The 72,089-nt window shown below is 40.0% G+C and overlaps 1 protein-coding gene across 1 annotated transcript; it reads left to right on the top strand.

The window, feature by feature from the left end:
- Nucleotides 1-57,227: 57,227 nt before the first annotated feature.
- LOC135701162 (uncharacterized) lies at nt 57,228-62,267 on the top strand. The gene is made up of 3 exons (XM_065221880.1): nt 57,228-59,915; nt 60,443-60,854; nt 61,879-62,267. Exons 1-3 carry the CDS (start codon nt 57,228-57,230, stop codon nt 62,265-62,267), a joined length of 3,489 nt encoding a protein of 1,162 aa, XP_065077952.1.
- Nucleotides 62,268-72,089: the final 9,822 nt, after the last annotated feature.

The following is a 72,089-nucleotide window of genomic DNA, read 5'->3' as shown; positions in this document are numbered from 1 at the left end:
TACGCGAGCATTGTGTTCATTTTTAGTAAACAGGGCCTCGCTGTTGTGTCACTTTTTTTTTTTCAGTAGATGAACTAAAGTTCACCCGTGCACAGGTCTATGCTTGAATTTGTATATTGTGTGGCAAGTACAATGACGGTTTATGTCCAGGGAATTCGAGGAAATTTCCAACACGATTTTTTAGACGGGACCTGCCACCTTCGGCTTGGTAATACCGTGCCTTTACTGATTACACACTTCGGACAATTCCAGCTGAATATTGCATTAGGTACTAAGTAACAGTGACAGAATCTCTTCGCCGACTTTCACTTTACAGGGTGATTCGGAATAGCTGTCCCTTTTAGAAAAGGTCATAACGATTGAACGCTTGCATGAATTTTTGATATCATTATATTCCAGATATTCTACATATATAACCTTCAACTAAGCATAGTTTATTTCAGATCTCTCTCCCTTTACCTTAATTACCAGCCACATTTGTCATGAAAATTAACCACAGCTGGCACGCACGCTTTAGTTCCAGCACTTTTTGAGTCCTGGTGATGCGTTTAAGCTCTGACATTGAACGGATTTCCAAGCATGGTTTTTTCAAATTCCTTTGTACCTCTATAATGATGCAAAAATAAATGTTACATTCTTTCGAAGAGATTTCAGTTTCTAAAAGATAACACATGATTTTTTTTACAGATTTATGCCATGCTGCATTATGACGTCAATGGCTGCTTGAAATCACATACGAATGAAATTTCAAAGCCTACTATCAATACAAGCTGATATTTGTACACATTTAAAACAAAAATACTTGAACATATACCCATTTTACCCGTTAAGAATTGAATATTTGTAAAATCGGTGACAGTTATTCTGAATCACCCTGTACATCCTCACTCATCCCAGCTACTTTCAGCTCACACATCGATGAAAGAAGCTATTATCTTTCTTCTAATACGACAAACTTGACAAGAAACAGTTCTATGCCCAAGTTATTAACGAAAGAGAAAGTCGATGAAGAGAATCGATCAATATTACTTAGGGCCTAATGCAATGTTCAGCTTGAATTCATGTAAACGATATACATGCTATTTCTAAACAACCCAAATTTGAGTAGGATCTACTCAAATTCTTAAAAAGTAGGGCTACCCAAAATTGAGTAAACAAAGTTGGGACTGGCAAGATGACGAATAGACAATTGAAGAATCCAACTTAAACTAATGCGCACCTGGTGACAGGAATAAGCACTATCCGACGGTGATGAGCTAGTGACAGCCCTTGGAAATTTCATTATGTTTATGAACATTTGTTAAATTACAGTGCTAGTTTGTGTAAATATGCTATTAAAATGAATGAATCTTGTACAAAACCTAAGAAAAATCTATTCTGATATGTGTCGATCCTAAAATAAAAATTACTAGTTTTCAAATAAAATTGAAAAAAAAACATGATGAGGTTATGGACATGGTTCTGTTAACAGCCATACCACATCGATTAATGTTGATATGGAGACGTGACCAACCAAATCAAATAAAAATAAAAAAGAGCCCCTGGTAAAATGAATTCCAATACAGGCATCCTATGCTGGTTATTGGTTCAATACGGTAGGATTGTATTCGAATATGATTTGCAACCATCGATTGAAGCATGCAGGAATTTCGTTAGTTTTATCATGTTTGTTCTACAATTTTTATTTTATTTCAATGCTATTTCAATAATTTAGCACTTAAATATCTAATTCCACTTACCAGAGAGGTTCTTTTTTTTTTTTTTTTTTCTCCTTTGGTTTGTTTTTTTTTCCGTCGATCTTGTTTTCCGTGCTGAGCACCAATGCTACCGACGTGCCAGGAAGGCAGCTCCCACACCTGGACCCTACCTATCGACCCATCAACTCATGAACCGGGGACCAACGGTTTTACTTCCCTTTCGAAGGAAGGCGTGATCAGAGATGTTATGTCTCAGAACATCCCGGCGGCGCCGACTGGGATTGAACCCAGGCCTGCTGGGGTGAGAGGTAATCACGCTTACCACTACACCACCGGCGCCTTTAGGTTCTATTTTTTGCCAGAGATGAAAGTGTTTCCGCTCGGCTATATTCCTGGTGATCAGGCAAACTATCCAATGCCGTCTGCGACACAGGCACTTTTGGTACTGCCTTTGTTGTCCCGCTCGTCTGAATCTACCAAACCAGGCGTGATCACCTCCTAATGGTTTAGCAGCGGATTCAGCTATAAGAAAGATGATGTTCCTGCGGATGGAACAATATATTGTTTTGATTGCTTCAACATGTAAAATTGTTCTAACAACTCACCTCAAACAGCAAAATTAATTTATTTTATTCAATTTCCGACGGGATGATCCTTCAGTATTGTATTCTCAGTTTGAATACTGTAAGATCATTGTTAACATTATTGGTTGATGTTTTGCTGGGACCAACCTATTTTTCATTTTGAAGAAATCTAAACGATTTTGCATTTAAAAATTAGGATTTACTTACCATTCTTACCGGCGCTACGTTTCTGTTCATATTTGCTTTCTGATCTATCTATATATATAAAAATGAATTTCTGTCTGTCTGTCTGTCTGTCTGTCTGACCCTTATAGACTCGGAAACTACTGAACCGATTGGCGTGAAAATTTGTATACAGGGGTTTTTGGGGCCGTGGAAGGTTCTTATGATGGTTCGAGACCCCTCCCCCTTCTGTAAGGGGGGGGGGCTCCCATACAAATGAAACAGAAATTTCTGCATAACTTGAGAACTAATCAAGCAAATGGAACCAAATTAGGCATGTGGGGGCGAGTGTGGGGGTATAAGGAGATAATCATAGGGGGTAGCCCCTTAGATAATAGGAGGGGGGGGGCTACGTACAATATAGCATGCTTTTTTTTAAATCGGCGCATAAACTCAAGCTAATATTGAATCCCGAGCAAGACCGGGCACACTCAGCTAGTATTGAATAAAGCAATTACAATAACACGTAAAACATAGTTCTCTTATCACAAACTTGAAAATATATGCAGTTTGACAGATGATCTCAAGTTCATCGCCGTTACGATTACAGCGCCGCGGTGGCCGGCATAAACTTGGATTTTTCAATATCGAACTGAATCCGAACGATGTTGTTCATTTGTCATCTTGTCAGTTCGAACTTTGTTTACTCAATTTTGGGTAGCCCTACTTTTGACGAATATGAGAAAATCCTACTCAAATTTGGGTTGTTTAGAAATAGAGTGTATCTACCTGCGTTTGGATTTACCTCAGCATTGCCAGATTGTTTTAAAGGTATCAACTTTTGACAATAATGACAAACAATATTTTCCCTTGAAAAAGGCCACAACCGATGGCCGAAATTTCGGGCAGATTACATCGTAGACGTTCCAGTCTTTAAAGACTGAGAAAGCCGTTAATCAAAGCAAAATTTTAGTTTTTGAACTATAATCGGAAATTCCGGAAGAAAACTCCGGGGAATGTTTGAATTAGCTTCTGAACAAAGCTGAAAAAAACATTTAGAGAAAGATGAAAGAAGCTCTCCTGGATGACGTTCGAGAAAAGCTTGAATAACATCCGGGAAACTTCCAAGACACGAACTGGGAAACTTGTGGTGAAAATTCAAGTAAACTATCGAAAAAAATCGGATGTCACATCACATCGGAAATCGGAAGAAAATTTCGAGAAGTAGCCATTTCCAGGGAAAGCCAGAAGAAGCTCGGAAAAACCATCCAATAGAAGTCGAACAAAAAAATCTTTGGCTTATGGTCAAACTTCCAGAAGAAAGAAATTTCTGGGAGAATTAATTGGACTTCCTGGAGAAGATAAAAGAAACTTCCTGGAGACGCTGGAAGAAACTTCCTAAGGTAGATTGGAAGAAACATTTGACGGAAGTAGGAAGCCAAAACGCTTACGGAACAGTCGAAAAAAAAACAAATACACAATTCTTAAAACATCCCTGAAGACTCCGTAATTTCCCTGAAGTTTTCGGAACATTCCTTAAATGTAGTTAGGAATATTCCATAATACTTCTAAATTTCTGAAAAGTTCTTGTAATTTTCGTAAAATTGGGGGCTGTTTTGGTGTTCTTTGGTCATCCTAGAAGCGCTCGGAATTTCCCTGATTATAATGAGAATACCGGAATATCTATAATCATCTTTGAAAGTCTCTGGACTTTCTTGAAGAGTTTCTTCAATTTATTGTAATCTCAGCATTGAAGTTCTCTGATCTTCCAGATTTTTATTTTTATTTTTTAAAGTTATCGACACTGCCTTTATAAAGCATAGAACTTCCCATAAAATGTTCTCACAATGTTATAATGTTCATGTAACTTCCCTTAAGTTTCCTAAATTTGCATAAGCCCCTCAGGACATTGCTAAAGTTTTCGGAAATTGCCTCATTGAAATTAATTGATCTGCCCTGATGATCTCTAAGCTTCACGAAAGTTCCTGAAAACCATTAAATTTCCCTGAAGTTCTTTGAACTATGTGAAGTTTCCAAAATATTTATGATGTTTCCTTAAGTTCACTGGAGTTTACTGGACTTTTCTGAAATATCCGGGTTTTTGAATTTTAACAGAAGTTAATTAAACTGTCTTTGATTTATCGAAACTTACACAATATTCTTAACTTTTTTGAAGTTTCAGAACTTTTTTAATGTTCCTGCAGCTAGTGTGGATCCGCTATAAAAATCTGATAGCATCCTTGAATTTCCGGGAAAGTTGAACAAAATTGGCAGGAGATGATGAAAGAATCATCCGAGCGAAGGCTAAAGAAGCTTCCAAGGTAAGGTAGAAGAAAATTCCAAGGAAAGTTGAATGAAACTTCATGAAGTTTAAAAATGAACTTCCGGAAGTTAAATAATGGTTAAAAAATATTTCTCGATTCCCTAGGAATTACCGGAAAGAGCCATCGACTATTTCTCATTGATGGGTAGCCAAAAACGGTGAGGAAATGCAAACATTAGTCGAAAGAGTATCCAGTATAAGGCATCTTTAGAGATGATTGTTTAGAATTTTGAAGGCTATATGAGGTATTCAAAAAGATACAAGTCTCTCACAAAAATGTTCTCCAAAATTCGAGCGCGGGCAGGCAATAATAAGTTTGATTATTTAAAAAAAAAATCGGTAAAAATCGGTATAAAATCTCAAAAATCGGTATTCTGAGGAACCTTATCTGAATATCGGTATCTCGGTATCGGTATCGGTATCGGTTCAGAAATCGGTATATCTGGCAACGCTGATATACCTTGCGCGTTCGAGTAATGTCATTTAACATGCAATGTTTTTTTTTATGATTCCGGTCGAGCCAAAGAGCTAGAGTTTAAAGGAAATATACGAGACAAGCAGTCGATTCTAGATCATAAGGTGCCGCCACACGGAGGCTTTTTCTAGTATAAAGCGAGCTAAGTGAAAGAAAACTATATTATAGCCCATAGGAACACCTAAACTATGACATGATAGCTCATAGTTATGACTTGCAAGTTATAGTTTAGAGCTATGACATAGAGTCAAATTCATTGTCGCGTGTATACTCTAGCGATAGTTTCTGTATCATAGTTGCAATAAACTATTCCATCAAGCCGGAATAGTTCATAGTTTATTGGTCATAGTTTTTTAGAAACCACTCATAGCCATCTTATCAAAATGAATTTGGAGTTGTGTTCGGAATATGGACTCTGGAGACTATGGGATAGTCCACCGGAAGATCCGGAACATCCGTAAAAGAGCTCAATTCATGAAACGGATCCTAGAGCTACTCATAAATTAATATCAATAATAACTCAATAAGACGGTATTTATAAATGGCTTATTGATTCAATTTTGATGAGATGAATTAAAACTTCTTCTTTCTTCTTCTTCTTCGCATTTCAAGCTTATTGCATATCGCATATTAGCTTATTGCGTGCTCTCAACTTAGGGCACTTCCACAGTTATTAATTGAGAGCTTTCGATGCCTGTACCATTTTTTGCATTGGTATAATTGTGTCTAGACCGGACCGGGAATCGAACCCAGCCACCTCCAGCATGGTCTTGCTTTGTAGCTGCACCTTTACCGACTGAGCTAAGGGACGCCTCGAATTAAATTAAAACTATAAACATTAAATATAGTCCCAAACTCCAAAGAAAGATCTCTGGCTGTCAAGAGAAGAAAATCAAAGAGTTCCAAGGAATAATATTCAAAAATTCCGTTAAAAGCACCTATTATGTATGATGTATTAAACACTTAAATACCACCTAGAAATCACCCACGATGATAAATTAAAAAATTATGTCTATGAGCAGTTCTAAAAAACCGAAGAGTGCTGAAATCAGTTTTCTTGAACGATCTTTTATTTTTATCCGGATAATAATAATAATATCCGGACATTCCGGAGCACCATCCAATAGGGTCCATTTTCCAGTCACAACTCCGAGTTCATTTTGAAGAGACGTCTATTCCAGGGGAGCGTCTATGATGTTCCAGAAGAGCATTCATGGTCTCCAGGGTTTATCTATGACGTCTATGAGAGTTTTCGAATAATACGGAGTTGTTCGATCAGTTTCATGAATTGACCACTTTTACGGATGTTTCGGATCTTTCAGAAGACCATCCACTGCACAAGTCCCAAAGCCGTATTTAGGAAGACAAACATGTTTGCGCCCAAACCGTCAGTTTAAGGTATATAGAGTCTTGGGGAAAGTTGCTTCATATTTTTTGGCCGATCTTTTTATGTTAGTGAAATTAGGGTGGACGACAAAATTGGTGAATTGAATATACAAAAGTTTTTATTATTTGAGATAGACCAATGCAATGTTCTAAAAAGTAACAATCAATTCGAAGCATTTTTGTTTAAGACACCAAATTTATATCTCTTATGGTTCATGAGTTATGATTTTTTTTAAACAAGCAGGTTATGGGGGCCCCTAAAAAACAGATTTAGTTGAATAACTTTTCATACGTTCATTTCTCGTAAAAACGTTGTTTTGGACACATTTAGAACTTATGATGACGCATATTGATGACGCAATCATGTTGCTATCTTTTTTGATTAGAAAGTCAATGAATATATTCTTCGTTTTTTTTTTTAATTGTCAATATCTCTAACAGGAGCAAACAAGTTTCCAAACTTTGGATTTCATTTGAAAAATCGTGTTTTTCTTCATTTTTTGTGAAAAAAAAAGGTTAGAGCGTTTTTTGTTTAAAATATTTTATTTTATTTAAAAAAATGTCATATTTTTTACCAAAAGCTAGCCATAAATTTTCAAATAAAGGGGATATCAACTTAGTCGCTTCAGCAAAACTATGCGTAGTAAAAAGTTCTGAAAGTATTTAAAACAAAGTTTCTACGAGAAATGAACTTATAAAATGATATTTAAAGAAAGTCGAACGGTACACTACCCCGAACGCCGTTACCCCAAATAGTACACTATCCCGAATGACCATTACCCCAAATGACCACTACCCCGAATTCATTTCCAAAAGCTGTAAATAATAAATTCTTTTTATATACGATAGAGAAGGGAATATTCCCTTCTTTGAATATATAAAAGAGAACATCATTAATTCGTTAAATATATGATAAAGAAGGGAATATTCCCTTGTTTGAAAATATAACAAAAGGAAATAATTCATTTTTGGATGTACGAAAAAGAAGGGAATATTCCCTTCTTTTAATGTATAAGAAAAATATATAATCAATAGTTTTTTGCAAGGGATTCGGGGTAATGCCCATTTGAGATAATAACGTGTGGAATAATGTTATAAATTTGTAATCGGTAGTTCAACGTTCCATGCACCGATTTTTTAATCCATCACGAGAAATTATTCAAATCAGGTCGAACAATTCTTCGATAAGGTTTAACAGTTTCCGACTGGTTGAGTTGGATTGCATAATAGACCCTTTGACATTTTAAATGATGAACGAAGTGCTCGAAAACTTGAAGGTTGTCATTTTCTGAAGAGCTATAAAATGATTTGGAATTGATAAATACATAGTTCCATAAAAGTAAACGCAGTGTATCATCAATAGTAAAGTGAAACTAATCAGAAAGTTTTGTCATGAAAAATATATTGTTATATATATCATATGTGTAAAATTTATCGAGAAAATTGGTATTCAGAAGATGTATTATCCAGTGAGCAAGATACTTGCGAACCTGTTTATTTATCGACGCCTGTTCTGTAATATATAACTGAAATATCATATCAAATGACCAACAAAAAAAGTGAAAAATCTGAATCAACAATAGAAAAGGGCCCATCAGCATTTGTAAACAAACCATTCCAAAGCCCTTTACTCACAAAGCGAAGGCCACCTACGCAAACCAACACCATCATCGGATAGAAGAAACTTCTACCTGCACGATGATGGTGTTGGTTTGTGTAGGTGGCCTTCAATGAGTGAGGAATGGGCTTTGGAACGGTTTGTTTACAAATGCTGATGGGCCCTTTACTATTGTTGATCCAGAAATTACTAATTTTATCATCTTTTCTGGGGAATGGTACATTCTGAGGAATGCTTTTCTGTAGAATGGTGCATTCTGGGGAATGGAATTCTGGAGAATGTTCTAGAATCTAATAATTTATTATATAAGAATTTAGAGAGTGTCATTGTGAAAAATACAAAATACAGCATTGGAAGGGTTCGCGAATTTTCACGAAGTTCACCTAGGAAAAAGCTCACGAATCATAGTGAACTTTTGCATCACTGATTTACATAAATCAATTTTAAATTGTTATTTTTATATTTAAATTGTTTATTTATTTTTTTATTCGGGGTAGTTGGACATTCGGGGTAGTGGCATTCGGGGTAACGGCGTTCGGGGTAGTGACATTCGTGGTAGTGTCACATAATCATAAATTTGAGATCATAAGCAAAATTGATTAAAATTTATTACTATACAACTTTTTAGATCGCTGCATTGGTCTATCTCAAATATTGAAAAAGTTTGTATTGTCAATTCACCAATTATGGACGACCCTTATTTCACTAACATAAAAAGATTGGCCAAAAAATACGAAGAAACTTTCCACAATACCCCATATACCTAAAAGTGATGGTTTGGGCGCAAATATTTTTGTCTTCCTAAATACGGCTTGGGGATCTTTTTGCACTGGTTCCCAGGGCTAAATTTCTGGTCATAACTCCAAGTTGATTATGACATGATGCCCTTTTTATGCTGATGAATCATCTATGAGTGATTTCGAACGATCAGAAGAGCGCTAGGATTAGTTTCATGAGTTTACTTCTTTAAGGGATGATTTTGATCCTCTGGAAGGCCATTTCGTGGACCCAATCACAACTTCGAATTCATATTGATAAGATGTCAATGAATGGTTTTGAAAAAAAAAGTAGAGTTCTAGGATAAGTTTCATGAATTGACCACTTTAACGGATGTTTCAGATCTTGCGCATATTGGTATCCTGCTTGGTAATAACCGGTGAAACTTTCTCCAGGACATAATCAAAATCCTGCTTTGTCATTTTGTTAAAATTACGGTAGTATGCTGGATCTTCGTCGCCTAGCTCCTTCCGAAGATTAGTCTCGATTCCGAAGCATTCACACCGAGCAATCCATAATTTTGTCCAGATTGTATGACTTCTCCGCTTCGCCTCTTCAAGATGAGGTACGCTACAACTGCAGCAATTCTTTTCTTTTTTTGTCTAAAGCTATCGGAAGTACCCATTTTTGCTTATCTGCAATTATTTTTTATGATGTGCACAGATTCATTAAGCGAACAAAAATAAACAAAAACATTCCATCGTGTGTACTCTTGAAAATTATATTTCATAGAACTACGTCATAGTTTTCCATTACATAGCTACTATTAGGTCATAGATAATAGTTTTTGAAATTTGTTTCCCAAATCTCATAGAACTATGATGTAGAAATCTAAATCGGTTATGTTTATTAATTAATTTTATTAGGCTCAACCGAATTAACTTTTCAGAGCCGAGTATTATTGTTCACTATACAATACATCTTAAAACTATAGTCAAAAAGTACAACACAATAAACATTTTATCTTCCGCTATCCAATAAGCCTCCTCCACCAGAACGGGAGCCGCTTCCAGTGCTTTCATTGTATGGCAGATTCACCAACGAGGGTCAGAGTGCTTCCATTGCAGCAATGGACGCAAAACGTGGTCAGCACTCACACACTCATCACGAAACGTTTGCTTTCCAAAGTTGACGACGCATCGACTGAAAGAACTGCTGATGAAGAACAAGGAGGAGGACCAAACAATGGTTGCTGCCGAGTAAACAGACGATTGCGTGACACACATTGAAAGTGGTCTGCTTCTGTCGACAGCCGAGTGAACTCTGCAAATCGGTTATGTCATAGAGAACTATAATATAAATATCATGCGCCGTGTGGCAGCACCTTTACTTGTGAGCAGTCTAAATCAATATACCCTAAAGTAAACGCCTTAATATTCTTCTTCTTTTCCACTTTCACCATTTTGTTCGGTAGCGTGGGTTGAATTCTACTTCATTGTGGACAAAAGGCCTGTTCGCGTTTAGTGTAGGTAAAAAAGAGTGACCATACTTCGACAGAGAATTTTGTCAACAACACTTGTACCTCATATTTTGTTAAGAGTGCATTCCTATAATTTAATAATTAAAAGTAGAACAATTTTCAACGTGAAATACTGGAATTGGAAGCTTGGTTTGGATCCAGAATATTCAGCCCGACGAAGCGTTATCATTAGCTACAACATAGATCCTGTTAGAGCGCATTGTATGAATATTTACGCTCATTGTTCTTAAAACAAAAGAAGCGCTTCTAACGAATCCTCTTTTTCTACGTTTATCCGTAGGACGAAGAAAATCTAATGGCGTTTCAATGCGGTAGGACGAAATTGAAACTCGTAGCACTAATTTAGAATCAAGAAGCAGTATTAGATTTTAAACGATATCTCAACAATTTGTCACTCATTATCAAATCTAACGGTACGTATGGAAAGTTGAATAAATTTAAAAGTCAGACATATTCAATTTTTTGTTTAAATTTGTTCAGCAAAGAGAGGTAAAGCACGGGTTGTGCTTAGTTGGACGGAAATTAGATCAAAATCCTATAGTACAATGTTCTGGTACCGTAAAACGGGGTTACATTGATAGTTTTTAAAGTACATTCTAAATATTTTTTACCTCATTAATGTTTTTCAAATTTTATATTTTTGAAACAAGTACTGAGGATCCAAGAGTTAATTCGTTAGTAATATGTTGAACGAAAATTAAAGCATTTGTACTATTTTTTTAGTTTTGTGACCGAACTTCAATATTTTGATTTGGGGTTACTTTGATAATGCTCGATGAATGTAGAAAAAAAATTAGTGAAACTCAAACAATTTAGTTCATTAAATCTGAAACTTTAAATGAGTATATAATCAGAAAACTTCATAAGCAATAAGAATGCAACATTGAATTTGTGATGGCTGTATCGAAAATACATTTCATAAGTGATGGTTTGAGTGCTTTTTCAAAAAGGCGAAAAACACGAAAACAGTTTTTTTTAATATTTTTGTAAAACATGTAACACATACTACATAAAAACTATATACGATATCAACGGAAATACCCTAAGCTACAATATGGAACCAATGTTTCTTATTTGGAAAAAGCACAGCGAGTAAATTTATTCTTTATATTATACTGTCAAATTTACCCGCATTATCAAAGATACCCCGTTTTACGGTACCTAGTAAACGCCCAAATTTTGATATAGTTTAATTGCCAGCTGTTGCCCCAGACTGGTGAGATGCTGAGCATGCTGAGATGATGAACATGGCACATCAAGCAATGGACAGACTATATTAAACGCATACTTACCAGAGTTAGGAGTTTGGAAAATCCCATTGCCCTTCTCGACCACAGTTCAAAATAAAGCAACGGCTTCCAGAAACCTAATAGAGAAGAAAGGGGTTAATAGGGCAAAACGCATGCTTGATTCGCTTCTATCTATCAAACTTCATACTAATGACATCTACTTTGTTATTCAATGGATTAGGAACGGTTCTTGGAAATCCAGCTGTAAATTTTTCGAAATATCAGAAACGAGCTGTACGACTGTGTCCCTGGTAAAGTTCAACAGTTCTCAGCGATAAAAACACACACAAATGACACTTTAGTACCTACGGGTGCAACAAAATGCAAACCCGCAAAAAAATATCAACGAAGGTCATCGTATCAATCTTGCCCCGGCGATATTAAATTATTCAACGTTTTTATCGCCCGGGCATATTTCTTTTTTAGGACTTACCCGTCCACGGCGGATGATGATGCTGATGATGGCCGGTCGGTGGGTCGGTCAAGATCGTTGAGATTGCAGCGAAGGATAAATATCGCTTCGGTTGAGATTCCGGGACGTGCTGACGACGACGACGACGACGACGACGAAGACGGGGGCGGAGAAGTCGATATTGATTTCGTCCGATAAATGGCGAGTTGGTGAGGTATCGGTGCACCAGCAATCAGCATCCAGCGGTGAGAAATTGGCAGGGAAAATGTGAAAGTACACTACAAACACGTCATCAAGACGCACGGAAATCATCACCCCCCGGAGGGGCAGGAACGAGCGAGTGATGAAGGAAAATAAAACATCGGTATCGATCAACGCACGAAAACGACGATGATGGGCGCGTTGATAGTGATAGCGGTGTTATCGGGTGGGATGAATTTTATTAAGATTTTTGCGGTTTGGTTTATGACGGGGTGCCAAGCTGGGACGGCTTTCCTAAAATCATCCCAATCTATGGAAAGATTTTCTTTTTTGATTCGTGAAGATTTTCGGACGGAGAATTGGATCTCCGTTGCTTGAACTCCCCAGAATTAAGATGTTTACCGATCGAAACCACAGATCTGGGCTTCGTGCCAGTGGTTTCCATTCCGTTTACCCCCCTATCCACCACCTTTCTGTGTGCGTCGATCAAGTGAACCAAAAGTCTAAGTAAGTATGTAAAATAAAAAGCACCGAAGCCGTGCATGCAGCTATTTAGCATTGCGCCGGTCGAGCGGAGCGTAAACCACGAGCACGATTTCTTTTTTTTTTTTGGCACCAGCCCCAATTCAAGGGCAGCCAGGATCTCCACCTCCATTGTTGAAATTTTTCGGGGTAAACGTTTTAATTCTGAACTGACCTACATTGATCTGCTGATCAAACCAGATCTCCAAGCGCGTCCATGAGGCGGAGAGCAATCTTTTGGCATTTCCCTGTTTGGACATCCTATAATTAAGCATTGGTCACGATGTCCGCGGGGCCAGATTGGGTAAGTGTTTTGTTCTGTGCGATTTTTTCTTCTCGTCTTCTCTTTGGCTGCGCTGCGATTTTGGAGGATAGTAATCACACTCGCAAAAGCACCAGATAGCAAACGATGTGTAGCCTCCAGAACCGGGGCCAGATTGATTTTTCGTTATCGAGTCATATCGGGTGTTTCTTTTTTTTTCGGGGAGAGCATTTCCATAGGAGTGCGAGGAGCTTTCGGGAGAAAAGGGGTGGATCTATTGTGCAAGAAACTTTGAAATATTTGAAAATACGAATGAAATGGATCATTGAAATTTGAATAAAATAAGCATGATTATTGATGAGCACACAATTTGTAGTTGCTACTTCGCTTACTTATCTTACCTTACCAATCAGGCTAAGGCCTTGTTGTCCTCTGCTGTTCGAAGAAGTCGTCTCTACTCTACTCGATCCATGGCCACACTTCGCCAGCCTCGTAGTCTGCGAAGAGTCCGCAGGTCGCCTTCCACTTGCTCAATCCACCTTGCCCGCTGCATGCCTCTTCTTCTTGTTCCTGTTGGGTCGCTTTCTAGAACAATTTTCACTGGGTCGTCGTGCGGCATTCTTACGACGTGCCCAGTCCACCATAGGCGCCCAATTTTTGCAATGTGGACGATGGATGGTTCTCTCAGCAGCTGGTGCAATTCGTGGTTCATTTGCCTCCTCCACGTTCCGTCATCCATCTGCACTCCACCGTAGATGGTACGCAACACCTCCGGTTCGAAAACACCAAGGTTGGTCCTCCACGAGCATAGTCCAGGTCTTGTGGCCGTAGAGGATCACCGGTCTAATCAGCGTCTTGTAGACAGTCAACTTCCTGCGGCGGCGAATTTTATTCGACCGGAGCGTCATCAGGAGTCCAAAGTAGGCACGATCAGACCGTCAATCTGAACTCGGGGTGGGAGGCTAACATTGTCTTCCCTAGAACCTCTTCCTTTCATGTATTTTGTCTTTGATGCGTTGATGGCAAGTCCAATCCGCCTAGCTTCAGCCTTCAGTCTGAGGTACGTTTCCGCCATCGTCTCAAAGTCCCGTGCCATGATGTCAATGTCATCGGCGAAGCCAAGAAGCTGGATGGACTTCCTGAAGATCGTGCCACTCGTGTCTAAATATCCCAGCTCTTCTGATCACACCTTCTAACGCGATGTTGAATAGCAGACACGAAAGTCCATCACCTTGCTGTAACCCTCTCTCGAGATTCAAAGGGACTCGAGAGTGTCCCCGATACTCGAACAACGCACATCACTCGATCCATCGTCACCTTGACCAATCGCGTCAGTTTATCCGGAAATCCGTACTAGAGCATAATCTTCCATAGCTGATCTCGATCGATTGTGTCGTATGCGGATTTGAAATCGATGAACAAATGATGTGTGGGCACGTTGTATTCGCGGCATTTCTGCAGAACCTGCCGAATCGCGAAAATTTGGCCCGTGGTAGCGCGGGCACCCATGAATCCCGCCTGGTATTGCTCCACGAACTCTCTTGCAAATGGTGACAGGCGGCGGCATAGAATTTGGGAGAGTACCTTGTAGGCGGCGCTCAGCAGTGTGATCGCGCGGTAGTTGCAGCAATCCAACTTTTCGCCCTTTTTGTAGATTGGGCATACGACACCTTCCATCTAATCCTCCGGTAGTATCTCCTCCTCCCAAATCTTAGCAATTAACCAATGCAGCGGTCTAGCCAGTGCTTCACCACCGTATTTTAATAGCTCACTTGGTAGTTGATCTACACCAGTTCCTTTGTTGTTCTTCAGCCGACTGATCTCCTCCTCAACTTCTTGAAGATCAGAGGCTGGTAGCCTGTCGTCTTCTGCGCGTGCTCCAAAGTCTGTTACCGTGCCACCTTCGTTTTCTGCTGCTTCACCGTTGAGGTGCTCGTCATAGTACTGCTTCCACCTCTCAATCACCTCACGATCGTTCGTGAGAAGGTTACCGTCTAAGTCCTTGCACATATCGGCTTGCCGTAGCCTTTGCGTGAACTATTTAGCTTCTCGTAGAAAGAAACGCATATTGCCCGAATTGAAGGAGTGTAACTTTGCTTCGTTCGAGTCGCCCCTGGCTTAGATTGCCTCCCTACGAACATCGATGTCGATTGATAAGGATGGAACCTCTGCGCCAACCCAATCCGGTTGCGAAGTCTAGCAGCCCAGAATAAAGATCGTTGGCGGAAGCGTCGCGCTGGAACCTAGAAGTTTGCCTGTTGCAGAAGATCAGGGTAGACAATCCGTCTACCCTGATCTTCTGCAACAGGCAAACTTCTAGGTTCCAGCGCGACGCTCCCGCCAATGATATTTATTCTGGGCTGCTAGACATCGCACCGTGTTCGGGCAAAATCATCCAGTTAAGTCATGTTTTAATTCGTTGAATGATGACGAACTTTAAACTTCAGTATAAGTAGAAATAGTTTGAAAACTAGCATAAAACAGCTGAAATAGTTATTTAAGTGATTCACAGTCTGTGATGACGTAGTAACAAAATAAATAAATTCTCAGTTGGGTAACTTGGCAGACGACCGTATGATCAAAGTGGATTCACAAGAAGCAGCTAGATGACAATGGTCAAGTGACTTGATTCAGGGAAGGCTCGTTGCCCATGTACACAGCCTAAAATATTCTGATAATTATGATCAATATTTTTCAGTTGTTGGCAGGCACACAATATTCAGGACTCCTTTAACCATTGCTATTAAGAATTAAAAATCGTTTTGCAAACTTTATGCACTTCTCGCTACTGGATGGTCGCTATGAGTTAACTCATTTAGAGTCCTCACAAGGACTTCTAGCAGCTTTGTATGCTAGCTCCTCAGTACATCAGGCTTTGTATCTTCAATCAATAATTGCACATAACCGTATTTCCAAATCATTCTCATTCACCTTTGGATGTATGCTTTGTGTAATAAGACAGCTGGAAAAGTACATAGGTTCATAGAACATTATAATTAAAATTCATAATCGGATCATTACTGTACTGGCCTGGAATCTGACATGAACCAAAAAATGTAAAAGTCATGCAACTCACAAAACTTAATCACCATGCTTGCAGTGGGACTCAGATCCGAATCTGTAGATCAAACTATTTGAACATATACAGTGGGGTCAGCGCTGGAATGTGGTCCTCTTGCTGAGAATCGAAGGTGTAGGAAATAGTTAGCTTCTTCTTCTTCTTCTTCTTCTTCTTCTTCTTCGCATTTCAAGCTTATTGCATATCGCATATTAGCTTATTGTGTGCTCTCAACTTAGTGTTCTAGATGCACTTCCACAGTTATTAATTGAGAGCTTTTGATGCCTGTACCATTTTTGCATTGGTATAATTGTGTGGCAAGTCCAATCATACTTCTATGCCCAGGGAAGTCGAGAAAATTTCCAACCCGAAAAATTCCTAGACCGGACCGGGAATTGAACTCAGCCACCTCCAGCATGGTCTTGCTTTGTAGTTGCGCCTTTACCGACTGAGCTAAGGGAGGAAATAGTCAGCAGTAGGTGGATTAATCAAGATTTTCCACTCTCTATTATATTGACTACAAACCAGTTTAAAAAAAGCTGACACGTCCTTTTGAAAAATAATCCTCATGTGATAACGTGATTATGTGCGTCTGAATATTCTTGCTCTTGGTATAACGGCACTAGCCATCCCAAGTAACATTTTTCGTTTTATGAAATACTACAAGGCTACTATAAAACAACATTTATAAAACCCTGGTCAAGACGGTTTTGCCTTTTTTACATCCACCAAAACCTCATTAAGGCTAGAATCTGTCAAGTTGGCCCACCCCGAAGAAGGTTTTGAAGGGCATATTTTTGAGGCATTTCAAGATCGATTTGCTGCAAAATGGTTATACGACGAAAGCATTGAGAACCATTTGGAATACTTATCAAAACAACAATAAAAGCCATTTGCCTTTGGCGCTTGCTAAAATTCAAAAATGAATGTTACAAAAATGTTCTTAAATTTCCTCATCTAATGTGAAAGAATTACCAAAATTATCAAAGCAGCTCCCATTTGGTGGTCTATTTTTAGGTGACAGCTAAAATCTTATTTGAAATATGCTTCGAAAGATCGAAAAAAAAAGTTAAAGGGTTGTGTCCTAGACACGACCGCAGTATGACGTAGAAAGAATTGATATTTTTCATGCATTTTTGACTATTATACTTTATCTTAAAATTTTCAAGTATTTCAATGTTTCGGTTAGGGTTCACTCAAAACAATTCAAACATTTTTCTTGACAAATAAATTAATGTGAAATTCCACATGATTTTCATTTGACCACACATAAACAGAATCGACTCAGAAGTACACATGAAATTTATACGAAAAATGAATAGTATGTGTGGTCACGCATGGTTTTTATATGTATATATATTAAGTATGTGGCCGACACATAGATATTGATTTGTTGATCACGTTGCAACAATTCATGTGTGGAACACATAAAAACTCTAGAGCAAGATCCTTAGGATGATCCTAAACAGTCCAGGATCCGAAATTATGAGGTTCATCGCCTGGCTGGCTTTCAGCCTCTCGAAGAGCGGGTTTGGCTCCCGGGTTTGACGGTATATTCAACTTGATCTTGAAGAGACTCAGCATGAAAGTGCAGTCTCTTCTAACCGCTATCTTCAACAGATGTTTGGAACTGCACTACTTTCCAAGCATCTGGAAAGTAGCAAAAATCATACCAATCTGCTAACCCGGTAAGGATCCAACATTGTCTTCAAGCTACAGACCAATCAGCCTCCTTTCAGCACTGAGCAAATTGTTCGAGAAACTCATTCTCAATCGTTTGCTCAAGTTTGTCGAGGAAAGCAACATTCTCCTTCCGGAACAGTTTGGATTCAGAAAGGGGCACTCCACCAATCATCAGCTAGTACGGGTGTTAAATAACATCCGAAGTAACAAAGCTGTATCCAAGTCCACAGCCATGGCCTTGTTAGACGTTGAAAAGGCGTTTGACAATGTTTGGCATGATGGACTTGTGTACAAGCTTTGTAACTTCAACTTTCCATTACATCTTATTAAAATCACCTGTAACTACCTCCAGCAAAGGTCGTTTAAGGTATCGTTGAATGGCTGTCTTTCAGACACGTTTTCCATCCCAGCAGGAGTCCCGCAAGGCAGTCTGCTGGGCCCCTTGCTTTACAGCATTTACACTTCCGACATTCCTCCCCTTGGAGACGGTTGCGTGTTTTTCCTGTTCGCAGATGATACCGCAATAGCCGTCAAGGGTAGGATGCCTCGTGAAATTACGAACAAACTTCAACGATGCCTTAATGCCTTTGCTGATTATGCCACCACGTGGAAAATCAAAATCAATGCCACCAAAACACAAGCGATCATGTTCCTCCATCGGCAATCGCCCAAACTGAAACCGGCTCCATCTTGTACTGTAATCATGGATGGCACAAGGGTTGAGTGGTCTACCGAAGTTACCTATCTCGGGATGTTGTTCGATGAAAAGCTCCTCTTCCGTTCGCATGTAGAGAAAACTGTAGTCAAGTGTTCCGCCTTGGTTAGGAGTCTGTATCCGCTGATTTGCCGCAGATCCCGCCTCTCAAGGGTGAACAAACTGGCCGTCTACAAACAAATCATAGCACCTGCGATCCTCTATGCAGCTCCGGTGTGGGAATCATGTGCACAGACTCACAGGAACAAAATCCAGGTCACTCAGAATAGAGTGCTGAGGATGATTCTTGATCGTCCTTTCGACGCTAGAATAACAAATTTACATGAAGAGGCAGGCATTGCCAAAATAGATTCCAAAATTAACGAAATTAAGACTAAATTTGCACAAAAATGTAATTTATCAGAACATGCTTTGATAAGCAATTTGTATATAGTAGGTTAGGTGTACATAGTAGTTGTAGGTTAGTTGTAGTTGTAAATAGTAGTTATAAGTAGTCTTCTTTTTCAAATTTTCAAACAAACCAATCCCACCAAGGTGGTCATTCTCTAAAACAGGCCTGATAGGACTAGGAACTGTAATTAATAATAATTGAAATTTCACAGGAACTAAAGTTGAAAAGACGCATCTGTGTCACTTGATAAGTTATACATGTAAACCACACAAATTCAAGAAATATAGATCATGTTTTACAGTCAGTTGTTGGTAATCCATCGAGTGTATGTCTCCTGTTAAACAATTATTTTTTGAAAATGTTGGCTCTGAATGCAAAGAAATAATTGTTTATAGGGGAAATGTTGACTTCGGCAATACCTTAACCTATTATCGTCATGGGGGTAAACAAAGTCCTAGAGCACTCAAATTTGGCCAATAGTTGCTCTGAAACACAATGTATCCACATGCCAAAATTGAGCTCTCAAGAACGTTGTTTACCCCCTGACGATAATAGGTGAAGGTATTGCCGAAGCCAACATTTCCCCTACATAATTGTGGTTTGCTTAAAATTTATTTCCCGGAAAAAAATGATCGTCAAAGTCCATGTCTTTTTCGGGTTATTGTTAAGGGTTGATGCATATATTTTGTCACGCTCTATGGGGGGAGGGGGTCTAAGATTTTGTGACACGCAATGCATTAGGTATAGGAAAAACGTCACGATAGGGGGGGGAGGTTATTAATTTTTTGCTCGATTTAGCGTGACATAATTGATGCATGGGCCCTAAGTCTCATTCCTCATTGTGGTGGACACGCCGTGATCCACCTTTAGCCGCTTGCTGCAGGACCTAGTGCCACGCCGTCCGAAGCGGGAATGAGCTGAGGCAGGAGAGCAGCGCTGATTTATATCTTTTCATATTCAAGCAGAATGATGTGCAACCAAGTGGTATTCGTTTATGATGACTGGGTTTGGGAAAAATGCTTATTTCATGAAAACAGTGATAAAATTATCATTTGTACATTTTCAATAGTTTAATTCGTGATGTAATATCCTATCGATTGGCGTATTTGGATTTAAATTTAATCTATAAATGACAAAGTTACAAGTGTTCAAAACCTAACACTCCTTCACCACACATATTTTTTGATTCGCACCCCAGTATAGTCGACAAAGACGTAGTTCTACGTCAAAAAAAAAGTAGTCCACCTTCGGAAATTGTTGATTTTACTTAATATTTTTAATTTAGGAAACAACGTATAGTTATGTTTTATATCAATCATTGCCTCCAGCCGAGATAATTTAATGATTTTCGGAATCTCTCTTACTACTCATTGATGAATTTATGAGATTAAAGTTATTTTCATGGAAAAACATCTTGAAAAACGAAGATAGTAGCAAAAAAAAAAACAAATTTAATAATAACAATATGCCGGTGGCATAAAAATTGATTTTCCATAGGCCAATTGCGAAAAAGCTTATTTGCTTACATGCAATCGCTAACAAATACGAAACGTTTTAAATTGGCTTTAATGAAGATAATTTGCAGACTAAATTGTATTTATCTGAGGTCATTTTGCTTTCTCCTATTCCGTTTAGTTTTTTGACGGCATTAATGGTGCCTGGAAAAAGTTAAACGTCAAAATTTGTTTACATTTCGATGGTTTTGCTGCGCGATCATTGCACCGAGCTTCTACTCCTGCGTTGGATCAACAAGTTGCGTGGCATCCTCGATAAGGGCGAATATCATCTATTGCAGTTCAAGACCAACAGTTGAAATGGCCTTAACTCAATTTTGTAAACAAACCTTGTAAGGCCATTTTCGCACGAACCGAAACCTTCATTCGCAAACCTAAACCACAATCGGGTAGAGGAGAATTTCTCCTACCTGTTCATTATGTTGGCTTGCCTTTGCGGACTTCGGTTCGCGAGAAAATGGCCTTACAAGGTTTGTTTACAAACTTGAGTTAAGGCCATTTCAATTGTTGGTCTTGAGTTAATCAGGAAGTGTATCTGCATAACTTGGAACAGGTGGAAGCTCAATCGTTCCCAAAAAGTTTCCCTTCTCCCGGATGATCCGAGGAAGTTAATGTGCGGTTGCTTGGATATTTTGGAACAGTTGACCCTTTCGCCGAATGAAGCCACTGCTGTGGTTCGGAAGGCAGTCAGTTTCCAGCAGACTGACAACTTCTGAAGTTTCCTGTCGGCAGTTTTCCACAGTCCCAGTTTGACACTGATGCATGTTATTCGAATCATCATCGAAACGCGATTTCTGGAGAAGGTTTGTCTGTTTTTATTCAGATCGTGTCGCAAAAGCCATTGACAATATTTTGGGATAGTCCCATCAATTTTAAGCATCTAATTTGACGGCTTCCAGTGCTTCGTGAACCGCATTTACTCACTCTTCTCAGTCGGCTGCTCTGTCTTTGTAGACCGGTTCAGTCAGAGCTGCTGGGCCTCCCAGGAAGTTCTGGAATTAGAGTCCTTTTCCTTTCCGTCGACAGCATCGCTACAATTACTCCTCCTACTATCGCTAGTATTATTGTTTGACTGTCCTTTGGCATTTTCTTGTGATTCTTCGTTTAAAAGCTCCAAACGATTTATTTGTTCTCTGTCTCTAGGCGGATCCATATTTTTAGTTTAATTTGTAAACAGTAGGGAGTTTTGTGATACACTTTATTGACACCAAAAAGCAGCAATATATGATTTTTGTTCCTGTTTGAAACCGAACGGTTTTATAATAGCTTTTATAATGATAAAATACCTTTACGTAGTATTTTGTCGGTGCATCAATAAAAAATACCGAGCAGGTGTATGATTGACAAACTGAACAGTTTTATACAGGGATAGAGTGCTGCTTTAAATTAATTTTTAAAACCAGACCCGTTTTGACTTTTAAAAGGTTTTTCAAACAGCAAAATTCTAAACTACTGACCAAGAATGTGTTGCACTTTTAAATGCTGTATTTAATCTAAAAACATTGCTTATTGCCACTATAAAACAACAATAAATCAGTGTGAAAATCAAAAGGCTGCAAAATTGCTACTTGGGATCCCTGTGCACACCTCTGTCAAAATTCCCCATTTTTCCAAATCACCTTAAAAATGAAAAGGACTCTGGTATGCGACCTGCCTTCACCCCTCCTGCAAAGTGCCAACCAGATCAGCTGCCAGAAAAGTCAAGATTTCGATCACGTCCCCGGTCGGTCGGTCGGTCGGCCGGTCGATCGGCATCCGCATTCCATGGGTCAAATCGATCGAACTTACTTTCGCGAAACGCCCGCGAGGGAGATCCTAAATCCTACTCGCGCGAAAGTGCTCCTTCACGCAAAGGCACGATCTTCCTCCCCGAATTACGGTGATCCAATGGGCTTCGTGGGCGCACACACAGTGGAAGGGTCGAAAATTAATGGTGCCATATGATATCGTCGCAATAATTAAAGTACCATCTGATGCTATCAGTTTCTCGATTACGCCGGGTTCGCTCGCTCCCGGTCCACCAGGTTGAGATATCGTCGATGGCGGTCACTACCAGCCACGGGGGTCACACCGCAGAGGCGGCGGCGGTGACGGTTGGAAAATATATTGCACCCAGGACCGTTTTTCGGTTCAACATTAAGGGTTTTATTTTCAATTTAATTACCGTGAAAATTCATTCGTCACTTCTTTAATTTTATTTTTATGTTTTTTTCTGGGTTGCGCTCTTTCCATCACCGTGTACTTTCGGTGGTTCCTTATTCGCTGGTACACGGGGTCTTGTAAGCCCCTGGGAAGGTGTTCAACGCATTTATTATATTGTTGTGTTAGGTGTTGCTGTTTTTTGTTTTGTGTTTTCGCGGTTTCACGTTACAACACCATTTTACTTGACTTGCGGGATGTAGTTTTGACCGAATTGGATTGTCGTTGGAGAAGGTGCTGAATTTGGTGGCCACCGAAACAAAACCAGGCCATATTTGGGTCAGCCGGGTGGCTTTGCAATCAGGATATACCATTATCCGACGATGTAGTTCGTGTTCCGTGGAAGAGAGTTGTTTTTGGTGAGTCATACGAGAAAGGATATCGAAATGCAGGTGGCCGAAAATTCGACATTGTCCCATGAATCACGTACCTTTAAAGTATTGTTTTAAGATGATACATATTAAAGACTCGACTTTGAACTTTATACGCCTTTTGATCGCAAATTCATTCGGAGCAATGGGTGATGAACTTGAGATTTATTCAAGGGTTCTTAAATATATCTCCTTTTTTAGTAGCCACAAAACGGTTGGTACTGTATGGGAAAGTATCCGCTACGACATTCCTCCTGTCAACGATCAATTAACTCTCGCATACGCGCCGCCACACAGCTAGCTCCAGCAGTTGACAAACCGGTTCAATTGTCACCGATTTGGCCGCACCTGATCAGGATCTCTTTCGAGCACAAAGCTGCAAACAAGCTCTCGTGACATCTGCATGGTCGTTAAAACCCCCTGGATCGCACAGTAAACGCAGATTCTCTAACACAATTTTGTACTGTCATCGTTGTCCCTGACAGAATGTGTGTGTGAGTGTGTTTTAATACCGCCCAGGTAATTAATCAACCCCGGCCGGCAGTACTTCATCTTCTACACGCGCTCGCACTCGCGCGTTAGCGGCAGCGAAATTTTACAAAAGGACCCTCCCGCTCTGCTCTGTTCCAGCGCAGATCATCAGGAAGGTGCCCACTTTGAATGACATATACGGCGGTGTTGAACGCCTTAAGGAGCACCCAACTAACTAAGAGTAGCACACGTTCATACATATAAGAAGGAGGTTGTCATTGAGTGAGGCTTACGCGCATGTACGACATCGTCATCGTTGGTTGTCGCATTCGTCAACGTCCGTCGCGGCGTTGTCGTGGTCGTGTCGGTGGCCGTACGATCGGACGGGAGGGCAATTCATTAAAAGGAATTTTGCGTTCTACGGCATGATTGCCGGGGGTGGTGGCCATGGTAGGCGGTGATCGGTGCTGGGTGTCCTACAAGTTGCAGTTTGTCACCTGAGTTAAAAAGTGAAAGAATGAAGCGAAGAAAGGCGGTGTCTCCTGGCAGTCTGCTGTTTGCGAATAATGGGTGTGGCATCTGATGGGAAGGGAGTTGCAGGTTGATCACCAACAAGAGTGAGTTTAACTAATGCTAGTTTTACTATCGTCAAATAGTAGCTATTAGTAAAACAGTAACAGATGGATGAATACATTAATAATAAAATTGAAGATAATCCAGGTGTTGGGAGCTGCCTCCCTGGCGTCGGTAGCATTGGTGCTCAGCACGGAAAACAAAATCGACGGAAAACAAATCAAGAACAAAAATGAAGATAGAAACGACAGGTACTGTAGTATTAGATTTATTTTGACTTTACATTTGATTCCACTTACTCAAAGGTTTGGATTTTGGAATTTTCTGTTTTTACTTGGCTCTACCCATAAAAAGCTGTTAAACATTTGCCTGATGACTTTAAGGTAGTTTAAGGAGTTTAAGGTAGTGAAAACGAAGAAACTGCTGTCAAAAAACTAATAGAAATGTAGTTTTAGGTTTACCATCAGTCTAGACGAAAGTTTATGATAAATTACCGATACATTCCATTTCGTACATTTGTTCAACCTTTTGCAATATTTAAATAGTTTTATGTTTATAGAATTTAATCAACTTAAAGAACTAAGCGCAAAAATAATTCTACCGACAAATGATTTTGTGCTTTATCCTTTGGACAACAGCCATGATCTTTTTTTGTACAATAAAGAAAAATCTGCCAGAAACTAGACATTCTGAAAACTAACTAATCTACTATTTTAAAGTTTCGATTGCTTTTTTTTTTAAGTTTCGAAATTTATGTAATGCACAACGATATTACTTGGAAAATATAGGAAACTGCCCAAGTAGCAATCCAGTAACCATTTAGCATCCACTCTGATTTATGATGGTTTTATAACGACAATGAACAATCCAATAAGTTTAAATATAGCATTTCAATGTGTAAAACATTCCTGCTTAGTAATTCAGCTTTTTGTTGTTGTGAAAACCTTTTATAGTCTTGCAAGAAAGTCAAAAACTGTCTTGTTTTAAAAATAAATTTAAAACAGTTATCAATCCCTCCTTAAAACTGTTCTGTAATTCAAGCATAAGCGTCATTAGCAATTGTTTATTGATATCTTGGTAAAATACTTTATAAACGTGTTCTATCATTATAAAAGCAACCATAAAACCATTTGGTTTTGCATAAGAGCAAAAAGCATTTATTGTTGCTTTTAGGCTTTTTAAAGTGCATCATTAACTCCCCAATTACTCTGTTTACAAATTGAGCTTAAAAGATGGTTCCTCATAATTAAAAAATGCCAATTTAATGACATGGAAATCTCATAGGATAGACGAAGTAGGATGAAAAATTCAAGTCGATTTCAGAAAAATTTACTTCCTTAGAAGAATCAGCACACCATCAACGACTGACCATCTGGCGGAGAAGAGTAAACTGAGCGGTGCCATAAAACATTGTCGAAAGTTAAAACACATACCAGCCTTCTCCAGATCTTGCGAAGTATCAACCGACAGCAAACCACTGAAACTGTTCGTAAGCGGTGATTAGCTGGTTTTCGATTTTAGAATCAACTCTTCGAAAATTTCATTCAAGCGTACATCCCTACATCGTTGGATGGTGCACTTCTGTAACCATCCGGAAGAAGGGGATCTTTTTCGGGAACGATTGCACTTCCAGCTGTTCGACATGCGAAATGTTGTAAAACAGTATCGCAACCTATCTGAGTAACTGCTCCCAATCCATCGGGAGAAAACCGCCTGGAAGAATCCTGGATCTCACAGCGCAACTATCGAAAGATAAACAAACTTTGACGTTTAACTTTTTGCAGACAGCTTTGCCTCCATAAATGCTGCCATAAATTGGAATGGGTTAGGATCAAGCAAAATGGCTTTAGATAAATACAATTCAGCCTGCAAGTTTTCTTCATAAAAGCCATTTTAAACCCGTATTAATTTGTTAAGGAATTCTTGAAAGCAAAACAACTTTTTCACAAATGACCCATGAAAATCAACTTTTATGCCACCGCCATGTTACAATTAGTTTGCTTGTTTTTTACAATCTTCAATTTTCAATCAACCTTTTCTTAACCTTCTCCAGGGTGGGCCAACTAGACATATTCTAGTCATAATGAGGTTTTGGTGGACGCATTAATGACAAAATAGCCTTGACCAGGGTTTTATGAATGTTGTTTTATAGTTGCTTTGTAGTATTTCATAAAACTTAAAATGTTACTTGGGTGGATCTCAAGTACAATTAGAGTCATGAGAAAATTTGCAAAAACTCAGCTCGAAGTTTTTCAGATCCGCTCATCAATATCTTCCCGCATGTTGTAACAATGAAAGCTGAATTGCGAGAGCAATGGCTGATTTTTGGTAAGTTAAAAAAACAGTGTTTTCTTAAAGCTGATAAACAAGCTCTATAGAATCATTTTTAACTAAATAATACACTTCCAATCACTCAAGTAAGTAATACTTTTAGAATTCTGCCGAAGGGTTGCTTAAGTATCTTTACAAATTGCCAGACACTGTAATTAAGCCATTATAAATGACAGCAAAGTTATCACAATTTCCGTCCTACTGAGAATATTAAATTTTGTAAAAGTTGTGTGAACAAAAATGAACAAAAAGCCTATACAAAAGCTCACAAATAATGGAACATACTACCGAAAAAAAGAAAAAATGCCGACCACCATTTCATCGTTCGTATTCAAGTTTTTATTTTCCCTTGATTTGTTTTCCGTTGATCTTGTTTTCCGTACTGACTACCAATGTCTACTGACTACCAATGTCTACTGACTACCAATGTCTACTGACTACCGATGCCAGTGAGGCAGCTCCCACTTCTGGACCCTACCTATCGGCCCATCAACTCGTGAACTGGGGACCATCGGCTTTACTTCCCTTCCGAAGGAAGGCGTGATCAGAGATGTTATGCCTCAGAAAATCTCGGCAGCGCCGACTGGGATTGAACTCAGGCCTTTTAGGATGAAAGGCAATCACGCTTACCACTGCACCACCGATGCCACTTATATCCAAGTTTCAAGCATATATATATATATTTTCAAATCTCAGATTTGACCAATGCTTGTTAATCATAAATTGTTAATTAATGTAAAGGTTCTTCATGTCCGGAAAGTAGACTTGAGCAATTTAGGTCAGTAGTCTTTAGCAATTTTTAATGAGGAACTTATCGATTCGGAGTTACATTAGCTGGACAGTTATCAACAGGACAATCACAATTCTACAGAAAATCTCCATTCGACGGCACACGGATGCTTGGTTCATTTCCGGCATGGTACATTGATGATTGTTCCTTGACCGAGAGCTCGACTTTTTTGTTCGGCCACATCGAAATGTATCCGTTTACCCATTGGTTAGGTACGATGGACAGGAGCGGCCCTCGACATTCCATCGTTTCAACAATGGTAAAATTATGTTTTTTTTTCTTTTATAAAATGATGGAAATTTCATTATTACCATTTCTTGCAACATTTTTTCGCCTTTATCTGTGATTTTCTTAATTTGTATAGAGTGTTTCCAAAACCAAACCAACTAAAACAGCACCAAAACAACAACTTTTGACAGCTATCGTTGTCATGCTCCTCTTTAACATAATTTTGTTCAAAGTTACAGTACAATGTTAAAGCAGCTATTAACTTCCTGTTTCTTTAAATAATACAGTGAGTAGCTATTAAATCAGCGAACAGAAGTTCTATTGCCAAAATAAGACAGGCAATGTATTTATATAAATAAGTGTTCATTGTCAAAATATCTAAGGTACATCCAATGTTTACATCGATAATAAGGACACGCCTTTATTTTTAATAAATATGAATTGATTTCTGAATAATGGTTGATGTAATGCTGATCAAGTAATTATAAATGCTTTAAAACGCTATTTTATATTCTAAAAATAGAATTAGTTACTGTTCCCGGCGTTGATGGAAGTTTCGGGTCGCCTTCGGGTGTAAAGCAAAAATCTTGAAACTCAAACTCACCACATTTTTGTGATAATCGTAGCTGATGTGTTGTGATAGCTTGATATGTGGAGCAACGATATTACAGCTTGTAATATAACCACCAGACATTTGACCACGAAAATCAAGTGTGATCTTCGGAGAGATTGATATTTGACTTTTTGTGTTTTCTCAACACTGATTGAAAGCTTATAGCTCCTAATAAGTCTACATGATGTCACGATCTTTTGTGATGGCAGTCGTGGTGTAGTGGTAAGCGTGACTGCTTGCCCTCCCCAGTTTGTTTAGGTTCATTCCAAGCCGAGATCATTGGAATTTTGCTGAGGTGAAAAAATCCATGGAGGAAATTAAAGCCGTTGGTCCTAATCCTGATGATTTTTTTTCCTGACTGCCGTTGACTCTGACTACGATGTCATAGTTCTTACGGAAACTTGGCTCGATGACCGCATTAATTCATCTCAATTATTTGGCAGTCTATTCACGGTATTTCGAAACGACCGCAACCACTAGAATAGTACCAAATCGCGTGGGGGAGGCGTTTTGATTGCGGTATCCAAACGCCTAAGCTCCTGCATTGATCCTGCTCCAGTTTGCACTTCTCTAGAGCAGCTGTGGGTCAAAATAACGACGCCTCGTAGATCAATAAGTATTGGCGCTATGTATCTACCTGCAGACCGGAAATCTGATTCGAGCAGCATTGCAAACCACATCAATTCGATTGGTACCGTGTTCTCTCGACTAGAACAAAATGACCTAGCTCTGATATTTGGTGACTACAATCAGTCTGGGCTCTCATGGAACGTTCCTGCAAACGATCTTCCTAGCATTGATGTTCTTCGCTCGAACATACCCGCATCATGCTGTGCTCTCCTTGATGGTTTCAACCTGCAAGGCTTAACGCAAATCAACTCGATACTGAATAGCAACTCTCGGCTGCTTGATCTCGTTCTGGCGAACGAAGCTGCAGGACTGGAATGTTCTATCCTAGAAGCCCTAGAGCCTTTGATTGGTATCGACACCAATCATCCTGCGTTGGAAGTTTCCATCAACCTATCTGTTCCTGTTCGCTACGATAACCCTCCCTGTTGATGTACATGAGCTCGACTTTCGTAGAGCACATTTCGTCACGCTGAGTCACTCGCTTGCCCAGGCAGATTGGTAGCTCCTTGACACGTGTTCATCTATTGATGAAGCCGTCAACTACTTCGCTGAGGTCGTTGGCCGGACTTTAACTGATTCTGTCCCACCGAGGAGACCCTCTCCCAAACCCGCATGGTCCAATGCTCGACTACGGAATTTGAAGCGTCTGAGATCGAAGGCCCTCCGTAAATACTGTCGTACTCGTAACCCATTCACCAAAAGATTATTTTCAACAGCGAGCAACAAATATCGCACATATAACCGCATTCTTTACAAAAGCTGCAAGGCGTGTGAAGGCTAGTTTACGGCTTAATCCAAAGCAGTTCTGGTCATTCGTGAATACCAAACGAAACGGGAGGGGCTACCAGTCGAAATTCACCTGGGTGATAGAATCGCTAGCAATTCCCTTGAGAAATTTAATCTTCTGGCAGAACATTTCAAAAGCATTTTCAATGACACTACGGCTTCGTTGTCTCAAGTTGCTGAAGTGGTGAGGGACACTCCCAGTGATGCTTTCAATTTTTCGATTACCTCGGTTACAGTAGACCTCGTCGAATCCGCCATCAAGAAGCTGAAATTTTTTAATGCTGCTGGCCCTGACGGGATCCTCTCAAGCATCCTGAAGCGATGCTGTTCAGAGCTTACAACACCGCTTTCGAAGCTGTTCAATATTTCATTACAGTAGAGGGAGTTCCCTACGCGTTGGAAATCGTCATTCATGTTCCCGATCTACAAGAAAGGAGACAAGAGAAACGTCGAAAATTACTGAGGGATCACATCACTCAGTGCCTGCTCTAAAGTTTTCGAAATCATCATCAACGACGCATTATTCTCCAGCTGCAAAAATTACATTTCTCCTGACCAACACGGTTTTTATCCCAAGAGATCAGTTTTAACAAATCTAGCTCCGTTCATTTCTTTATGTCTTCGGAGTATGGAAGCTGGAGCACAGGTGGACGTTGTATATACAGATCTTAAGGCTGCAGTTGACCACTCCATACTGCTAGCTAAACTTGAAAAACTCGTTGGTTCAAGTCCTACCTGACCAATCGGAAAGTTTTTGTTAGAATCGGATCAGAGCAATCGGACTATTTTACAAACAGCTCCGGTGTTACTCAAGGTAGCAACTTGGGACCATTGCTATTCTCGATTTTTGTGAATGAGGCCGGACTGATCCTCCCAACTGGTTGTCGATCGTTCTACGCGGATGATGTGAAGATTTATGTGATTGTTCGTAGCTTCGCCGATTGCTTGCGGCTTCAGCACCTAATCGATACTTTCGAAGAGTGGTGCTCAAGAAACTATCTCACGTTGAATGTACAAAAATGTAATTTTAACTCATTTCATCGCAAGCTGAAACCAGTGGCACTCAACTACAGGGTGCGTGACGAATTTTTGCAGTAAATTTCAAATAGTAATTTCTCATGCTTGTGCATCATGATTTAGATATATTTGGCAGCACTGGATAGCTTATACTGTTAGGTGTAAGATTTAAACAAACAATGTTGAGTAAACGTAAAGATGTCGAAACATGAGAGCAATCTGTCATCCGTTGTCGCTTTGTTGCGCGCCGGAGTATGCATGAAAGAAATAATTCGGTCGGTAAATGTGTCTGAAAGAACAGTGTATAATATTAAAAAAGGCTTGGGAAAGTGATAAGACGGAGCACCTGCTCATACTGCTAATAAAGCACAGAAATGGCTTACGGATAATATTTCGTAAATTTGGGAGGAAGAAATTTGGCCCCCAAGCAGTCCCGATATCAATCCGTTGGATAATTTTGTATAGGGCGTCGTCCAACGGGATACCAATAGAACCCCTCACACCACACTTAAGTCGCTAAAAGCTAAAATCAAGGCAGTGATGACATCTATGGATCGAAACATTTTAAAACGTGCCTACTACAGTTTCCGGAAGCGTCTAACTACAGTCGTTGAAAGGGAAGGCAATTTTTTTGAATAAATTTACTTACAACTTCCATATGTTGCGAAAGAAAATAAATCGCACAAAATTCATTGCTAGAATAACTAACTGGTGTATTTTTTCTCAAATATGCCATTTACTGCAAAAATTCGTCACGCACCCTGTATACGATAAATCACCAACTTCTGCAACGTGTGGGCAATGTTCGTGACCTTGGAATCACGCTGGACTGCGCCTTAACATTCAAGCCTCATTACTCGGGCATCGTTGCGAAAGCTAACAGGCAACTCATTTTCAAGATCGCTGACGAGTTTCGTGATCCTGTCTGTCTAAAAGCTATATACTGCTCTCTAGTGCGATCGATCTTGGAATTCAGCTCGGTAGTATAGTGCCCGTATCAAGCAGTTTGGATAGCGAGGATTGATTCTGTTCAAAGGAAATTTGTTCGGTATGCCTTGGAATGACCCTGTGAACCTTCCGCCGTACGAAGATCGTTGTCAACTCCTGGGTCTTGAAACACTAGAACATAGGCGGACGATTAGTTCGCAGCGAAAGTACTTATTGGTGATATCGACTCTCCATGAATCTTGGCTGAATTAGAAATCTACGCACCCGAACGAGTTCTTCGGTCGAGGAGTTTCCTGCATCTTGGACCTCATGCTGTGAACTACAGCTTGCATAACCCAATACGGTTCATGTCTGGGCGTTTCAATGAGTTTTACGAGTTTTTCAACTTTAACTGTGCAGCGGAAACCTTTCGTCATCGTATTCAACGCAGACTCCTGAGAAGGTGAGTAGCTGTCCATTTAATGTACGTGAAGAATTGTGCTACCTGTTTATTTTTTGTTTCCTGTTCAACTGCATGACGAGGACTTCTACCTGATTCACGGACAACTCTATGCCATAGGAGGATAACTTTTCTTATGCTATAGACGTGATTAATGTTCGTTGTAATTGTATTGTTTTATTGTGATTAATGTATTTCGAAAAGATATGGGGTTTTTGCGCCATTTCTAGGTTTTTCTCCATCAGGTTTCATTTAGACACGTTAAGTCCGATGAAGAAAAACAAATTAAATAAATAAATAAATGTGTTGGGTGAGATATCTTCATTTTATTGTCGTCAACGATTGGACAGTGATTGGCACTCGGTTTCGGAACAGAGACCTTTAAATAAAGCAATCAAGAAGGCAGGCTTCAGACTGCTGCTATGGATTTCAAATTGATAAACAAAACCGAACCATTGCGTGACTCTCTCGCAGTCAATGTAGTTGCTGAGTTTGATTTTTCGTTTTTCGGTAGAAATAGGAATGTGGAGCTAAGAGAAGATTGTGTACATGCAATGCAAGTTCACCGGTAAAACGGAACACGATTATGCGAACTATTTTTAAATGAAAAATTGGCTTTTCACTCAAAATTCAATACTTTTAATTTATTTCAATCTGTAACAATAAAAAAAAAATAGCCCGATTAAGAAAGTTTAAATTTGTTTGAAAATTACGTCTCTGACAGACTCAGATTTAAAATACGTGAAGTTAACGATTTAAAGAGTTGAAAGGAAATGCTATACTAATATTAACATGAAGCTTTAGTGCGATAATTTATTAGTAAGAGAAAGTTCTGAAAGCTAGAGTGTGAAAATTGTACAGAAGTTGAAATTGAGCATTAATGCGGCAGTTCATAATCATATGTGCACTCCTTTACCTACATCATACTTTGATGGATGAGGGCCACCATCGTGACATTCCCTTATCACAACATACAGCTCACCAGCCCCATCTGTGTTTAAACCCTAATAAATCAACCATTACGACAAAACGGTCCTTTTTCAGGACCACCATAAATTTGTTAAAAATTATTTTTTAGACATTTGTCAAGGTCATCAATCGGACGTCAGTTCCCATATCAAGATAGAGCTGGAATTGGGGCGTAACAGCTTTTGTAAACAATGACTTCTTTCGATGATGGCTTGAAAGTCAAGGCTCGCCCATGAAAAACCAACATCACCATCAGGTAGGGCGAGACTTTCCCTACCGGCGGTAATGTTGGTTTGCGTTAGCGTGCCTTAAATTCCTAAAAATCATCGAGAAAATTCATTGTTTACAAAAGCTGTTACGCCTAATTCCAGCCCTATCTAGATATGTTTAAATCTAACAAACCATGTACTTTAAGGCAACATTGGGGGTGCGATTTCAAAAACCAAAGTCGGTCGTGGTATGGTATGAAGGTGGTCTGATTTTGATCCAGAGATGATGGATTTTAATTCTTAATAAGCCAATCGAAAGGATTTTTTTCTACAAATCTGTTAAAATTAAGACTTGATCATTTTTCAAAATGTCACTATTGAAAATTTAACGGCTGTGCAACTGTTGCTATGATAATTAAAATTATTGCCGATTGCCTGCGAAAAGTGATTTCCCTAACACAGATTTCAAAGTTGAATTCCAACCGAAAGGAAATGAAAGGCTGCCTGTAAGCAGCGAGCTACAGTCCACATGAGCATCCATAGAAAGAGGAAGAAGCTGCACCACTATTGATCGGAATCAGTAGCTCTTTGTGAGTTACTGTGGGCCTTTGTCAAGTGCGTCATACTTAAGAGTACAAACAGAGATAACCCCGCTCAAATTCCTATTCCTACACAAAACGCAAGCTCCTGCTGCAGTTAACAAATAAGATTTATTATATAAGACCACGTAGTCCTACGTCACCATTGCGTACAACCCCATAAGGCTGTCGTTTCACGCGCTTCAATGTGATGTGTTCATATATGTCACACGCTCTGTATAAGCCGCAGTCCGGAACAATAGGGTTAGTTGATTACAATCAAGAAACCATCAGCTGTACACTAAACATGCGCTAACTTAAAGGTACTATTTGAACTTACTGGAGCTGAATTTTAACCACTGCGAAAATTGTCCAGCCGGCAACTTATTTAAAACAGTTGCAAAAAAGGACTACAGACAGTTGTAGTTTTTACAAAAATCAAAAAGTTCCGTTCAGTTAGCGATCTTTAGTGTATTTAAAAACATACATGTTGCAAAACGGTTTTGGAAGCTGTTCCGTGACTTATTTCTGTCAGAAACATGTTACTGCAATATCTTGGTACGGGAAAGCTCTACATAAGCAATTTTTTAACGTTTAAAGTTGCTTTATTTAAGAGGTCTACTTTCTAAATTTCATCTCATTACAATACAGCCATGGTAAACATGCTTTGGCCACTTGTAATTCTCGGCATATGTATGAAAAACAAACACTTTAACCTCCAGTTCACTCATTCGTCATCTAATTGCCCGATGTCAACGGTAATCATTAGTTCTGCGCCCACTGGCTCCCCCTATTAACTACACATATCTACTGCGGAACCAATTGTCACTCTCTACTAGAGTGTGCCAGCAAAACCCAACCTCACCACACAGCCAACCAACAGCCGGCAGCCAACCAGGCAGGCCAATAATGCAATGCTCCTTCAGACGGTGAACCCGAATCGAATTAGCAATAAATCATACTAATAAATTATTGAAACAATTTATTTTTCATACTTCATTTGTCAAAGCCGGTGTGAGTCCATCGGAACGCAACGTGCAGCTCAATGTTTTCCTCCACATCATGCAGTTGTGGCTGCCGTTGCTGCTGCTGCTGCTGCTGCGACAGTTTTGAGTCAGCGAGACCCTCCTCAGCGTCGGTTGTCGTCGTTGTCAGAGGCCTTCGCTCGTCGGCCGGCTCAGGTGATCACGGTTCGTTAACGGTTGTCATTTGGCAAATTTTCCCTCTCTATGCACACACTTTTTTTTTAATACGAACAAGTCGATGCACATTTGCATTAATCCCGGCTTCGTCACCATGGTGTAGTGCAGTGTGCCGTACCAATGAATAGTTGAATGCCTGGCTAATAATCGGCACAAACACACACACACATCCTCTGACGGAATCGATCGTAGACAGACAGAGGGACACCCTGTCGTACAATTTTTCAAAACAACCGAACCGATTTACATTTTTACGCAGCAGCAACATTTTCACCGGTGCTACGATGCAGTTGGTAAGTAAAACATTCCGGATTATGATTCATGCTAGTCCGATGGGGGTGGACCGGAGGAAGCTGCAGGGGGGGGGGGGGGGGTTTCGACGGACTGGCAGGTAGGTATGTCTCCAATCAAATGGATCGATTCAGCCTGACAGTGTCGCATTGGCGTACTGGGAGGTGACAATTTTTCACATGGCGATCTTGATAGACCATCACGGTTTGTTAGAATTATTGCGGTACTGACCTAGAGAAAACAGGATCTGTTCGGTTTGGCTGATTGGCAATTTCTTAGCAGAGGGGTTTATATTTGAGTGCTTTTTATACTGGCTGAAGAAATGCAGCTTATGAACGGCGTCGTAATCTAATTGTATGTAAATAGTTTATATCTACTCAATAGTGATAATGTTTTAGAATTCTCGATATATTTTATATGGAGCAGGAGGTTTCAAGCTTTTTGATAGACGGAGCACTTTTGGAAATAAAATTTCATTGCGTAGCACCGATTTTGGAAGTGTTAAGGGAAAACATATTTTTAGTCTTCAAATCGTAAATATTTTTTATCATAAAATAAAACATAGCCAATTGGTGGGAATCTATCGAATATATGAGAAATAAATTTTGGTGAATAACGCTAATACCTTCTCCAAATTTTGATTTAAGATAAGGTTCAAACGTAGGAAAATAGGAGAGGATCATTTTTCCTACTATGTACATGTCATGAATTTTGGATTTTGAGACGATCTATCATTTTGTTGAATACCTTCATCGACAATAAAATTTCCGTATATTATTTTCTATCCGCCATGGATTAGTACATGCAATCCTTAAAAAATCTCTCTAATTTCTCCATCATTACAGGTTTCTTCATAAAAAGAAATACAGTGGTTGTAATGAATGCACAGTGGGCCAGATATGGAATCTAGCAGGACAAAACTAATAATTTCTCGTGGTGACGTCGCAGCAGTTTGATGTCTTCGGCATGCTCAGCTATGCAAGTCCTACTTTGTAAATTAAAGAAAAGGAAACAGCTCAGCTAAGTTGTTCTGTTTCGTATCTTATGAACCAAGCATTTTTTAGGCTTAGTTCCTCGGACATAGTTGGAGATCACGTTTAACAAAACTGATGAAGGCATCAAAACCATCAGAGCAATTTAATATCGATTTTAGTTAATTTTGTAAAACTATACAGCTTAAACTGTAGTTGAAATCAATTTTCTATTTGTTTTCTTCCATATGTTTTGTTTAATTTGTTCCTGAATACTTACAGGGTGTTTGGTTCCAAGTTTAACATATATTTTAGGCTTGATAGGGCTTCCAAAGTTATGAAAAAATCCCCATGAAACATAGGTTTGGAAACGACTGATTACATTTTTTTTTTCTTGATTTGCTTTCCGTCGATCTTGTTTTCCGTGCTGATCACCAATGCTACCGTTGTCAAGTAGGCAGCTCCCACACCTCGAGCATACTTATCGACCCATCACAACTCATGAACCGGAGACCAACGGCTTTACTTCCCTTAGTCTTGGAGGCGAACCAGCCCAAGGCTGAAAGCTACCCTAATAAAGTTAAATAATAATAATAATAATTTACTTCCCTTATTCCTCAGAACATCCCGGCGGCACCGACTGGGATTGAACCCAGGCCTGCTGGGGTGAGAGGTAATCACGCTTACCACTACACCACCAGCGCTATTAATTCAACATTCTATGTTTTGTGTCATAGCCAACTTTGGTTAGCTATATTTTTTTTTCAATCTTAATGTGTTTTTCTGATATGACATACCAAATGAAAGATTTAAGTCATCAAAGCTTCTTTGAGAGGATTTCAATTAATTTTAACTATGGTACCGTGCCGATTCAAATTTCGGACACTTAAACTCGAATTTCGGACACTTTTAAAAGTTGATTATCTCGGTCGAATATGATCCACATGTCTTGTAAATTTTTAATTTTTTTGACTAGTGCCCTCCACGATCATCTAACATTATTACTTTGTTTCTAACTGGATGTAATATTTAATTAAAAATGAAAGTGTCCGAAATTTGAATCGTCCGAAATTTGAATCGGAACGGTACATCAAAATTGAAAACTATGTTGAAAGCACAAAATATAACTGGCCAAATTACGTATGTTCTAAAGGGCGTCCACGATGAAATTGCCACACTATGAAATTGCTCTAACTTTTTAACCGTTGGGTAGAATTTAATGAAAATTTGGCTGGATTTAGTTCATAGTGCATTATTTACATCCTGCAAGTTTTAAAGTCCTGTGATCAAAACTCGCGGAAATGGAGTCGAAAGAACAGCTCGTGCGTGATAAAATCTTACGCATTCATCACGAGAACAAGGATCTCTCGCATCGTTCCATCGCTAAAACGTTGGGAATCGCGAATTCCACGGTGTCGCGAGTGATTAAGCGGTTCGAGGAACGGTTGACCACCGATCGGAAACCCAGAAGTGAAGGAAAAAGTATTCCGTACAACACCAAAAATCACAACCGCGTAGTTGGGGCCTTCAACCGAAATCCGAACGCCTCCGTTAGGGATGTGGCTAAGAAGCTGCACCTAAGCCGAAGTTTTGTCCAGAAGGTACGAAGGTACGTTCAAGGTACAAAAGGCCCCTAATCGCGACGAGAAGCAGAACAAGTCCGCCAAAACCCGTGCCAGGAAGTTGTATCTCAACATGCTGACGAAAGTTGAATGCTGCATCATGGACGACGAAACATATGTGAAGGTCGACTTCAAACAGATCCCCGGCAACCTGTTTTTCACGGCCAAGGATAAGTTCAGCGTTCCGGAGCATGTCCGCACTCAGAAGATGTCCAAATTTGCGAAGAAATTCCTGGTTTGGCAAGCCATCTGCACGTGCGGGAAGCGGAGTGCACCTTTCGTGACTCAGGACACGATGAACGGACAGGTGTACATAAAAGAGTGCCTCCAGAAGCGGCTGCTTCCTCTCCTGAAGGCCCACAACGTCCCAACAATCTTCTGGCCGGATTTGGCCTCATGCCACTACTCCAAGGACGTGCTGAAGTGGTATGCGGACAATAAGGTCAATTTCGTGCCGAAAATGTTCAACCCTCCCAACACTCCGGAGCTCCGCCCCATCGAGAAGTACTGGGCGATTATGAAGCAGCACCTTCTTAAACGACCTAAGGTAGTGAAGACAGTCGAGGAACTGAAGAAAGTATGGGTTTACATGCAAAAAACGGTTGATTCACAGGTTGTGCAGAATCTTATGGCCGGGGTTAAGGCCAAGGTGCGGGCATTTGCGTATGGACTGTAAATAAAATACGAGTAAAATGGTAAAATGAAGTTTAATAGTTATTTCTTATCCCTGAAAATTTGATGGCAATCGGATGAAAACTCGAATTTTGCGAATCAATTTTGTGTGTGGCAATTTCATCGTGCACACCCTTTAGTGTTTTTAAGTTGAAAATTTTCATAACTTTTTATTTATTTGTTCTACAAAACATTCCACATGCAGTTCCCTAGATTTGTTCCTTTGGAAGTAATTTTGTAGATTTTATGGTTTCTTCGTATTTATTGATTAAAAACACCCATGAAAAATTGGAATGATTACTTAAATGCGTTTAAAACTCTTTTTTACGTTGGGCTGCTGCAGTCCAATACGTGCAAGGAAATAAGTTTGAATATTATTGTAAAGGCTGAGATACATTCTCAGTGTTTTTATGTTACTTCATACGCGAATTTTGCGATTTTCAGAGTTGGTTGGAAATGCTATCTAATATGATTAGCTAGTCCGAATTCTAGTACTACACTATGTTTGTTTTGATTTTCTATGAAAGTTCGACAGATAAAATGAGGGGTTAGTGGATTTTCCTATGTTTAGCGGGGTGAATCGATTAGCTTGGGACCGAATATAGTACCAGATCTGAGCCCAAAAGTTGACCCACGTTTCTTCGGGACCTACTAGTCTTAGAGTTACCTCTATGGTTGTACCAATCGATGTAAACTTACGATTTCGAATTGGCCCACTACTTGACAAGCCTATTGGTCCCAAGCAAATCGATTAACGTTCCCCATTCCAGTCGAAATTCTAGTGCTACACTATGTTTGTTTTGATTCGCTATGTATGGGGCTCGTGGATTTTCCTACGTTTCGAGAGGTCAATCAAAACAAACATAGTGTAGTACTAGAATTACTATTAGAATAGGAAACGCTTATAGATATTCTAGAAACCATTGGCTAGTCATGTGGTGAGCCAATTTAAAATCGTTAGTTTCCACCGGTTGGTTGTACTAACGTTGTACTCTTTTAAGCTAGTACCTCAAATTGTACATTTTGCAGTACTAGTTGCGTATACAATGCAACCGGCGGAAACTAACGACTTTAAATAGGCTCACTAATTGACTAGCCTATTGGTCCCAAGCAAATAGATTAACGTACCTCATTCTAGTCGAAATTCTAGTACTTTAATTCTACTTTGTTTGTTTTGATTCGCTATGAAAGTTTGACAGATAAAATGAGGGGTTCATTGATTTTCCTATGTTGGGACCAAAGAGAGTACCAAAGCTGAGCCAAAAAGTTGAGCACGTTTCTTCGGGAGCTTCTAGTCCTAGAATTACCTCTATTGTACCCCACTCCGGCTCTCGTTAATCCGAGGTCTCGATAATCCTACATCACGGTCTCTTGTGGAGCTTTTTTTACATTGTTACTGTTGCGAAGAACAAAACCTAGCACTATTCTTGATAGTAACTTTATTTGGTAATTGTTTCAAGCTGAAATCAGTTTCAACATACATATTGATGCCTAGTAACTGATATTGATTACTCACATGTAATAGTGCATTATTTCAACAAATTCTTGTCACGATCAATCCAGTTTTTAGCGTAACAAATCTGCTGGGATTATTATAGCAATATAGTATATCTTTAGCACACATTTCACTTCATTGGTAACCTACCGAACTCTTAAGCACAGACAAACAGACATAACACTCGCAAATTGTTCATCAAACACGCATTTAACGGTCAATTTAAATGGGTTTTAGTTGGCAGTACCACCACCTGTGGCGCACATAGTCAATTCCCTTGCGTTTGACGTTTACACACTACCGCCATCTGTTCGGTATACTGTCCATCACAGTATACTCAACAGATGGCCATAGTGCTTTAGCGACGATGTTTTATATTGAAAAATATTCAATGTGTTATGTCTGTTTATCTGTGTTTTAAGCATCAAATTTCTGTAGGAAATTAAGAAATCATTAAAAATACATAATTAATAACTGAATTATTCCACTGAACTTCTAACCTACCAGATCATTTAGATTATTTGTCACTAGTTTTAAAACACTTCAAGAGCCTTATATAGAAATGATTTTACTTGTTATTTAAGAATATGATATTAGGCAATAATTAATTAAATTTACTTAGTCTCAACTTATTTTTGATAAGAGATTTAAAGGAAATCTAGGATTCTAGTATAGCACAATAGTTTCTTAATTATAAAAATCCAATTTAGCTTATCATCTATACATTTGGATCATCTATTCATTTGGACTCCTATTGTCCTTATCGGTCAACTCGGTGCGCGCCTAATCTTGCTTAACAGCGAAAGCGCTGCGGTCAGGGTTGCCTGTGCTGCTGCAGTGGCAACAGTTAGGCTGGTAACATTGTTTTAAATGGATTTGACAGTCGGATTATTGGATCAAACCCGCTGATTCGGCCACAAATTTGTCGGACTAGTGGGGGATACTGTAATCAGTACATTCTTACTCGCTGCAAAACCAGGCAAACAGACGGAAGTCTTTAAATAAATCTTTCTTTTAAAAAATTTGTTACGGATCTCACTAATGACATCTCCGACATGACACTCAATTCTGACTTATGTCCAAAAATCGTAAACGGCCGATTTAAATGTGCAGTGATCCGAACTGTCAAAACCATAGGATTTTTTGATCTAGATAAAAAATAATTTGTCCAGAATAGATCAGACACGAGCCAATTCATAGCTTTTGCATGCAGGTTCATGGCTTAGTTTAATATTTCCCGTGAACACGGAGCCAGATGTCATTAGTGTACTTTGATCAGAAATTTGAGCGTTTTTGCTATGGTAATTCATGTCGGTTTGTCGGTGATGACATGTCGCTAGATATTCGCGAAAAAAAAGCTTTGCTTGTCAAGTCTCGAACAATTAATTAATTAATTTAGCTTTATTTAGGAGGCTTTCATGGTCTCGAACAATGTTGCATACAAGTTCGATAGAATGTATAGAAACGTCAAAGTGAGGAATTCGCGAAGCTTATAATATTTAACTGGAACGTTAGATGCGTGTACGACGATTGAGTATAAATAGTTACGTCTGTTTGTCTGTGATAATAGCACATCGAAATCACCGAAAGTATCCTCACTCAATTCTTGTTTGTTTCGATTAATTCGATGGCAATCACATATTTTCGTTTTACAAATCAAATGTTTAAGCTTTTGGTTCTGTTCTGCTCAACGACATACGAGACTTAATAAACTAAAGTTTCGTGAACTGATTGTGAATTGTGCATACGACTGAAAATCTAAATGATATTTTTCTGGACTTCCACTGTTAATTTTGACAACGGACTTCACGTGTGCCAACCCTCGTTCCAGTTTGGTGGGCGAGCGACAGTAATATGAATTAAACTTGCATTTTATTTACAGTACATCATATTCGCAATCGCCCTATTCAGATAACACTTCTGAATCTTGACAATCCACCAGCACCAAATTGTCGCGGTACACTGGTAATATACTGGAGTTGTCAAGTTGCCCCGGGTTAGAAATACCCTACAATATTGGTATTTTTGGACTCGGAGTGACATGTAGGAACCAGAAATCCATGTCTGACGCCATTTTGAAATCCAAGATGGTGGCATCCGGTTACAGGAAAACTTGCAAATAGTGTCAAATACCCCTCAATATGGGTATTTTTGGAATCCGGTCCCTACACGTCACGCCGATTTCAAAAATACCTATATTGTCGGGTATTTCACAGATACATATTTCGAGTACAATGTGCAGACGTCATCAGTGTCATTCCCACTAAATACTTATCAAAAACCTAACCCCCTTAAGTACTCATCACCTAGGAAAAAAATTTAAAGATCACATTTCCTAGTTTCCCAAAATCGTAATTTGAAATTCACTTCGGAAATAAACCTCGTTATATGGGAATTACTTCGTGAAAAGAGGGATTGAATGTTGCTTAAAAAAGACTTCGTAAACGGAGATTTCAGTGTAGTGGTAATAAGTGAATATCCTTTTTATTTCACTGCACTCGCAGGTCAGCTGCGATGCTATTTAGATGGAGGAGTGTGCAGCTCAGCTACTGCTAGCATGTTGCTGTGAAGAGACAAGCATCTCTTATATCGTAGTATTCCGATTGGGCAATAGGGGTGTATGGGTTAGAGAATGCCACTCACCGTCTCTTATAATTCAATAATACATTATTTTATTGCTTCTGTTTACAAAATTAGACAAAAAAAAGGTTTGCAGTGTCATTACCAATTTCCAATGTCCCTTAATTCAGTTAGCTGTTATGAAAAATGCGACCGTTCTGAATGTATCTTTAAATTTAATAACATTCAGAAAAGTTCACAATGCCACTTTCAACTATTCAAATACCTGCATCATGTTCTTTCGATGATTTGCCAATTCTTCAATGATGATTTCAAATTGGCTGGATGATTTCAAATTGGCTCTAAGATATTTTCATAAAACGTCAAGTTGATCAGGAAATATTGCAAAGACCTTCAATTGAGCAAATATCTGAATACTGGTCTCTTGATATTTCGGCAGTTCTTCTGATTGATTATTAAGTATTCTGAAGATTTCTGCTGGTTGAAAAGTTGTTATTCTGCATATTTACAATTATCCAGTACATCAAATAAATTTAAACGTTGTTGAACTTGTGGTGCTTGCACAACATTGTATGTTGTCATATATTCAAAAGAAAACAATGTAGGTTCAGAGTGAGATAATGTAACTGAGGATGAATCCATGACTTTAAACAATTAATTCTGGTTGTATCTCTTTAACTTTTGCATGTAACACTATTTGGTATTACTAACCATAACAAATCTATGATACACCGAGTGTTCATTCCGGGAGGTGAGTGAACCTGAAGAAGAAGAAGATAACTATACTGTATGAATAGTACCATTGAGCCCTCTCTCGGAACGAGTGTATTGTTAACAGTCTACCCTTCAAAGTTAACTTCTGTGATGTTTTGTATCGCATAAAATGTAAAATAGCTAGCACCATCTTCATCGAAATGTAAGTATCATTGACAATATTCATAACCAGATGAAATGCAAATTTATATGATAGGTAACTGGATCAACGTTATTTAAACATGCGCATTCAATCTAGACGACTTCCATTTCTGCATGTCAACACCTTTGACTTTCCTTTCTCTTATCCTTCACCTATACATCTACCTCGCATAAGTGATGAATCATTAAATATAACATATAAATATACATTTAAATACATATACAAATGGGAAAGAAGGGTCCAACAGGGCACCCGTTTCAAGCGATTTGAACGGGGAGAGTGGGAATGCCAACTCCCTGTTGATAAAATTTCGTGTATAAAGGACGGACTCTTCTCCCCACTCATTACACACTGGGGACAAAATCGAAACAATGTGTTAAAATTCATTAGCTTCGGTGCTCGCTAAAACAAGAGACTAAAAAATAGTCATTCTTATAGAAAAAAAGTCTCAGGAATCGATTGGAGTGGGTTTCATCTTGGGCACGATAGGGTAAGTTGGGGTTTTTCACAGTTTTGCCCTAAAATCTCCTATTTTGCATGATTTGAATGCTGTATCTCAAGATACCGATTATATAGACGGATGATTTCTTCGGCAAAGTTGACCAGGAAGTCAAGGACTGTTGGATGATGGACAGAAATTTTTTGAATTCTTCCGCTAGGCGGCGCTTGTGAGCATTCGAAGTGTATATGTTTGTGCTGCTGTGTCTTAAGATCCTGACTATTTAGACGGATGATTTCTTCGGCAAAGTTGACCAGGAAGTCAAGGACTGTTGGATGCTGGACAGAAAAATTCGGAATTCTTCCGCTAGGTGGCGCTAGTGAGCATTCGAAGTGAATATATTTGTGCTGCTGTATCTCAAGATCCTGACTGTTTGGACGGATGATTTCTTCGGCAATGTTGATCTGGAGGTCAAGGACTGTTGGATGATGGACAGAAAAATTCGGAATTCTTTTGCTAGGTGGCGCTAGTGAGCATTCGAAGTGTATATGTTTGTGCTGCTGTATCTTAAGATCCTGACTATTTAGACGGATGATTTCTTCGGCAAAGTTGACCAGGAGGTCAAGGACTGTTGGATGATGGACAGAAAAATTTGGAATTCTTCCGCTAGGCGGCGCTAGTGAGCATTCGAAGTGAATATGTTTGCGCTGCTGTTGGTAGTTTTTGTTTAGGATTTTTATAAAATATTCATACAAATATCAAAGACAAATCTTCTTCTAATCGCGGTTGATGCTATTGACTATTTAGTAACATGAACAAAAACAGATTTCATCAGTAGTATGTCTTGCTTTACATTAACGCATTTCCACGCTTTTACTAATTTTCATTCAAGTTCAATTAAAATTGGTTTGGAATCCGTTGATTTTTGAAAATTTAGCACTTCGCTCAACAGGTACAATTTTTCCGAACTGTTAATTTTTTTAATGTTCGACGGTATCGTATTAAAAACGTTTCTTCGTTAATTTATGCTGCTTTCTAAAATTAAGCACGCCCAGGGATTCCTACCTCGAATATGCTTTCAAGCCACTCTGCATTCTTCTTAAAGAACCGATCTTTACTGTGGGTTTTTGACCATCGCCGATTAAATTGACCAATCCAGTTTTTAACACCTTGCGCAACGCCGCAGGTGCTTTCGACAGTGTCCTAGACACAAAGTCAAGTAAACGGTTTTTATCTCGACCAGACGCAAAATATACCTCAACAATATTTTTATTTGACAGCATTTTGCTTAATGAAATTCAGTGGAACACACTTAACACCACGTAAGAACTGCACTACACTGAGCTACTGTCACGCAAGAAACAAGAGTAAACAAATAATTCTTTTGGATTGGGTTTCCATGACGACATTTCACATTTTCGCGTCAAAGTGGTCTTCGTGGTCGAGTGGTTAGCGGCGTCACCCGTCTAACAGCTATTTTGCGTGTGCCATAGAGTGAGGGTTCGATTCCCGCTCTAGCCGGTTTTTTAAAGATATAATATATACAATAATGATCCAATTTTATCAGCCCCCTTTTTGAAAATATTTTCTAGTATTCTACGAAATCCATGCGCATCGATCAAGAAGATTAATGGAAAAGATTTCGAATTATGAATATAGGAAATTACTGAACATTAAAAGAATAATGCGTGAAGGGACTGATAAAATCAGGTCATTACTGTAGTTTATATTTAAATGGATATTAAGAGACAAAACTTGCTTATATGTATAGGAAAAATCCCAATTTATTCACCTATGATCTGGCCCATATTTACACTTACTATGACTACCAATGATCTTATTTAAAATTTCTCACGTCATTTGATGTGACACATGATTGATTTAAAAAAGTCAAATCTGGCCACTTCCCCGGTGCAACCCGGAACATATCCGGATTCAGCCAATCTGGTTCAGGGTACTAGATATCATTGGTATTGAACTTGTTTTCGAATTCTGATGTAATTTATTGTGTCGCATGATGGGTTTTGAACTTACTCATAAGCTGGTTATTTTCCCTGAGACACTAAGAACTTGTTCCGGCCGTATCTCCGGAATTGTATGACCAATTTTGAAACTATTCCGTAGCGATCTATGTAATCATAATCCCGAGCAAAGTAAAATATCAAATTGATAACAAGTTCTATGGCCCTGTCATCACTTTTTGATAATGTCCTGCAAAATACCTCAGCGGTGAAACCTGCCCAAACATGTTCAAGGAGTTACTGCGCATCGTTCTTGATCTATTTGGATGTATATAAGAAGCTCAAGTGACGTTCTAGGTCATCCAAAGCATTCTGTAGTTTAGAACATTTGACAACCAAAGCCTGCACAATGTCCTCAGCGTCGAAACTTGCTCAAACATGTTCAAAGAGGTTCTGTACATCGCTCATGATCAGTTTGATGTATATATGATGCTCAAGGTTCACCAAATTGTCCTTGAGCTCAGATCAAATAATGTACCAGGTCAGTCATAACCGGTACAAGGCCCTTACTACCGTGAGATGACAAAGTGACGTGAACGCCATGGTCAATTTTCACTTTTCTTCATATTCATAATCTATACCCTAAGATACACCAGAAAACACTCTCTTCGTGATAAAAATGTGTTTTGGAAGTCTGGAGACAAAGTGACGTAACCATACATTTTTGGAGAAAGAGTAATATGTTTTCACTGTTTCTACGGATAAGTGACGTTCACCATATAATGTTGAAAATTCAAAAGAAGTTTTAAACAGTGAGGTTCATATTTTCCGCTTAATTTTGACATTTTTTAACAGAATGAAAAAAAATTTGGCAAATTTTTATAATTACTGCAAGTTTATGCACCCAGGTTTATGACTATAATGCACAGCATTTTCGTTGTAACTGATGGTGTATGAGATGTTCTAGGTTCTCCAAGTTGCTTTGAAGTTCAGATTATTTGATCTACTGGCTCAACCATGAACTGCACGATGTCCTCAGCGACAAAACCTACAAAGACATGTTCATAAAGTTTCTGCGGATCGTTTTTGATTTATTTTGATTTATAATCAAGGTTCTCCAAATTGTCTTGAGCTCCGATCAAATGATTTACCTGATCAACCATAACTGATACAAGGTCCTTAGCAACTAAACATCTTCAAACAACATCAATTTAAGGTGTATTAGAAGTTCTAGGTTTTTCAGGTCAGATTATTTGATCTACTGGATCAACTAAAATCTGCACGATGATCTCACCGACAAAACTTTCCGAAACACGTTTATACAGTTTCTGCTCTTCGTTTATAGTTGATTTTGAGGTGTATAAGATACTCACGGTTCTCCAAATTTTCCTTGAGTTCAGATCAAATTCTCATCCAGGTTCACTGATTCAAAGCCCTTTGTATTAAAACATCTCCAAACAGGGTTAAACATATCATGCACATTATTTACGTTTGAATTCGATATGTTTAAGACGTTCTAGGTTCACCAAATTGTCCTCAAAACTTGTTAATTAGGCTACCTTCTCGCATTTTAGTTTAATTACATTTATAGATCAGTGGGCCTCCATAAGCTCGGTCGGTAGAGCCTGCGACAATAAAGCAAACCATGCTGGAGGTGGCTGGGTTTGAATCCCGGTTGGTCTAGGATTTCAGATTGGAAAATTTATCGACTTCCCTGGGCATAGTATATTATTGTACTTGCCACACAATATACACATGTAAAAATCGAACAGGCTTGGAAAACTTTCAATTGACAACTGTGGAAGTGCATCTAGAGCACTAAATTGAGAGCAGGCGTTAAGTTACAGTTGGGACGTAATAGCCAGAGAAGATCATAGATAGCACTAACTAGTGGAAGAATTCCGAATTTTTTTGTCCATCATCCAACAGTCCTTGACCCCCTCATCAACTTTGGTGAAGAAATCATCCGTCTAAATAGTCAGGATCTTGAGATACAGCAGCACAAACATATACACTTCGAATACTCACTAGTGCCGCCTAGCGGAAGAATTCCGAATTTTTCTGTCCCTCATCCAACAGTCCTTGACCTCCTGATCAACTTTGCCGAAGAAATCATCCGTCTATATAATCGGTATCTTGAGATACAGCATTCAAATCATGCAAAATAGGAGATTTTAGGGCAAAACTGTGAAAAACCCCAACTTACCCTATTGTGCCCAAGATGAAACCCACTCCAATCGATTTCTAAGACTTTTTTCTATAAGAATGACTATTTTTTAGTCTGTTGTTCCATCGAGCACCGAAGTTATTGAATTTTAACACATTGTTTCGATTTTGTACCCAGTGTGCATTGGGGCGTTTTTCTGTTTGGGAGCTCGTCTTTTTGACCAATTGCACGAGATTCTTTACTGTCCCGTAGCTGCGTATAAGCGACTTTGCCTATTGATCCACCCAATCCGTTTTTTGCCCTTCAGACAGTGACATGTTGAGGACAATCAGAGGTAATTAAGCTTGATCAAGACAAACAGAGAAAATAGCCATAGTGGTAGACCACTATGATGCATCATCAATAGCGAAATAGACTTCAAACTTTGGTTAAACCTATTTGAATCAAGGCTTTCAACTACAATTTTGTGAAAGATCTCCACCTTGAATCTAGGTACAAATTCTTAACCGAATTTCAAGTTCCGCAAGAGCTCCACGGAGCACCAGCAAAGGCTTGGCGGAGCACTAATTGGAGCACGATTTAAAAACCCCTGACGCAGAGCATGATGTTTTTAAACACGTGCTCACCAGAACATGTTCCGGTAATATCTCCAGGACCGGTTGTCCGAATTTATAGATTGTCCGTGCTAGGAATCGCTGGTTGATACCATCAATGTTGGGTCCGTTTTTGTTGAAGTTAGGATTCCGAAAAGATATCTGTAAATGTGAAAATAAAACAATTGGATGTTCTGTCATTCCAAATCCGAATGTCTTTGCTGAAACCACAAAGCCAGCACTTATTAGCAACGAGAAAGACACAGCAATTATTAGTTAAACCATGATGTGCACTCCATCCAATAAAACCTCTCCACTACGGAGTTTCCACAAATTTGGATTGCACGATCTAATTTCGCCCCTAATGTGAATCCAATAAGGGCAACAATTTCTCTATCATTGTCTCATTCCGTCTCATTGGCCTCTGTCACTCCACATCCACCATCGTCGTCGCATCAGTGTCCCGTCCAATTTGTCTACATTTTCGCTTGATTAACGACGACGTTCATCATGGATTGATAATTTAGCCGTGCAGAGTTTTCATACTCAAATACACTTTGTACCCACAGCCAACAACGGTACACACCTGCCCAAAGTCTAGTCCCCGACGAGCATAAGCAGAGCACACACAATTTCGCCAGTAATTGGAATTTGCCTATAGTGTACTTCCTTTATGGGTTGTGCTCATTCGATTTGGAACCGAACGGGCGGTGATGGTGTGGAAGTCGTGATTCGAGAAGGAAAGAGAGCGGATTCGAAGAGGACAGTTCACGACACAATTGGAACACTTCTTTGGTACAAGTGAAGACGAATGGGTGTATTATTGCGCATATGCTACAGAAAGAACACTATGGGAGCAAAGACGTTTATAGTGCTTTTTGGTATTCCGGAGGGCTCGTCTTTTCCCTAATTGGTTCTTGGATGAAATTTTAATCGAACTTTGTTCGCATTATGGGAAACCTTATACAATGTTCATGACAAACTCGAAAAATGTGCTCCGAATCGATTAGGTTTTACGTCCCACGTAACTACGTTACTGACGTGCGATCAAGGAGAAAGAGTAACAGTGAATTTCAGCACTATAATAATCATCAATTTAAATTGTCGTTCCGGTAATGAGCTTGAACGAACCGAAGGAAGGTGGAAGAAAGCATTTCGCTGAAATCACGACTTTTTGGTCAAATTATCCGGGTATTTTTTTTTTTTGCAAGCCTTAGTTGGGCTCCGAAATTGCGAACAATACGCGTCGGTGCGCTATATTGTTGCACGCAATTGGGTGAAGACGACAGCTTGGTCGGTTTAAATTAAGTGAAGATCGTCGTTCGTGTAGCACCTTGTCGCACGGTGCGACAGCGATTTGGGCAGACCCCTGTCAAGTGTAATTGCATCCTGATCTTGAGTTTTGGAAATTTGGAGAAAGTGAGGGCAATTGGTCAAAGACAGATTTTGTCTATCCTTCCAGAACTGCTCTGCCTCTCTTTCTATAGGGTAAATTTTCCCATTCCACCTACTTTTCACACTGCTAGGAAATCCCACTAATCGCGGGTAAAACCACTTGCTGATGTACTTCCCGTCTGTCGTAAATCACCTGCATAGCCCTAGAATTTGGAAAGTACAAGTGCAGCATCCTCCGGGGAAAACGAATTTGACTTGCTAATACTGGGTAAGCCCATTTGTTGGCGGAAATTCCATTGTCCTGCTACGATAATAACTGTTTACACTGTGAAACCCTGCCCCGAACGTTCTTTACCTCCTTCTTCGGTTCAGGTAATTGCTAGAGGTTTGGTAGGAAATACCTAGTCCCATTTCCCTTCTATGGTGGGGAACTTCTTTTGGGTAAATCCTAAAGTCCGAGCATCTGTGTATATATTTTGGGCATTTCCAATTCTCCTATATTTGTAATTCCAAACAAGCCATGTGTATTCGGGTCGATTACCCAACCAAGGATTCAAATCGAGAGAAAAGCGGCTATCAATCAACCGCGATCAATAAAATCACGTGATTTTCCAGTCACATGTTCTTGCCTGATGAATGATAAATGTTCGATCCAGATCACACGGCAGATATGCTAAAGTATGTCAGCTGAAATAGAAACACAGTTTAGCATTGCTGATAGCTGGCTTTGTTTCATTCGCACCATTCAACAATGCCCGGTGCGGATTGAATGGTGATAAGGACTGATCGAATTCGAGTTTGTCGGTCACGTGACGTGTTGCAGCTGTGAGATGATTTGATGCATTGGAATCGGAATGAATTTCTACTTCTCTCTGCTCTAGTTCTGTCAAGTTACCGATACATCTGTTGGCAACATAGACACTTAGAAAAAGTCATGTAAATTTTGGTGCTCTGAGGCGTATGAGCGTCAATTTTGGCAGAAAATTGAGTCATAATTTTTCTCGGATCACTTAATTTTGCATGAAATATTTGATTGCGTCCGATCCTTTATGTCCCAGACGAATTTCGTCAGTTGTAAAATTAGTTTTTTCTAAGTGTGTAGGCATCATTTTGTTTTTTTTTGTAACTCTTTTTTGATCGAAATTGAAATTAAATTAAATTTCTTTTTAATCAAGGTGCTCCAGCTACTACAGTAATATACCCGCTTTAATTGTTAGTAATTACCATAGGCATCATTGTTTACGTCTATACAGAAAACAAACGCAATACACAGTGTCCGGAAGTCAGACAAAACCTGAAAATCAACTTTAATATATATTTCTTTTAATGTTTTTCTCTTATTACATATACTTTAACTAAGAATTTTTAAACTAACCGAAAACTTAACTCCTTAATAAAGGTATACAAAAAAAAAATTAAAGAAAGTTGATGGATTTTTTTACTCTATGCTTCTTTAGGAGATTTTCAGCCGTAGGCTATTTCATCTCCGTATGATAGTTGATGGAATGAGTTCTTCTTTCCTTTATTTAACATCGGTCTCTGTTCCGCAATCTAGTGCCAATCACCGACGGACATCGATTGCCATCCATTTATGGCAATCGAATATGCAGGAAGGCAGCTTCCACATCTGCGTAGGATATCGCACCCATTCAAACACACATGGGCCGGGTGCAACGGCTTTACTTCCCTTCCGAAGGAAGACATGACCAGAGATTGTTATGCCTCAGAAAAATTCCACTGTCCTCGGCTGGGATTGAACCCAGACACCCATTGGGGAGAGAAAGCAGTCACGCTTACCACTACACCACCGGTGCCGGCTATGATGGAATGAGTTGTAGTTGATCAATTTTTGGATGATTTCAATAGCGTTTTGTTAAACATCCAATGCACCCTGCCCATTGGTTCAGTGAGGGTAGAGCGCGTTCTGCCAGGGTGGTCGAGGCAGATTTCATATGTGAGATATTCCCTTATAAACAAATACCATAAACGAGCTGTATAACGGATAGGAAAACTATCCCACAAATGGTTTGGATGATACCCCGAACACGTCATTAATATCTCTTGTATAATTATTTTTATTAGTGTTGTGAATTATTGTTATGTGAATTCACTTTAAAAAGTGCGTTTCATATTTCACCACATGCAGTTCCAAATAGCCTGAATGAAATGTGGCGCTTGCGAAGGTCACTTGAAGGTACGACATGATGGATCATTGATACTATTTGTTTTAATCACAAGTTAATACTTTTCAGAAATTAATTTAGATAGCATACTGAAAATGTGTTAATAGTTATTTAAAAAATTGAGTGTTCTTATAGCCATTCTGAACGACCATACCGTTGTGGTTATAACATAGCATTGCTAATAATGTATATAGGGAAAATAGATGTAATTTCGGCACAAATTCCCATAATTTGGGCCCATACATAAATTCAACAATCAACCAAATTTTCAATATCGACCAAAGATATCCAATAGTACCGTCCCAATGACGCGATCATCTAGATAAAATTAATAAATAGCAGGTTTTTAGCGATGGGCCCAATCTTAGATCCATAGGCCAACATTAGAGCCATTTCTCCTATCTATATCTTTTTCGGTACCATGGAGTCCGCAAAGTAAAATCGAAAAAAGAGCAGCAAAATGAAGCACATGCAATTTCGACAAGGGAGTGATGCTCGTTAATAAAATATCTGAAGATGGGCCTGCCTATTTTCCGCACTGGTGTTACGTTTTTATAACAGAGTTCAGTTATAACCCCTTCGGATACGGTTGTGTTTTAAGTTTGCTCTCTGTTTTGTGCGTGCGTTCGCTTTTGTAGTTTTCGGCTGCTTTTTGCGCTGGCACTCTGCCTCCCGAACGGGTATAAGTGTGTGATTGGTGGTTTTCTCGCTTTCTGGGAAGTTTTAGAATCGAGAAAGAAAACGTGATTCATCATAAAACAGCAAAAAAGGTTATCTTCCATTTAATTCCACTTAATTAATTTTGGTATCCATGACAGATACGTATTCCAACTACACTCAAGTAACAAATCTAGAGCTACTTGGCTATATTCAAAATTTATGAAGGTTTTATTGCAGCTGCAACCATTAGCTACAGCTTTATGACGGTCATATACAATGCAAGTCATGAAACATTCTTATAGCTATCTACAAAACCCCTATAAAGCTAATGAAAAATCCAACTGATGCTTATGCTATTTTAACTTATGAAAGGTTTTATGACTGCTTTGAAGTATAAAAAAAGTAATATGAATTGCCCTTATAAAACCCAAAAATAAATCCTTTTGTTGCTTTGTAAGTAAGCGCAATAAAACTAGTTGGCCATGAAACAGTTATTTTAAAACAATTCTAAGCATTCAGTTGCATCTTGTCAGAAATGTAAATAGGCGGTTTATTTTTACAACATAGAAAAGAATCAAAACTTTCCGGTTCTTCCAAGCGAAGCGCAAAGAAAATCAACAAAATTGTTAGCATGAGCATGAAAACATTTCGTGTATACGTATACGCGACGTAGTGTGCGTAAGAAAAACGTCAGCAATCTCTATAATTCTTCCGGTCTCGCTCGCATATACATGGGATGACACTGTCGAATCTTGGTCGAAATACATGGAATGGTGACAGTCCTAGGACAAAAAGGTTGAAATCACGCATAACTTTTCATAAAGGTTAATGTACCATTCAAAACTTTTCCAAATGTTTGTAAAATTCATTGGTTGCACCCGTAGAATAGGAATATACATTTGCCCTCAAATAAAAAAAATGAATTCAAGCTGAGCATTGCATTAGGTCCTAAGTAACATTGACAGATTCTCTTCGTCGACTTTCTCTTTGCATCTCCACGGACATGTAAAGACATTCCCAGGTATTTTCAGCACATAAATCGATAAAAGAAGCTTTTATCTAGCATCCAATACGACAAACACATCAAGAAACGGTTCTGTGAATAAGTTATTAACGAAAAAAAAGTCGACGAAGAGAATCGATCAATGTTACTTGGGACCTAATGCAAAGTTCAGCTTGAGTTGCTCTTGTAAAAAGAAAATAGTTCTCGTAATAAAATCATGCATTATGCTTTTCTGTTCTGCTTTCATCCTATGCACACTGGGCCAGGAATGCAACTTAGCGGAGCAAAATTAATAACTCCGAAACAAAGCATTTCCGCGACTTGGTGTCTTGGGCAAAATTTCTCATCATAATAAGCACCATCTAGCGATTTGGAAACTTGATGTCTTCGGCAAAGTTGTTTATCTTGACAAAATGAACAGCTCTTTCACAGACGTAAAATTCCCACAGTCTACTGGTTCCAAGTTATATGGAGTTAAAGAAAAAATATCGAAAATATGGTTTTTTCTTCCTGTTTCGTTTTTTTTGCTTACAACCATATAATGTTATATTTTTCTCTAATGCAAATGCATTAAATATATATTTTTTGTGAAGATGTCCGTGCCCAAAATCGACACACGTATTTTAGGGCAAACGTAAGGGTTGACCTTAATGTGTAATGGCTGTGAAGTTTTAACGTTTTAAGAAGAGTTGTTTATTTTATCAAGATAAACAACTTTGCCAAAGTCATGAAGTCTTCGAAACACAAGTTCAATGCATTAATAAAAGTTGTAGAAATAAAATCATGTTCCGCTAAAATGAAGAAATCAAAAAAAAAAAACACCAAAATATACCTTTGTCAAATTTTGATATTTTGTTTATCGAGTTTTGCTTAATTTTTGCTGAAAATGTCAGGTTGCAATTTTTTGCGCTTTGAGAGATATTAAAGTTCAAAAATTGTTTTTTTTTCTTTTCGTTTTTTCAACAATATCTTTGAAATTTGAAGCTTAATCCAGTATGTTTTTTCACAAAAGCTATTTATTTAATGTATTTGCATAAGAGAAAAATATAACATTATAAAGTTTAAGCAAAAAACCGAAACAGTAAGAAAAAACCATATGTTTGACATTTTTTTCTTTAACTCCATATAACTTGGAACCAATAGACTGTGGAAATTTAACGTCTTTGAAGAGCTGTTCATTTTGTCAAGATAAACAACTTTGCCCAAGACATCAAGTCTACAAAACGTCAGAGAAAGAAGTTAGATTGTGGCACCATCTTTGCGGAAGAGTTTTGAACTGTTTGTTTATGTCAATAGATGGTCCTTATTATGATGAGAAATTTTGCCGAAAACACCAAGTCGCGGAAATGCCTCGTTTCGGAGTTATTAATTTTGCTCTGCTAGGTTGCATTCCTGAACCCAGTGTGCAATGTAAGCATTAGACATTTTAAGAAATTGCGCTTGGTGTTTTTCTTGCCGGCTGTCCTCTGTCGCCATATTATCATTATGAAAATGCCATTAGCCTTGTAATAAAATCCAAGAAATTTCAATAAAATAATGACTAAATAAGAGATCCGAAATGATTTCCAGTGTGCATTGGTATGAATTTATGTATTGAGATCTATTTTCTGTAAAATTAAGGTGATTCCATCAAATTCATTTGATTTTTGGAACAATATTTTTTGTTAACTTGAATTATTTTGGAGGCGCATTTATTTAACGCTCAAATTATCTCAACAAACACGATAACATTTCAAACGCATATGTTTTGGAAGTTCTAAAAAGTCATATATTTTCTTTAAAATTTTCACTAATGTCGCCATGAAACAAAATTGATTGCATGGTGATCTTGACACCAACACTCAAACCTATTTTTACCGCAAAAGATTTCCATTTGGAAAAATCAACTCATGAACCGGGAACCAACGGCTTTACTTCCCTTCCTAAGGAAAGCGTGATCTGAGATGTTATGCCTCAGAAATTCCCGGCAGCGCCGACTGGGATTGAACCCAGGCCTGCTGGGACGCTTACCACTACACTACGGGCGCCGCTGCTCTTCAGAGTTGGAATCTTGTAACCAAACTTGGAAGCAGGGGATACTCTAGGGGAAATGTCGGATTCGGCAATACCTTAACCTATTATCGTCAGGGGGTAAAAACAAAGTTGGAGGGTGGTGTACAAGGCACGACCGCATTGTTGACGATTTTCTGTTGATTTTCTAGTCTGTACTCTGTATTTAACGGTTCGAACATTTTCGAAGATGACGTGCAGCAGGAGAATGCATACGATAAGGGTTTCTCAGTTTATGAAAGTGAAACGGAATAAATTTATCCCACCGTTAAGACTACAAATAGAACACAATTTATTTCCCTAACAAATTATTTGATTTTTGTATCATTTTGATGTATTTAGTGACAAATTGAATGCATGAATCATGGGTTACTCTCTATAAATTCTGTTACACTAAAAGAAACGACAAATGTATTGTTTCAGTGTAGACGGTAATTGTTAGGAGTTGTGGAGAGTTTGACCGTCAAGAGCGGAAACAGAGAGGAGACTAGGAAGAGAAAAATGATAAAAGTAAGAGTACTCGCGCGGTGAAGATGTGTTTTCTTTTCAATAAAAATAAAGATTAAATTACAGTCCATTTGCCTTTCTCCAGTGAGTATCCGAAGAACATTTTGGTCCTTCGAGCCGGATGTCGGATTAGTGGATGAAAAGACTTTATATTTTCGGTTCGTGAGTGAAACGAAAAAGATTTGACGCGAATTTCGGCGGTTGCGACGGCCGAATTGAATCCGATTGCAAGCATTGCGTCGGATAATATTTTACAATAAGTGCGGTTGTTGGAAATTGAATACTGTGCCTGGTTGTTAGTGGCTGAAGAAATAATCCGGCGACTTGCGAGTTCCGGACAAATGCTGCTGCTAACCAAGAGGCAGAATAGAAAAATGGAGGTCTAACCTCAAAAAAGAAGATTTCCAAGTGTGATGTTTTTGCGCTCTGGAAGAGTGAAAAGATCGTTGTTCCCGTCGACGCCATTTCTAACACCATCCCGTGGAGACAGTGTGCTACGTAGTGTGCGTGAGCAGAAAGACGAGCTTGAAAATCGGCAGAAAAAGAAAAAGATGGCGGAAAGTGTAGATGCGCTGAATCAGTGCTGCCAGGCGACACAGACGAAAGTGGAGCGAATTAGATCAGCAATTTTGGCTGCCGGTACAGATCACAACAAGTTCACCCATCATGCCTTGAAGCTGTACATGAAGACGGTTGATTCTGCCTATGAGGAGTACAACAACTTCCAGAACCGTATTTACCTCACGGATCCACTGAGGAGGGCGGAATTCGGCTAGAATTTGAAGAGCTGTACGAGTTTGTTCGAATTTCATTGAGTCAGATGATCCAGCATTTCGAGGACATGGAAAAGGCCGTTGCAGATGTGGCAGCTTTGGAGCGCAAGAGGCAACTTTTCGCCATGAAGTTTGCGAGTAGTGCAGTGGTAGTGGACGGACATGCTGGTACCAGTGGCGCACAGCAACGAATGCCACCATCACTGTTACTGCAACAAACACCGTTGCCAACTTTTGACGGTCGTACCGAACAGTGGCATAAGTTCAAGGCCAGATACTGCGATATTGTTGACCGCTCTACACAAGATTCCCCAGCGACGAAGCTCCATTATTTGGACAAGGCGTTGGTCGGAGAAGCGAAAGGGGCAATCGACGAACAGACTTTAAACGATAACAATTACGAAGGCGCTTGGAGAATTTTGATCGAACGGTATGAGAATCTCCCGATGGTGATTCATGGCCACGTCACGAATTTGCTGAACCTCAAACCGATGGCCAGAGAGTCGTCCCTGGAATTACGGACGTTGATCGACGACTGCACGAAGCGTGTGGAGTCCCTGGAATTCCACAAACTCAAGATGGATAAAATGGCAGAGGCCATTGTAATCACGTTGCTGACGTCGAAATTGGATCCGAGTACCCGTAGAAGCTGGGAGGCATCTTGTGAACACGGTAAGCTACCAATATTCAAGGATACGATCGCATTCCTTCGAAAGCACTCTCACGTTCTCGAGCGATGTGAGCAAAATGTCATAGTCACGAAAAATAAAGTTGCGACGTTCAGAACTCAGACGCCTTCTGTAACTAGTAAGACGCATACTGTGATGGTTGCGAAGGCGAACGATGGATGCCCCGTGTGTGGAACTGCTCATTCAATCGAAGCATGCGGACCATTCAAGAAGCTGAGTGTTAATGAGCGGTACACAAAGGCGAAGCAGCTGGGATTGTGCTTTGGTTGCCTACAACGAGGACATCGAACGACAACCTGTAAGACCAGTAAAGTGTGCCCAACTTGCACGAAGAAGCACCATGTGTTGATGCACCCAGAGGAGAAGTCTGTTGCGCCCGAAACTACACAACCGCCTGCGACAGGACTTGAGAAGAACTCCACTCAACCATTGATTGCAGCGAAGTGCACGATTCCGATCGAGCCAATGCAGACGAAACAGATTTTGTTGGCGACAGCTGTGGTGATGGTGTACGATTCCAGTGGGGAAGCGCACAAGTGTCGTATGCTACTTGATTCCGGAGCGATGGCGAACTTCATGTCAACTAGAATGGTGGAATTGCTGCGACTGCAAAAGGAGAGTGCAAATGTCTCGATAGATGGAGTAAACGGGATGAAGACCCTAGTGAAATACAAAGTGCATGCTAAAATGGAGTCCAGAACAACCAAATTCGAATCGTCGCTAGATTGCCTGGTTGTCCCTAGAGTGACCGGTGCATTGCCAGCATTGAAGATCGACCTACAGAGCTGGCACATTCCCGAGTCGGTGTTGTTAGCTGATCCATACTTTTATGAACCAGGTCGGATTGACATGCTAGTCGGAGCGGAGTTGTTTTTCGAAGTGCTAGAAGAGGGTAAGATTAGGTTGTCCCCAAATTTACCATTGCTGCAGGAGAGTCAACTCGGTTGGCTTGTTTCTGGCCCGGTAGCTGAAACTGCGGTGATAGACACTGTGAAGGTGTGTCATGCTGGGACTTCGGATACAGCCGACGAACAACTGTGTGAAATGATGAAGCAGTTTTGGACCATCGATGAGTTTGGAGGTGATGCGTCACTTTCGTCAGACAATGAATGCGAGTTGAACTTCCTGGAGAGTCATTGCAGAACCAAGGAGGGCCGCTATGTGGTAAAATTTCCATTCCGTGAAACCGTTGGAAAACTCGGGGAGTCCCGGAAACAAGCAATGCAGCGATTTATGGCGTTAGAGCGTCGCTTGGACAGACATCTGGATTTGAAACAGATGTACGTGGAATTTATCAACGAGTATCTGGCGCTGGGTCACTGCCGAGTTGTGCCGAGTGCTGAGTGCGAGAATCCTGAGTTTGCCTACTACCTTCCACACCATTGCGTGATGAAGCCCGCAAGCTCTACCACGAAATTGAGAGTGGTGTTTGATGCTTCAGCGAAAAGTAGTACAGATTTGTCGCTGAACGATGTGATGGAGATAGGGCCAACGGTTCAAGAGTCGCTGTTTAACATTCTACTAAGATTTCGCTGGTACAAGTTCGTTTTCACTGCCGACGTCTTGAAAATGTATCGGCAGGTCATGGTTGACAAGGCTCATCGGAAGTACCAGTGGATTCTGTGGAGAGACAGTAAGGAGCAGCCAATCAAGGAGTTGGAGTTGAACACGGTGACTTACGGAACAGCTGCTGCACCTTTTCTTGCAACCCGAGCGATTCTTCAATTGGCCAGAGACGAGCAAAGCACATTTCCAGCCGCAAGTGAAGTAGTTGAAAAATGTTTCTACGTCGATGACGTTATGACTGGTGCTGATACACTTGACGACGCAAGACAGCTCCAGAAGGATTTGATTGCACTGCTGCATAGAGGAGGATTTCAGCTTCACAAATGGTGTGCGAACGACGAGGCGTTACTGGAAGACATTCCTATATACGCTCAGGAGAAGCAGCTGGACTTCAACGACAGCGAAGTCAACGGAGTAATTAAGACACTTGGAATATTGTGGGATCCCTTTGGAGATGAATTTATGTTTCACGTGAACCCAGTAAGCGACTGCTCTGAAATTCCAACGAAGAAAATGGTGCTATCTGAAATGTCAAAACTGTTTGACCCCCTCGGCCTACTAGCACCAACAATACTCATCGCCAAACTTGTCATGCAGCAGCTATGGCAACACAATGTGGGATGGAATGATCCGATTCCGAAAGAACAGCTTCGAACTTGGAACCGATTCAGATCCGAGCTTTGTTGCTTGAATTCCTTGCGGATCAAACGGCGGATAACTGTTGATGACACAATTACTTTGGAGTTGCACGGGTTCGCTGATGCTTCCAAGGTAGCGTACGGGTGTTGCATTTACATTAGAAGCGTGAAGAGTGATGGGGGACAGCAGAAATTCAGCTGATTTGCGGCAAGTCGAGGGTCGCCCCGATAAAAGAGATACAACGAGACATCAAGGTGGATGCAACGCCTGACGAGATGACGATCCCGAGGCTTGAGCTATGTGCTGCGTTGCTGCTAGCTGAACAAATGGAAAAAGTGCGCGAAACCTTAGCATTAACAACCACAAAGGTTGTGCTTTGGTCGGATTCGAAAATCGTGTTGAGCTGGTTGAAGCAAATGAAGTCAGGTACTCCCGTGTTCGTTAAAAACCACGTAATGAAGATTAGAAAGCTGTTTACATCCACCAAGTGGCATTACATCTCGACGCAACATAACCCTGCGGATTTGGTGTCCCGTGGAGTCTTCCCGGCAGATCTAATGCGTTGTGAACAATGGTGGTCTGGTCCATGTGTGCTTCCTATTGCCGTCGAGGAGGAAGGTGAACTTGAGTTGGTGGAACCGGAAGAGGCTGAGCAGGTGTCTCTCCATCAAATTGCAGCAGTTGCCGTACCGCAGGAACTGATTGCTGGAATTGCACCGGAAAAACAGCGTGACCCGTATGACGTAATCCTGAACCACAGCAGTTATCGCAAGTTGCAGCGTATTTTTGCGTACGTTACCCGTTTCATTCATAACTGCAGCTTGAAGGGTAACAAGACTAAACGTAGAACAGGAGAGCTTTGCAATGAAGATTACAACGAGGCACAGAGAGCGATGGTGATCATTATGCAGCAGGTGGTCTTCAAAGTTGAAATCGGTTGCATTCAGACAAGGCAAGCAGTCAAGGGGAAGCTGCGAAACTTGAATCTGCTGAGAGTTGGCGGTCGCATACGGAACTCTGACTTACCCAAAGATCAGAAGCACCCGATGATTTTGCCTGAAAATAACCACTTTACAGAGATCCTCGTCGAAGCCTTGCATCGAGAGCATCTTCATGTTGGATTAAATGGACTCCTCGCAGTGGTTCGACAAAGGTACTGGCCAGTGAATGCAAAACGAACCATCCATCGGGTTTTGAAGAAATGTGTACGCTGCTTCCGGATGAACCCCAGAGACATACAGCAGTATATGGGAGACCTCCCGAGTTGTCGAGTTACTGCAGCCCAACCTTTTGCAAGAACCGGAATGGACTATGCGGGACCCTTTTTTATTAAGGTCGGACGAATGAGAGCAAAGGTGAAGGTGTACGTATGTCTGTTTGTTTGTATGGCCACCAAATCCATTCACCTCGAACTGGTGAGTTCATTGACAACTGATGGATTCTTGGCGGCGCTCCACCGGTTTGTTGGTCGACGTGGAAATCCAGCGGAATTGTTCTCCGATAACGGAACAAATTTCCGAGGAGCAGATCGAGAGCTTTTGGAGTTATTTAATTTACTGCAGTCGCAGATTTTGAGCGACAAGGTGAACGAGTTCTGCCAGCCGAGAGGAAAAAATTGGAATTTTAATCCCCCCAAGGCACCTCATCACGGAGGGATTTGTGAGGCCAACGTGAAATGTATGAAGTCTCATCTGCACAAGACTTTGAACGAGAGTTACCTGACATACGAAGAGCTGAATACTTTGCTGATACAGATAGAGAGCATATTGAATTCAAGACCACTTGTACAGCTGACACTTCTTAGTTGGACGAGAATTAATAGCAGTAGCAGAACCGCTTTACGAGGACCTGAAGGAAACGAGTCTGTCGCGGTATCAGCTGGTGCAGAAACGGATGCAGCATTTTTGGCAGAGGTGGTCAAATGAGTACGTGACAGGACTACAGAAGCGTAGCAAATGGTACAAGGATCCCACACAACTGCAGAATGGGCTGCTGGTGGTCTTGAAGGAGGATAACATGCCACCTAAAACATGGAAACTGGGTCGCATCATCGAAACGCATCCAGGAAAGGACGGGATTATACGTGTGGTCACAATCCGCACAAGCAACAACACGTACAAGCGACCGACGACACAGATTGCAGTTCTACCAATCGATGACTGCATGGATCAAGTGGAATCCAAGGCGAAGTGAGGCCCTTGCCTCACCGGGGGCAGGATGTTACACTAAAAGAAACGACAAATGTATTGTTTCAGTGTAGACGGTAATTGTTAGGAGTTGTGGAGAGTTTGACCGTCAAGAGCGGAAACAGAGAGGAGACTAGGAAGAGAAAAATGATAAAAGTAAGAGTACTCGCGCGGTGAAGATGTGTTTTATTTTCAATAAAAATAAAGATTAGATTACAGTCCATTTGCCTTTCTCCAGTGAGTATCCGAAGAACAAATTCTATTCTAACTCTTTTCTGAAATGAACTTGGTGGCCCTGAAAAGGGCCGTTTTGTTTCGCTGGTGATAAGTTTTAACCTCCACAATCATATCTTATCGGTAGCATTGGTGCTCAACACGGAAAACAAGATCGACGGAAAACAAACCAAAGGAAAAAATAAATAAATAAATATTAGGAATTTCCTCACTACGCGGCGCATGTTTGCATGTTTACTACAGTGCTTTTCATAGTGATAAGACCACTAATGCATTTCACGTTACTGGAAAGGAGGACAAATTTGAGCTTATTTCTTAGAGATTTGAATAGATTTTTCTCCTTTATTTTCCTTAAATCTTTGATTAATATTAGTTAGGTAGGTTCCGATTCTACACTTTGTAGTTTCATTTGTATACCAGTGATCATGTCATTTTAACCTAGGGGATGAGTACTTAGTGGGGTTAGGTTTTTGATAAGTCTTTAGTGGGAATGACACTGATGAAGACTGCACATTGTAGTCGAAATACGTATCTGTCATGGATATTAAATGGAAGATTACCTTTTTTTGCTGTTTTATTTAAGCATTCCGCTAACAACCTAATTTCATTACTTCAAAATCTTAAGGACCTATGAAATTTAATTAATCTGGATAGTAATATTTTTTTTAATAACGGATTCTAAAAACTAATATAAATATTAGGACTTGATTTTTACAGTTCTCAAACTTGAATACAAAATTGAAGATTGTGGATTACGTTACATTCATGGATATACAAAAATTTAATAGTGTAAAATTTCGATGGAAAAATCTAGTCTACCCAACTGCGCCGAATCGAATTTAATAAACGTGCGCCCTTAATCCACTGTTAATCCATCTCAAACGAACAGCAACAAATTATCCGTCATCATAACATAACCTCGTACACGAAACACATTTCGCCATCTGTAACACTACCTTGCGCAGTGATCTTGATCTCCAAAGGGCTACCGATTCACTTGTGGGTCACGTTCATTGGTCTTTATCTCTGTTTCTACACTTCTGCAGGCAAAACTTCTCAAGTTGCTCCGCCGCCGACTCTAAGCAACATGCATCCTGACGTGTAGTACCACCCGGACCGGACAGGTTGCTGCAACATAGAAGAAATGGGTCCATAACTCATCACCCCTGAAGACACTCAACATCTCCCAGTACTAGGGCAACGCAACGGCAACAGTTAGCAGTCCTCCGACGACGGCGGGCTGAGATGCGATTAATTTTAGTCATATTTTTGAGCCCACCGCGCGTGCAACCTCGGAAACTGACCGGCTGAAAAACGAGACGCATGAGGATGAAACAACGCGCTCATCTCAAAATGAACCGACCTGATGATGCAGAGAGGGTGGAGGGGTGCGCACTTGAGAGCGTTAATGAAATACTACTAGCTAACGAAGGTAGCCGCTACTTTGCTACACACTTACGGCTGCCATAAAGTGCCATAAATTCATAAAGCAGAGCGACCGACCGACCAAACCCACCCCTCCCCGCTAGACCTACCCCACTACCATTCGACTGCCAGTCAGTCTGTTCATGAGCAATAGAAATAAAAGCTTTCTTCTTCAAACACAAGCCCGTCTGCGGATGGCCTGGGAGGATGGAGGATCAGCACCCGTAGCTTGTGGTCCGGGGAGTGTTTGGAAATTTAGCGCTTTGGATCGCACAAAACACATGTTCGAACAATAAGATCTTACGCGTGGTACAACTAATAACAAGCACTCTCCTGGTCGGTTGAAGACGGTACTCGACTGCTCCGAAAAGGAGAGTACTTTGCCAGAGCAAAGGAGGGGACCGACTCTGCTGGGGAAACTGGGTGGCTCAGACACAGGTCGTCGTTTTTCGATGGAGCTACTGTTCAATCAGCGAGCTACAGAGCGATCTCCGCACCGTTTAAGCTCTCCGTATGGGACGGGAAGATTGATGGTGTAATCTCGGTTGCTGTCACAAAGCCGTAGAAGAGCTTGACCACCAGGTGAGTGTTGAAAGGTTAGTGCTCTTTAAATTATGCTAGGTGATTGGAATTACAAAACACGTTTAGGATCTCCGGTGGTGTTGTAACTCGGTGTTGTTCGAAATCAGGTCGACGAGCACCATATGCACCAGAACGACCGGCGGCTCACGACTTGAGCGACTTTTTACAACAAAGAGGTGACCCAGATATTTAAATTTCACTTCACAACTGGAATTCCCTAATCAACTAACCCCAACTGTCCAAAAGCTTGTCATTCTGTTTCGCGTGAAAGTGATCGCCATTATTGGTAATTAGTGCCACCAGAACAAAGAAGCTACAACCATAACGACGAAGGGATACATCACGACTCCTCCGCTTGGGTCTTAATGACATTCTTTCCGTTCCAAATTAATTTGCTCTTCACCAATCAATCCACTCGACTTTCGGAGCATTCACTCACGTGTTGCACTCGACGACGACAATGGCCGCCAGGGGAGCACCTGATTGGTCGCGTGTTGTTGATCGAGAGGGTTCATCCACCAGTTTGTCCTAATTACCCGCGATGGTCCTACAAGCGGATCTAGAGCGCAAAAAAAAAATGTCAAGGAAATATGCTCGGGCGCGTGATTTCTCTAGCGTTTGGACAACTGGTACGATCACTGGATCGAGTTCAGGTTCGCGCGCTGCTTCTAGTAAACAACAACAAGTCGCGAGAAAGTGCACGAACGTAATTTGAATAAACGATGAATTGTTTTTCTCTAAAGGCAGCCTAACCTCCACCCCAGCCAGCAGCAGCAGCGCCATCCCAGCTCAATTGGGTCGTAAAGGGGTTTGTTCTTTGGGGCATCGTCATCGTCGTCGACGACGTCGTGTTCTGCACTCGATGGCGGTCGTATTTTTTTTTTTTTTGATTTATTTTGTTTTCTATGCATGTTCGCGTTCGATGACTTATTTGGACAATCGGTCGATCTTTATGAAAAATAGATGAACTTTTTACTGAGGCTTTGTTGTTTACTGCTACTTCGGCGAAGGCATCCTCTGCAGTGTGGTGGAGAAGGAGGTGGTTTACTGTTTTCGGGGAGGTCCGTTTGGCCGATTTGACCTAACTGTTTTTGGAGTGATGACCGTTTTATTTGTTTACGATACGATTCGGAGCACCCGGGAGAGATGTCATCACGTTGGAAATTTAGTTACCTTAGAGGGATTAGGATTTATTGTTTGCGGAACACGGCTGGTTGCAGCTGTAAGCCTGATGCGGGCAATGGGAATCATTTGATGAAATTAATGTATGTGTATTTCTCGGTTAATATGGTTCGCATCTGATTTAAAATTTATGTCTGTGAACTAAGAAGTTCATTGCTGGCTTCTTATTTCGATCCATATATTGCACACAAAATTAAATAAATAAACTGGATATTCCAATAAGTTCTGAAATACTGAGGAACAATTTTATCATTGGACGATTGCCTATTGGAGGAAGGGACTTGAATGTCTCAAAATATGTCTACTTAATGTATGGATAGTCTCTAAGTGGTTCAGACAATTTTTTATAATTTTGTTGAGAATCTGCACTACGAATATGGACTAAGGGTAAACTTGAGGTAAATTTTTAGAATAGGCAATTCATACGATCTCAAAGATCAAAAATAAAAGATACACAGAGATTAAAGATTATCAAAATACAGGCTCAAAAACCTTATGAAAAGGGTGGAACGAGCAAAAAGTAGTCGTACAAAATTCAAAGTCGTGTAGTAAAATATTGTTGATAAAATAATCTATGTTACGATATTCTGGCAGCTTACTCTCACATTAATCCCTGATATTGTTGAGTTCACTCAATGCTTTTCCAAATACAAATTCACGGATTTTACGGTTGACCCATTCCATTCTGTTTTGCAGAACCTTATTGAAGTGTTTAATTAAGTAATTTGACAGTATTCGCCATTTTGTTTGGATTAATATTCAGACCTTTCTTGAGGTTTCTTGTGATGATTGTTGTATATTTTTTTAATGGGCAAAGTTCCCAAGTAACAATTTTGGTTTTATGAGGGTTCTGTAGACCATGATTTAGACTTGTAGAATGCTTTAAAGCTTGGATAAAACTTGCAATGTTACTTGGGTTTAATGAATTTGGTGGGTTCTGTTACAGCTGCAACATTGTTGATTTTACACAATTTTCACGTAACTTTACCACAATGACAAGGCTAGAATTCAGGCCTATACAGCTAATAGTATCAGTGGTTTCTAATAAAAGGCAATACACATTTGTTCAAACACTCGCTCACGTAAATATTCTGCCAGCTGTCAAAAAAGTATTTGCTCTTCAGCTGCAAATCACCTGCCCGATCAAATAGTTTTCTTGAAAATTTCAACTTATTTTTTTGCTATAGATGTCTTGAACTATTTGTGTTTGGGTTGCAGAAGAACATTCTTGACCAGAAAGCAGTTTAAAATAAGGCTTTACAAAAACAAATTTGAATTTGGCGAATGTGCGTGCAGAATTCTAAAATGCTGTTTCTATTGTTGGAAAACTAAATGCAAAATTCCAAAACCAAAAATAGTTCAAAGCGTCCAACAATCGTAAGAATTTAAAAAAAAAAAATCTCTAAGATCGGAACAAAATTTCAAAGCTACAGTTTTAAGATAATTTTTCTCAAAAGATGTAAAAAGTGGAAAAAATATTATTGTTAAGGATCGAAACAAATTCAGCTGAAAATTATTCAAAAAGAGATTAAAGTTGTCAAAATACTACGTTTCACTGGAACAGTAAGATTTCCTCTTCGGTACCGTAAGATATCGTAACTTTGTCATGTTTAAATAAATAAAATAAGTTAATAACAATGGTCTCTAAATTTATTATAAATACACTAGTTTACAGCATATTTGAACTGATACACGCTAACTTGAAAGTACCCATTAATGGTTGAAAAAGACCCATTTTGAAGAAAAGTGGCTTAACTCATTAAATGAGTAAATTTTTTACAAATTAATGAGTATCTGTTACCCATTAATGAGTAATTGTTAATCATTAATGGGTAACAGATACTCATTAATGGGTAAAATTGTTTAATCATTAATGAGTTAAGCCACTTTTCTTCAAAATGGGTCTTTTTTACTCATTAATGAGTACTTTCAAGTTAGCGTGTAGTCATTTCCTATGTAAAATCGTGCGCTGAACCCAAAAATGTTGTCAGAAAAAATGTCACTCGGATAGTAGCATCCATACTGTCCAAAACCTTGCATTGCATCCTTCAAAAACTACACGTTTATCAAGCACCTACAATGGCGACGAGCGAGTCCAAATTGCACATGCTGAGCGCATTTGCAGCAACCACCCAATTTGAAGCATTATCGTCGATCACATTTCATAAGAGAAGCGTAAAAGAGAAAGCGATATCACAACAAATTCTCTCTATCATACCTGTTTTCTAAGACATGGAGTGTAAGATGTTCCACCAGGGACCCAATGAGACAGCTTATAAAAGTTACATTAAAATTCAACTCCATGTTCATAAGTTTTTCCTTGATTTCCTTGAGCTTCGATGAAATTCTTCAAACTTTCCTGATGTTCTTAGAACTTCTTTGAAGTTCACAGAACGTCTCTGAGTTTAGCATTTTCTGGAATTCTCAGATATTTTTTTAAGTTCACAGTATTTCCTTAATGTTATTAAATTTTCCCTGTGGTTCACAGGCCACCCCAAAGTTTACAAAAATTTCCTGGCGTTTAAAGAACTTTTTGCGGAGTATCATTGAAATTCATATAATGTTGTTATAAATCACAGAACTCTCTTGAAGTGCGTAGAACTTACCAGGAGGACATTGCAACTCCCCTGAAGCTCACAAAACGTAGCTGAAGTTGGCAGAATTTTCCAAAAGTTTATACAACTTCTCTGAAGATCGAAGCACATCTTTATAGTTTAAAGAATTTTCCTGAAGTTTGTAGAACTTCCCTGAAGTTCAATAAACTTCTCTGAAAGTTACTAAAGTTCACTACAGTTCCATATAGTTCGCAACATTTCCTAGAAAGTCGCTGAACCTTCCTGAAAGTTCCCTTAGACAAAATATGCGAACTGAAATGAAGCTCCAGCAGTTCTGTAGTAATTCAAGGTGAGGGCTACCTTAACTCACTGGGAAAGAGTAGCTAACCTCATGTGAGTTTAATTCCTGTATTATCGGTGTTATCGGTTAAACGATTTTCAAACAAATTCGTCATGGTTTCCAGAATTTATTTTCAATCTCGCCGTTGAGTCAAACATGTCTATTTATTAAAAAAAATACAAGCAAATGTTTTGCCGCACAGGATTGTAAATGCCACCTTCGCCACCTGCTGAGTACGGGACACAAAAATGTCGGATACCTACTATCTCCTTTATTGAACTCTGATAAAAATCTTTCAACGATCGTTGCTACTAAAGTGGAGTGAATTTTTTTCTTGAGTCGCTTTTTCGAAGCACAACAAGCAAACGCTCTATTTTCTTCGTGATTTTTTTTTTAATTTTCCAGATTTTCTACACGATACATCTATAAAAACACTCGGAACAGGACGGAAATCAATGCCTACTATGATTACGTGGCTGTCCTAGACTGTCCTGCTCGTTCTTTATATTTTACTCTTATGCGGGAAGAGAAATTAAACAAGATGTTGTTCTAGCAACAAATATTAATTGATTTTGCGTAAACGGATCAATACGAATCTTACTTGAGAGTCAAAGAGAGCTCTTTAAAGCCATTTGGGTTAATTCAATTAACTTTTAAATCTTATTTAACTCCTAAGTTCAATTTGTAATAGTTTTGTATCGTCAATAGGGCCATATACACCTTCATAATCGGCACTTATGAAGAAAACTTTTTCTCAAAAACCCAAGGTGAAATATTTTTAAACTATCACAGATATGATTGTTAGGATCAATTTTAACATCCTGTGAAGAAAAAACTGAATTACATAAAAGTTTCAAAAAAGTGCCTTCAGACATAGCGTGCGATATTTGTATTCGGTATTATTGAGGCGTCTTTGCAGAAGACGATCGCTTATGTCTTCTTTGCGTGCGATCTCTAATCACACCTTACTTTGGAAGGGAAGTAAAGCCGTTGGTCCCCGGTTCATGAGTTGATGGGTCGATAGGTAGGGTCCAGGTGTGGGAGCTGCCTTCCTGGCGTCGGTAGCATTGGTGCTCAGCACGGAAAACAAGATCGACGGAAAACAAATCAAGGGAAAAAAAACATCACATTTAAGATAAGACATAATCAACAATAGTACGCCACAATACTCGCTTTACGGCTGCCGCCTTCTTGTGCCAACCGGATCAGTAGCTAACACCAACTTTGCAGTGTTGTTGTCCGGCATTCTTGCAACATGCCCTGCCAACCGCATCCTTCCGGCTTTGGCCACCTTCTGGATGCTGGGTTCGCCGTAGAGTGCAGCGCGCTCGTGGTTCATTCTCCGCCGCCACTCACCGTTCTCCTGCACACCGCCGAAGATCGTCCTTAGCACACGTCGCTCGAAAACTCCGATTGCATGCAGGTCCTCCTCAAGCATAGTCCATGTCTCGTGTCCAAAGAGGACCACCGGTCTTATTAGCGTTCTGTACATGGTACATTTGGTGCGGGGGTGAATCTTTTTTGACCGTAGTTTCTTCTGGAGCCCGTAGTAGACACGACTTCCACTGATGATGCGCCTTCGTATTTCACGACTCACATTGTTGTCAGCCGTCAGTAAGGATCCAAGGTAAACGAATTCCTCCACTACCTCGAAAATATCCCCGTCTATCGTGACATTACTTCCTAGACAAATCCTGTCATGTTCGGTTCCGCCTACTAGCATGTATTTTGTTTTTGACGCACTCACCACCAGTCCGACCTTTGCTGCTTCGTGTTTCAGGCGGGTGTATAGTTCTGCCACCGTTCCAAATGTTCTTGCAATAATGTCCATGTCGTCCGCAAAGCACACAAATTGACCGGATTTCGTGAATATCGTACCCCGGCTGTTGAGCCCGGCTCGTCGCATTACACCTTCTAGAGCGATGTTGAAGAGTAGGCATGAAAGCCCGTCACCATGTCGCAGTCCCCGGCGAGGTTCGAATGAACTGGATAGTTCACCCGAAACCCTTACGCAGTTTTGCACATCGTCCATCGTTGCCTTGATCAGTCTGATCAGCTTCCCAGGAAAGCCGTTCTCGTCCATGATTTTCCATAGCTCTGTGCGGTCGATACTGTCGTATGCCGCCTTAAAGTCGATGAACAAATGATGCGTTGTGACCTGGTATTCAAAGCATTTCTGGAGGATTTGCCGTACGGTGAAGATCTGGTCCGTTGTCGATCGGCCGTCGATGAAGCCGGCTTGATAACTTTCCACGAACTCGGTCATTTTAGGTGCTAGACGACGGAAGATGATCTAGGATAGCTCTTTGTAGGCGGCATTTAAAATGGTGATCACTCTGAAGTTCTCACATTCCAAATGGTCGCCTTTCTTGTGAATGGGGCAGATTACCCCCTCCTTCCACTCCTCCGGTAGCTGTTCTGTTTCCCAGATCCTGACTATTACCCGGTGCAGGCAGGTGGCCAACTTTTCTGGGCCCATCTTGATGAGTTCGGCTGCGTTACCATCGTTACCAGCTGCTTCTGGTAGAACTTCCGTGTTTCTTGGGAACGGCACAGCAGTTCCATTTCTTCCAGGAGGCGGTTTTTCTCCCGAAAGATGCGGGTCAGCTGTTTCCGCTTCTGTTAATACCGTTCCACGTTCTGTCGGGTTCCATGCTGCAGCATTACCGCCCGGACTGCGTTCTTCTCCTTCAAAATCGCTCTGCACTTCTCGTCGAACCATTCATTCCGTCGACTTCTTTCCACGTACCCGATGGCGCTCTCGGCTACGTCGGTGATGGCTGCTTTTACTGTACTCCAGCAGTCCTCTAGAGGGGGCACATCGAGCTCGCCCTCTTCTGGCAACGCTGCCTCGAGATTCTGTGCGAATGCTAAGGCGACATCCGGTTGCTTCAGTCGCTCTAGGTTGTACCGTGGCGGGCGGCGGTACCGTACATTGTTGATGACGGAAAGTTTTGGGCGCAGTTTGACCATCACCAGGTAGTGGTCAGAGTTGATATTAGCGCCACGATAGGTCATGACGTCGATAATGTCGGAGAAGTGCCGTCCATCAATCAGAACGTGGTCGATTTGCGATTCCGTCTGCTGTGGTGATCTCCAGGTGTAACGATAAGGGAGGCTGTGTTGGAAAAAGGTGCTACGTATGGCCATGTTCTTGGAGGCGGCGAAATTGATGAGTCGTAGGCCGTTCCCGTTCGTCAGCTGGTGGGCGCTGAACTTTCCAATCGGCGGTCTGAATTCCTCCTCCTGGCCTACCTGAGCGTTTAGGTCTTCTATGATGATCTTGACGTTGTGGCTTGGGCAGCGATCGTACTCGCGGTCGAGCAGCATGTAAAATGCGTCCTTGTCATCATCAGTGCTTCCGGAGTGACGGCTGTGCACGTTGATTATGCTAAAGTTGAAGTTTCCAATCGCAAGTCCTATTTCGTCGCTGGGGTCGTTGCCGTTGGTCTCGGTTCGTATTCCTCTGTTGCTGATTTTCCGTTGCAATGCTTTTTTACGGCTGGCTTGC

Source organism: Ochlerotatus camptorhynchus, unplaced genomic scaffold, assembly GCF_037179485.1.
Source record: "Ochlerotatus camptorhynchus isolate MF236.1 unplaced genomic scaffold, CSIRO-AGI_Acam_v1.1 ptg000014l, whole genome shotgun sequence".
In the NCBI taxonomy this organism is placed as follows: Eukaryota; Metazoa; Arthropoda; class Insecta; order Diptera; family Culicidae; genus Ochlerotatus; species Ochlerotatus camptorhynchus.
The sequence above is the reverse complement of the archived record's forward strand: the minus strand, read 5'-3'. Positions and strand labels throughout refer to the sequence as shown.

Bases quoted from the DNA above. Each gene is read 5' to 3' on its own strand.
- LOC135701162 (XM_065221880.1), top strand. From the start codon at position 57,228: ATGATCCAGCATTTCGAGGACATGGAAAAGGCCGTTGCAGATGTGGCA. The intron at 59,916-60,442 runs GTAAGCGACTGC...ACAACCACAAAG, and splicing joins TTATGTTTCACGTGAACCCA to GTTGTGCTTTGGTCGGATTC. The intron at 60,855-61,878 runs GTATTTTTGCGT...GACACTTCTTAG, and splicing joins CAGTTATCGCAAGTTGCAGC to TTGGACGAGAATTAATAGCA.